Here is a 72089-nt window from a genome sequence, read left to right on the forward strand (position 1 = left end):
TATCGAAATTTTAATCAGAAATTCAGCAATATCGGATCAAAATACAATTCATCAAATATGAGTATTCAACTTATGTGTGCAATTGTGTAGAATTATTATGATTCCAGTATCAGGATTTATGTTTTGGAAATCGAAACCAATTTATCATATACCCGCTATTCACGTTACAGAAATTTGAAATGCAATTGGAAACGAAATTCAAATTTAAAATTGAAAGGCATTATAATTTAAAATATTCAAATTATAAATTGCAGTAATGTAGTATTGATACGCAATTCAGCAATTAAAGCTCACATAGTAAAATATTTCTTGTAACCACATTACTGCAATCTTGAAAGACCGTTCTCACCAGAAATTACTATAAAATTTTGATTACTGAATAAAAGGTATTAAAGATAACATTGCGCTTTGATGAGTGTGCACGAATATAATTTATTCAACAAATGAAATTGTAATGTTAACGTTAGGCGTAATTTTGGAGATTTTAGAAAACTAGGCCCAAAAATTTATTACTTAATGCAAGGAATTAGTATTCCAAAATTTCACGACTGACTCATTTTATATTTAAGTTGATAAATGCAAATTAAAAAATTTTTAAAATTTTGAAATATTTTAAGTCCGCAAAGTCATTATTAATAACGTCCTTTAAAATTTATTTTTATTAATTTTGACAATTTCAAATGCAATTCATTCAGTGGAATAACCAAAATTTATCTGAGTTCTTCTTTTATAAATCATAAAATTTTTTAAATTTAATAAAGAAAATTTCAAAAAAAAAAAAATAACTATATTGAAAAAATAAATAAATAAAATTTATTATGACGCCTTGCGGTCAATTTCATCAACAAAATGAAAATGTAAAAATAAACAAAAAATTAAAAAAGAAAACCATTAAAAAGTTATTTTATAAAAATATTAAATTTTTAATTTTAAAGGAAAATATTTAAACGATATTAAAAAGAAAAGCAACTATAAAACTTCAAAACGATTAATTTTTTTTATATTCTGCTTTTTTTTATTTTTTTAAGGATATCATTTATATTTTATTTAAATTTAATTTAATTAAAATATTTTTCGTTTTTTAATTGTTCTGCTTGCACAAAATTAATAGAATATACTGTGCTATATGGTAAAACAATCACTCATACATGTGTGTATTTAAATTCGCTATTAGTAGAATACAACCCCTAAAAATATGCAAAATTTTAAAATATTAGAAATGAACTTCAAAATTTCAAATTTTGCACAAAATTTGCATGATTATTTAAAAAAAAAACACAAAAATTAATTTTCTCTTATAAATTGTATAACAATTACACAAATTTCTTAATAAAGTATTAAATTTAACATTATTTAACACAAAATTATTAAATTGCAAGACGTACAACTTCTGTGTACCGTAAAAATTGTGTTAAAACTATTCTGAATAATGCTCATTTTAACAAAAATATGCTTTGAATTTTAAAAGTTCAATTTACTTCAAACGAAAATTCAATAATATGAAAGTAAATTATGAAAATACTTGTATGCGAAACTGTTTGAAATGCAAGTAGTTCAAAAAAATCTTAATAGCTAAAATTAAAATTATCGACTAGTATAAAATACTTATTATTCATAGTTAATTACTCTATAATTGTGTATTATTTTGGTAATTGAACAACATATTTATTAGTAAATAAAAGTTATAAAAAGCCAATATCTTAAGTCAATGCCCATATTGAGGAACAAATTATGTATCGTCACTTATGTAACACTTATTGTGAATTTTCAATTATAGAACAAATAGATAGCAAATTTCGAAATATAAAAAATTTCAAATTTTAATTGTGAACCTTTTAAAGCATTCCTACATGCTCTATTTTCTTCCTTGCTTTAAAATTTTCATTAGACCAACCAGTGTAAACCTACAAAATATAAATTTAAAATATTCTTATGTATATTCACCAAACCAACTTCTTATTTCAATTTAAATTTTTTCTTTATTTGAAAAATGTCCTTCTTTTCCCTTTCCCTCTTTCATTATTTTTAGGTTAATTATTCTACAATTTAGTACAAACAGAAAATTAAAATAAACATCTACAAAAAACATGTATATGTGTATGTATTCAAAAAGATGTATTTTGTTAATGAATGAAAATAGAAAGAAAAAGAAAAACATAATAATATAAATTCTTACAATTTTTAATTATCCTGAAAGGAATAATCAATATTATGCAAATTTTTACAAAAAAAAATTTTTAACAATTTATTCGCTTTGTATAATAATTATCATTATTATGGCTATATCATTAACATTAAAGGCAAGATATGTTTGTTCTTATATTGAAATAGATTTGTAGAAGAAAATAAAGTAGGGATTTGGAACAGAGTAGAATTAAGAAATGATTTTGTATAATTATTTTCCATCATTTTCAAAATAATTCTTAAAGTTAACAACGAAAAGAATAAAATTAGAGTTTTTGACATGATTTAGTTACTAGATGCTGACCCAAAATAGTAAAAGGTATTTCATGGAATTTTTTTTTTTCAATAAAAATACATGGAATTAATAATGGAAATTTCTGCATACGACTGCAGAAGAGGTGAATGACGTATTCAAAGGAACAAGTTAAAAAAGAAAAATTAAAAAATTTTCTTCTCGAACTGTACTCGAACCAGTGACTTAATGCTTTCTAAACGAATGCTCTACCGATCCGATCTACAGAAGTATGAAGAAATTGCAGGCAAATTGTTCTTCACATTGCTTTGTACAGTATAAAGGAATTTCTATTAGTGATTCTAATAAGATATTAATAATAAAAGTAAACAACGACACGTTGTATTGCTAATTTGTGATTGTAATTGAAAGCGGTAATCAGGTTATAGAGGAATTAATTTTGGTTTTTAAATTTTAAGTTTTATTCCCACGTAAAGTTTCTGAGTTTTTTGTTGCACTTATAACTTCATTCATCAAAATTTAAATAAATATAACTTCATTCATCAAAATTTAAATAAATTTCTATTATTTGCTCTAGCCGAAATTTTTTAATTCATAAAAATGTTATGCTTACCGAAAATATATATTTCTCTACACATATATATATATATATATATTTATACTCATTCTATTATATACATTATGTACAGGGTGATTCAAAAAGTTATACAACAACATATACTATTGGTTAGAAGATTGAAAATGGGTAAAACGTTTGTTCCGAACTGGGTGTCAAATCTCATGGGTTTCCGAGTTCCGAGTACCAAGAATAATTTTCGATCTTCTAACCAATGGTATATATTGTTGTATAACTTTCAGAATCATCCTGTATATGTATATATACAAGTGTAAAAATAAAAATACAAAAATAATAATAATAAAATTTTCTTATCTGCGATGTTATAATTTCTTGAAGAAGTTTAATTAATCATGGTTAATAAAATAATAAGATGGGGTTAAAAGATAAACGTGAAAATATTACAAAATATTCTTATATACATATAATACAATTAATTTATATATTTGTATGAATACATTTGGATCTTATATAGTTACTTTTTTAAATATTACATAGTAAATACAAATAGAACTCAAATTACAGGTTCATTTTCAACTTATATTAAAAAAATATTCATTTTTAATTTTAAGGAAATTTTTTTAAATGTATACGCTCCCATAGCAAGGATATTTGGAATATATAGAAAATATTATATTGAATTATTTGTATGTCTAATTACTATTGAATATTGAAATAAATTTCATTTCTTAAAATTTATTATATTGTTAAATTAAGTTTAAAAAACAAATAAATTTTAATAATCTCAAAATAAAATTTATTAAATTTTAATAATATTCTAATGTGTACTCAAAATATAAACTTGCATTCTACCAGAAAATTTGGGGCTTAATTAGATAAAGATCTTCTAGGTGAAATTCAATTTTTTAAATTAATTTTTATGTTGTTGAAGAAAATTATCAAAAAAAGATATTTAGCGTTTTACTAGTCAAACTCTAAGGGATTTGTGATCTCTTAAGCGAAATTTTTAAATGAAATATAAAGTTTTTAAACACAAATTTAAATTTAAAAAAGAAATTCGATAAAATAACTAAGACGCTTAAGATTTTTTTCATATAACAATGAAAAGAGTTAAAATTTTCAAAAAAAAAATTTATATAGAAATTAAATGCTCATTTGGGATTAAGAGTGTAAAAAAAAATTTAAAACTAATAAACTAAAAAAAAAATTTATAGCTAAAATTTTTTTTTTGTTTTTTTCTACTTGTTTTTATTAAAATTTCGTAGGCCTAAAAAAATAATAAAAAACCAAAATATTTATGATAAATAAACAAAAAGTAAAAAACGAAAAAATTCTTTAAATTTTTGTAATATTTTTTACAAAAAATAATTTTAAATCGCCTGCAGTGTTTTTATAGTGTTCTCTTTTTTTCTTAATAAATTTTTCTTTTATTCTTTTTCATTTTCTTTTTTTTTTTTTAATTTTTTATCACGAGTTTTGCTCATAACTCTTAAACTAAGAACACAAGAACAAAACATAAGTTTTTGCTCTTATTTTAAATCCTGTGCGATTTTTTTTCCACTCTTCCCTCTCTCTTTCTCTCTTTCTCCCTCTCTCTGTCTCTTTCTCTCTCTAGATCGCCTTTTCACTTCCATTTTTATAGAAAGTCATAAAACTATCAAATTTAATGGTGCATTCCGTAATATTAAAGAGTTTTTACAGACCATAAAATAATCCTCAAAACTGTATTTAACCTAGTTTTTGCAGCGTTATACTCGTAGAAGAGTTTTTTTTTCATTTTTTTTTGTTCTTATTCGTTTGTTTTCCTATTTAGTTCTGCCATACTTTCTATTTCTGTCTTTTTTTTAATTTTTCTTTTCATTTTTCTCTCATTTTTTGTTTTAGTCCTTTTTTTTTAAAATAGAATTATTTTGCCCCCGTTCCTTTTCTCACTTTTATATTTTTATTACAAGTTTTCTTTTCCTTTTGTTGTTTTCTTGTTCTGTTATTCTTTATTGCATGTAATAAAGCTTAAAAAATGAAATTTCACTATCATTTTCTGCAGAAAATAATAACAGAGAGAAATATTATTAAAATATTGTTGTACTTTCATACACAAACATACCATGTACATAATATAATAATTATTATTATAGATGTAGCGTGAGAATAAAAATAAAAAGAATGGAAAGACAAATTGCATTATCGTGGCAGACAAAAACCTTAACACTATTATTAATGTAAATTACATATTTATTTTATATGTGTGCATGCAAGTGTGTACACATATTTATATTATGTGATATTAAACATATTATGACATACATATGTGCTCCTATTATAATCCTTAAAATATACAAATGAAATGATACATACAAATATATTACATATGCATTTATAAAGAAAATTTTACTGAATTTATCACGAAATAGAGCGGCATATATTGCAAAAATTTTATTACCGGCTTAAAGTAGAGGCCTTATATAATAGTTATACACTATTATTGTATTATATTGCAGTTATACACAATTATTGTTAAATAACATTCAATTACTGTTAATATATTTTCTTAAGAAGCATATTTTTAATATCACTAGGATTTTGGGATTTTACGTACTATTCCCAATTTGATAAGACATTAACAGTTGCACACATTCATAGTTTAAAATACTATAATGCTTAAAGCAGATTTCTACTTGCTCTTCAGAATCAGTGACTTACCATTCTTCAGAATCACTGACATTAGATTATATTTCACCATTTCAACTTTAAAATTTTACGAGCAAACACACAATATGCAAGATCTCTAAGCTTTAGTCTTTTGAACTTCTACCTTAATGGGAGTCTGTAAAATAACCTTAAAATACAAAATAAATTTAAGTAATAAACATATAAAGAGATTTATGGTTTTATATTTTCTCGTGAAGTCCCAAAGCTTAACGTTAACAAAGTTGATTTTTCATTCATTAAATATTAACGGGGAGAAAAACCACCGAATGCTTTTATTTTTTTTTATTAAATTATTTTAGTAAAAGATTTTTCATCTTAATAAATATGTGCGATTAGGATGAGTTTGAATTTTAAAAATATTATGACAAAAAAAATTCTAATTTTATTTTTTCTTTTTATTTACTAAAATAAAAAATTTAAATTAAATTTTTGTTAAGAAAAATATTTTTAATATTTAAGAATTTTTCATTTGTTTGTACGCTTCTGCATGAATTTCATATAAAATCTTATGATTTTGTTGCATAATTTTAGGGGTAGAAAGAAATTGTTACATAAATTCTTATTTGGCACATGCCCCTTTTTTTAATATTAACCATGTACTAAAGAGATTTTCACTTACTTACATAATATCGGTGTAATTTTTAACAAGGATAATGAAAGTTTGTCGACCTGTGTGTGCATTGTTTATTTGAAAATAACTTTTATATATAGAATTTTCTTTTTATTTTTTTATTGTAACATAAAATTTTTATAACACACAATATTATATTTAAAATTAAAATAAATGAATTTTATTTTTTCTTTCTCCTTGAATTCATAAACTTTATACCGGTTTTATTTTTCATCTTATTGTTACCTATACCTTATGCACATTTATTATATGACTAAACAGAATATTACATACGTTCCCTTTGCGGTAAATAATTGAAATTGAATTTAAGGAATGAGATCTTGCAAAATATTTAAACTAAAGATCTTATAGTGGGCATACAAATATTATTTTCGAATATAATGTAATGAGTAGATTGTCTGGATTTCGATTTTATTAAGCAGGATGATGAAATTAGCGGACCTCAACAAAAAATAATAGAGAAGATTCCTTTTTTATCTCACTATGGTTAAGGCTACTAGACCTTATTAATTAATGGATCTTTCTGAAAATTTTATTGATTGGCAAAGTAAATTTTCAGCAACTTATTCCAAAATTAAGCAATTAATTTTGAGATTAAAAAATTTAGAATAATTAAGCTGAGATTAAATAATTAACTGAGATGATAAATTAAGCTGAGATTAAAAAATATTTCATTTATGAATGATTTCGGGGGCAGTAAGAGAAAAATATATGAGTCAAATTGAATTTAAAAGTTTAATTTATTGATTTGCTTGTAAAGTATATTACCAGAATAAACGATAAAATTTCTAAAGCCAAACAAAAGTTTACTTGATAAATTTCTTCTTTAGTCTAGGAAAACCTGACAAATACCAGTTTCACAAAATCGGTATTTCTGTACAGTTCTATGCATGGACTGTAATGATAATTTTTGTGACGTAAAATTTTCGTCTAACAAATACGAGAATATTATATCTGGAATTTTTCATCACTTCCTGTAATAAGCTAGAAATAATTAAAGAAAGACTTATTGTAACAATTTTTTTTTTAAATTTTGACTTTGCACATAAATAACTTAGAATTTTGACACCAATAATAGACCGTTGGAAAGAGATTTTTATGAGCTTTAAAATAAGTTGGCTTTTCCTGTCATATTTCTCAAGCTGTAAATAAATAAAAACGTGAGCATTTTATCACTTTATTTCAGAAATGCCGTTGGGTCTTGGACACTTTGTATGAATAAGATGTTGAGTTCATTTCCAATTTTATTTACAAATAAAAGGAGCTGAAAAGATTCGACTTAGAGAACTTTACTGCATGCAATTAACTACTTTCGTAAATTTTTCCTAAAGTGGAAATCGCAAATTGAATTACATTTCTTTCTAGAAACTCTTCTAGTTATATATAGACCATCGATATAAATTTTATTTTCCCAAACATTATTAGCCAATTTCTTCATTTCATTAAAAAATATTAACCATAGATTCTAAAATTGAATTGATAAACTACACATAAACTTTCTTCTACCAATTATAAATTTTACTGTTTAACTATTTTTCAAAGAGTTGACAGATTTAAAAGTATAAAACAAAAAAAACACAAAAATCATAAAAACAAACAACTTTATTTATTGACGACTATTTTCTTTTGATAGTTTAATAAACTTCATTTAAAGGAAACTTTTATTATGGAAAGGACAATGAACTATTTTTTTATTGTTATCCTTTTTAGTTCCTTATTCTCTGTATACATTAAATTATATGAAAGTTTGTTTTCTATTATATTAGGATCTACCCGACATATTCCAAGAAAGGAAATATTAAAGTAATTTAAAAGTTAAAAAAAAAGAAAAACAAAATCGAAAAATTTTATAATGGCAATGGTAACTGGTAAGACATTTTAATTGGAGCTTAATAAAATTTTAAATTATTGCGGAAAATGCTCGTAGTTTTATATATATATATATATATATATATATATATATATATATATATATATATATATATATATATATATATATATATATATATATATAGATATATATATATATATATATATATACATTGTAATTTATTTGACACGCTCTCTACCTATTTTATTTCAAAATTATTTATGACATAAATAGGACGAACAATTTTTTAAAAACTACTCGTATATATGACGCACTTAGTGTTTTAAAAATAATTTAAAAATACTTTTGATTTTTAATATTTTTAGGTTAGAAAAGAAATAAATACCAACACTTTTGTTTTGATCTACTTTAAGGTTCCATTTCGTTTCGAAATGTTTTCGATTTTATATGAAAACAAAATGATAAATTGATTTTTTTATTCGTAATTTCCATCACTCTATGAAAATTTATAAAGAAATGAATACAGATAAAATCTAAGGTAATTTTTAAATTTTCTGAACGTATAACAAATTTGAAATTCCATCATTTTTTAAATTTTTTTAACACTCTAATAATAATGCAAGGTAATTTTTAGTACTATTCCAAAAAATGTTTAGCAAAAACGCTTATTACTTTCGCTCTGTCCTTCCGTGCGTCCGTGGACTCGTTTACAAAACTTTTACCCTCTTTATGACAGACTTGGTTGGTTGGGAAAGAGTTTATTCCATTCAAAGAAAATTGTTTTCCATCTTCAACCCCTCTTAAGTTATTATCGTTCGTAATTCATAAAATTTAAATTTTCGGCGCCTTATATTCCGATATAGAGAGGCAACGGAAAATTCTATGCCACCCAAAAATATAATTATTTATCTTAACTCTTAAACTCACCATTTAACTCTTAAACTAACGTGCCTTTAAATTTCTTTTTGTGTCTCATCCTAAATATATGCAATCATTCGAAATATTATGAATATTCATACCATGATGAATGAAATTAATTTAATGCCTATAAAAGTAACTCAACATTTATGATTCAATTGAAATTGTTTTCAAGTATTCTTGAAAACAATTTTTTAAGTTGTTCAAAAGAAACCATTGGTTTGACGAAACTTTGTTACATCTTAGTTTCTTATGTACAAGGCTCATACATATTCATAATTCAATGAACATTTTTAAATCGATTTGCGTCTCCCATCTGGTTTATTTTATTTAAAGGGAAATTTGTCAACTTCGTATTTAAATGTTCTACTGCCCAGCAGCAAATATTTTATTCCAGTGTTTCTTTGCATTATGTAAACACGTTTTATATTTGGTCAATAATTTGTCAAATCTAGTACAATTTAAATTTTAAATTAAAATTTTCTTTCAAGTATCTTAAAATATATTAATTATTACAAAGTACTATTTCTAATAAAACTAAAACATTTCGCGGTATTTTCATTAGAAATTATAAAAATTTAATTTAGTTATGAAAATTTCCAATGACATGCTCTAAAATCTATAAACATTCTACTAAGCGTGATATAAACTAAAATAAAATAAAATTGATTTTATTGTCTTTTCTAAATAATAAAAAAAAAATCTTAAATTGCAATTTATCCTAGATATATAAAAAAATTAGGCACAAAAACAAAAATAATAATAATTTTTAATAAATAAACTGGAACAAAGTAATTTTAAAGAAACTTTTATTACTTGAAGACATTTTGTTTTTTTTTTTTTACAATAACATGCTGTAATTGTCTACATATAATTTAAATTATTTACCAATTCATTTTACATAAACAAATATTGAAATTTATCTAAATACACATAATATTTAGAATCAATCAGAATCAGAAATAATAAGAATAATTTTTTTTAGTATTTTATTTGAAAATGATTTCTGCCCCCAAAAAAACGACAACAACCAAAGAAATACAAATTAGATTCTTAAATACCTGGATTTCATATTTTATTCCGTCTTCTACAATAAAAAGGCAATATTTGATTTTCCTCATTTTCCACTTATTATTCTTGAATTTCTTATTCTTCTTGTGATGATATTCAAAGAAAAAAATATTTAACTCGATTAATTTGAAATGCATTTTATGAAAGAATTTTTAGTTTGTCAGTCATTTTTATTGAAGAACAAATAAAAGAGAATAGCGAGTTGTTTTAATCAAATTATCAACTGAGAATGATAATGGTTAATTTAAAACCACTAAAACCGAGTATTATAACAAACATTCTTATAATGGCAACTGAAGGATTACTTGTTATAAATGAAACAGAAGGATAACTTGCATATTAAATGAGTATAAGAGGCTTATTACATCCCCCTTGCAGATTGCAGTACACACTTACTCTAATTTTTCAATCCACAAACTATATGAATTACATGAAAAAGTCATCTCTCTTCTATTATAAAATTGGTCTTCCGGAAATATTCGTCTTTTGCAAAAAAACAATTTCTTGATTTCAATGTCCCAAAAAAAAACTATACTTATAGCTCAAAAGTTAAGTTATGTCGTACCTAATAAGATGCGCTATATGATTAAAAATTTAGTTTATATAATGACTAATTTAGCAAAGTACTCCTGTTATGAAATAAAAAATTTGACATGTTAATCAAAAAAGATACACACACACTAAGGATATGAAGAAGATGCAACATAAGATAATCTTTATTGTTAGAAATTTGAGTGTAAACAAAGAGCATCTTACTCATAAAAACTTCTTAAGAGCTTAAAGTTTGAGGAGAAAAAACGAGATATACAAATAAAGGAGAACAGCGAATGCTCTCAATCAAATTATCAACTGAGATTATTAATAATATTGAGTAACTTAGAAGCAATGATAAATTGCCTATTAAGGCCCATCCAATAAATTTCTTTAATCCTTCAAAGTTATTTTGATTTTATTAAAATTTTTATTTTACAAAGTGTAAGCTTTAGCTCTTTAACATATGTATAAATTCAAAAAAAAAAAAACAACAATTTCTTTGCAAGATTCAAAGTAAAATTATACAAAGTTTTTGAACCTATAATAGTCACACATGTTCAGGTTTTTAAATATATTGACCTTTTGCTAAGTTTTTACGGCTGTATAAATAAAATATCTAAATCATATTATTATAAACATACAAATAGCATTATTACAATTTTACTTATCTTGCAAAAATAAAAAGGGCAAAAAACTGTTATAATTTTTTTTTATATCTTTAATATTATCGTATAAAATTATAGGACACAACAGTTTATTCATTTCTCGCCTTAATCTCTCTATAATCCTTTTATTAAACCCTTCGGAATCATAAATATGTTAGGCTTTTTATATATAAAAATCTTTCACCTATTAATCCAATCTATGGTACGAATAAAATTTAGTTCTATAAGCAGTAGCTAATTTTTTATTAATATTAAAAACAAAATATTTATTATTTATAAATTCAACTGATTCATATTATAAGAATTCTAGACAATTTGTAATTTGTTTCTATTTTAACTAATTTATTTTTGTTATTTTCCTATCTCTTTACTTTCATTATATAAAAATTAGAAATTAGTCTATTTTTATAATATAATTCTCCTTTATCAAAAGATTTTTTACAATTACAGTTGAATTAATATATATTGAACAATTTACATATTTTTTTTTTTTTATATTTAAAGTGGAACCTAGTTAGTTTACCAAGCATTCTTGATAGTTTGTGATAGGATTTCCCTGTTTAGGTGTCAGAACTCAAAAATCTAACTAACTGACAAACAATAAGCTCTTCTAGATCAAATGTGTATCGAGTCTCAAATCGCTATGCTTAACAAAAGAAAAGTTCTCCGTTTTCAGATTGTGGACTTTATACTAGGTTTAGTTGCTACTTTATTTCAAAGCTCCTTAACTTATTACTGGCAGTATTTTAAAAAATTCCATAAACTTTCAAACATATTTACATTTACATCAATGCAAAAAAGAAAACTTTATTTATAAAATTGTTCATGCTAACTTTCGGAAATTTTTCGAAATTTTAAGAAATTCGGAATCATTCCGAAAAAATTTATATTCTTTTATAACTTGAAAATTACTAGCCTTTATTTTTAAAATTACTTGCAAATTTCTATTTTCCTAAACCAGAAATTAGTTCACACTTAGTTAAAAATATCAAAATTCCGCTGTATATAAGTATATCATATTGTGTGTATAAAATTTATTTTTATATAATTACAACATAAAATGATTAAAGAGACAACAAAGAAGGCAACAAACTACATACATATATTGTTATTCTCTTCTAATACCCATAATCAATTTATATAAAATAATCAAAATCTATATAGAAAATAAAAAAGAAAAATAATAAGAAAAAATAGACAAAAAAAAATGACAAATTATAATCCTCCCAATGGGTGGCCAAAAATTTTTCACAATTCTCGGTTATTTCATATTTTTTATTAAATAATCTTTTCGTTGTTCTTTATATAATATCCTTTGAAAATACACATATATGTGTGTGTGTGTGTATATCACCGTTTACAATATTAAATCGTAAATAATATTGTGCAAGTATTTTTCATTAGAAGTCTTTTTTTTTTGTGTAGAAGAAGAAGTTCATTTATAGCATGCGAAATATATACCCTTAAGATTTCAGTCAAAGACCATACAATTACTATATTATTGCGCTGAATTGTGTACAACATCTAAATATATATTTGTTTGTATATTTCTATAGCCTACAATATCGTTACCTATTATGTTTTTAGATTGAAATTATTTTCTGTTGAAAGAATTATTTACGCATATTATATTCCATGTTGCCAAACGTACAAATAAAAAAAAATTAATTTTATTTTGTTCAACATATGTTTTGAGTAGCAATCCGGTTACAATGCGAAATTTAAATTCTCGGTGTTAAATTTTGTGATCTACAAAGAAAACTATAAGAAAATTCGAACAAATATTATTAGGTGATAAAACTTTGGGGTATTTTCTAGGTGATCAAGTGCTCTTAAAAAGATTTCACTATTTATTTTTAGAAAAAAAACACGCCTCACTTTCAAAAGTTATGGAAATTTATTAATAAAATCTACCAATTCGATTATAATTAGAGTACATTAACTTGAAACTACCTCTGCCTTAGGAAATTTTATCTGATTACCACAAAAATCGAAAGCAAATTTTGGACACACAATTTAGCAAAATTTTCTCTTGATAATTATTTAATTTTCAAATTTTGCAAAGAAATTTACATATTTTAGTAATTTTAAACAAAAAAAAAATGGAAAATTTTGTGATTTCAAATCGAAATAAAAATCTTTTGGGGAATTTCTAATTCTAATCGAATTAGGTTTTCATCTTTACCTAAACTTAACAATTTTACTCTTTTTTCTGTAAAGCCTGACTTAACATAAATTTCAATCTTATATTAAAATTTTTTTTAAAAAAACTTATAACGTTTACATTTTGTCCAAGAATTTCCAAATTTAACTTAGGTCACTTTTGCTTATAACCTTAAAATTGTACATTATTTGCAATATCTAAGAGAAAAGCATTTGTGAATTAGAATAGCTACAATTTGTAAAACCATAAACTACTCTCCGTCTTAAGGAATTCCGTCAGAATTTTTACTATTCAAAATTTGTATTAACCGAAAAATGTAAGGCTTTACGTTTAAGCGAAGGTTAATGTTTAATGTCTTCTTAATATAGACCTGACTCTTATATTCAGAGATAATAATATTTTGTGTAAAATAAAATTTTAATTAAATTAATTTAAAACAAAAAAAAAACTTTTTGAAAAAACTTTCTTTTTGTTGTGTATCTGTCCTTTTACTAAATAAAATTCCAATAAATTATACAAAAATATTCAACATCAAAGTAAATACCAATAATTTTCACTCATACTTACTTAAGTATATACACAGTTGTAATTGTACAAATAATTTACATAACTGGTGTTCAAAATGTCTACAAGAACACCTTTTACATCACAATTACCGCTAAGAAAACACTATAAATTTAATTATAAAATATAAATACAACATATATAAATAATTAAAATAAAAATATATAAATAATTCTAGAAATAAATCGTACAACACGAAAACAACTTCGACGCAAACTGTGGTACACCACAGTTTTAACAAAATTCAATTTTCTTTGATGGTAACCCAATCATGGAAATTACTATGAAAAATTGGTTTTTCCAAGATTATTTTGAGATCTATTTACAACTATATTGTACCTATATATATATAAACATACATATATACATATGTATACATAAATGTTTACAATATTGTTCATTTCGATATACTCGATATAATTATGTGAATAAAAATAAGATAATAAAGAAAACTAATATTTTATTTCATTATTTTTTCTTATTATTTTCTCTTATTAATATAATAATGTATAGATATTTATGTATGTATATTTGTGTATGAATAAAGTTTTCATTTATATACAATCTGAATTGCAATCTGACAAATCACTCAATCTTCCCACGAAATTTATAATACTCGTACAAAATACATTTACCTTTATTTCATTATTATTTTTGCTTTTTTTTATATATGTACATATATTCTTATTTAATATTAATACAATAATAATATTTATAGATATATATACATATACATGCATTAGACATTTGTAAATTATTTATAATAAATTTATAAGATAGAATGATTAAATAATATATAGGTAAATAATCTAGTAAAAAGGGTAGACAATCAAAAAAGAAAAATACTTACAAAATAAATGAAATTATTTAAGTGGCTATATATGAAAGCATTAATGTACAGTTATTATCATAAAAATTGAATAATAAATTCATTTTTACTTTATAAATTTATTTATAAGAAATTTTCTAAAAATAATTTTTTGTTTATTATTATAAAGGTGTCTTTTAAAGATATAGAAAATTTTGGACAAAATTTTTTTCAAATATGTTCCATTTTTGCCACTTAATGGCTGTTCTAACGAAAATCGGACAAGATTAGCATATAACTGACCGCAAAGTATAATTTCTAGTAATATCAGTTCTCCTAGCACTGTATCTAGTGTCCTATCTGTGTTTTGGTCTGCATATCTACACGAAATTTCTCACATTTTTGAAGAGACACTTTAATGGGGCACATATTTTAAGTAATTAATAAAATTTGATACACCCAAATATATGTATGTATAATTGTTAACAAAATATTTTTTAAAACTACAGTGACAAATACATGCATTTCCTAGGATCGCACTGATTTGAAAAGAAATCTAATTCTATACGATGAGTGTCATATTATTTCAAGGAAATTCGTTAAAAAATTGATAATGCCTATTTCTCCTGAAATAGTTCCTTATTTCTTGGCTTTTTTTCAAATATTTTTACCCTTTATAGAATTGATGGTTTGAAAATTTGTTTTATTATTTTTCGATGGGCTACAGTGAGATCTAAAAGGTAACCCATATAACATTTTTTCTATCTATCAAAATTTTGTAAATAAAAGTGTTAAATGTGTTTAAAAACATACGAAAAATGGAAATATCTATCGCTTTCCTCTATAACAGCTAATCCTAAAACATTTTGCGGAAGTTATCTCGAGAATCGAAAACTATTTTACCAAAATACCCTTCATTGTTAGTCTTCAGGTCTAATAAATATATAAATCGAGGTGAATTTTGTTTTTCTATCTGGAACCACTTCATAGTTTGAACATGCTTGCTACGCTACCCAATAGCTTTCACCTCTATTAACAGAGATCTTCAACATTTTTATATCAAATATTGTTTTTCCATAATGGTCTTGACTCCATAATTTACGGTCAATAAGAATTAGCTCTATTATTAATAATTAATTGTATTGTGTGTGAATATTTTAAAAATAATGAAATGTGTATTCAAAAAAAACTTTTTCGTAAATACTTATTCATTTAATTTTAATAAATTTACTTTTCTCATTTTCATTTCACTTTATAAATTTATTTTATTTAGTTATTATTGTATTTTTTTTTTGTATACTTATTCAATTTATTTTGTTTCTTAGCACACCACCGTATCAATTATATTAATAATTATTGTTCATTACGACTCAATAGATTTAAATTTTCATATAAGCTTTGTTTGAATTCATTCTCATTCGCTCACACAACACAGTTTCAATTCGATCGCTTTTATAATAAGAAAAGCTTTCTCTCTTTTCTCTTTTGCTTCAAAACTTCAATTTTAAATTTTATGCAAAAAATTAAATAAATCAACTTTAAGTAAACAGTTATTATTCAGCTGTCGCTAGAAGCGAAAGTTTTATTCGGTTCTAATTCTTTTTGTTCGAAATTTAGTTTTTAAATCACAAAGTAATCAAATGTTTAGCTGTGACATTTTTGATCTTATTGATCTTTTCTATATGACCTAAGTCGAAAATACTGAAAGTGTTATAAATTTGTGTAACTAAATTACAATAAAAATATTTGAATTTTACAAAAAAATTATTTGAATTGAAAATTATTTTAAAATATGAAATTGTCAGAAAGAAATATGAAATTTAATTACACCTGAAGATCTACAATTAATTATTAACCAAAAAAAAAAAATTTGTAATATTAATAATAATAAATATTTTGTAACAGAAAATAATATAAGAAATAAATTTGTGGTTTTGATGAAATATAATAATTTTCTGTCATAATATTAAAATAAAAAAATTAAAATGTCATATAATAATATCGTTGATTTGTAGAACTTAAAATGATTATATAACAAAATGTGAAGATCAAATACACAAATTTTATAAAATATAATTATTAAAATCTGTAAAAGTTAACTTGTATTAGACCGGAGTTTGATTATTACTCTACATTTGGAAGTGATGTGTATGTAAATTTAAAATATCTGATCAAATTGGAAGAAATTTCCAAGTAAGTTTCTGTTTAAATTTATCTATAATTATTAATCAGGGCTTATACTATTAAAATGAAAATTTGATTTGTAACGCTACAGGATTTTATTACATAGGAAAGAAATAGAATTCTCATAAAACAAAATCTCATGACAAACATCACAAATATTATACAAATATGTGACTTATACATAAGAACCACCTACAATAATAATATTATATTGAAAAGTTAGTTGTAATAAAGGAATAAAGGCTATATATACAAGAGGTTTAGTGTGATCGAAGCAATCAAATAAATTTTTGCTTTAAAATGAATGTCGGAAATCTTATTACAATATACCTATATCAGAAATGCCTCGCCAGAATTGATCTAATAGTGAAATAATTAATTGAACTGATTGAACAAAAAAAATATTATAAATTATATTTAATAGAATTTTTTACACATAAATGTAGAATCAAATAGAATCAAAACAAATTGAATGCTAGTTTTAATAAATAATTAAATTGTATTCGGTTTACGTAAAAAAGGTCGAGAAAACTATCATGAATTTGACATTATTATTTTTTATATGTTATTATTTTGATTATTATTATTGATTTTTATGAGTAATTGCTAAGAAATTTATAAATTAAATCCATTTGAGGTTAAAACTTGCAAACCCTGTAACTATCTAACGAGCATTGCAAATACAATTATCGACTAGTATCTTAATTATCACCCTGGACTTTTCAACTTTTATCGGAAAATAAATAGTGGAAAAGCTACACCACTTCTTTTATCTTAATAAAAGTTAAACTTGTAAAATTAAATTTACAATACTTTTACAAAATTTGAGGTTCTATCAAAACTGGTGCATAATTTAATTTCGGATTTAATATTATTTAACATTTATCATTCTCATAACATGATATTTAAAAAATCATTACTGAACTATTCACGTCACTTGTTAGTACCTTGTAATTAAAAGTACCAATTATTTTTCATTTACTTTTAAAATATTCAAATGTGCTAAGCACTAAAAATTAGAATGGCTATATTTAATTTATTTTTAATTTTTTAATCTCTTAAGAACAATTTTTAATTGATATACATATATTTTTTCAAATATGTAAATTGATAGCAATTTTTTTCATTATAACTCATTAGAGATGACTATCTTCAAAGTTAAATAAATTAAAAAGACAATATAATTCTAGAATATTCAAGTTTATATAACAAGAAATTATTCTATTAAATCTAATAATAATTGTTGAAGAGCCACCAAAAGTATTATAAAGAAAGTGATAATTAAATTTATTATCTCGGTATGAACGTATGTTTTCACGGCATTCCTAATTTGCCATTCATTTTGTAACGGTAAAACATATTATGGTTGGGTGTCGAATTCGGAGTTTGTTTAACCATGTTTACTTGCCTGAACTACATCACAACGGTAACTCAAAATCTAATTGGATTTACTTACGTACATAATAGTTTTTCAAATGGTTTCTTATAAAAAATGCCAGAACCCCATTTAAAGTGAATATGAGCAAGTAGTGGCATACAACTTAGTTATTTGGTTATAACTCAGAAACTAATTATACAAGCTATAAATTAAAAGTTTCGGGGAAACAAAAATAGTAACAGGGCTATAAGTGTTATGTTTAATAGAATATTAGTAGTAGACAACTTGTAGTAACTGATATACAATTCAATTGGTGTTATAAGTTCAACAATATAACACCAATTATAACAGTTTATTGTTATAATTTAATTAAGAAAATAATTATTTAATATTAAATATACAGAGCTAAAATTGAACGAAAATTATGTATAAACTACAAAGCAGCTATTTATATCTATATAAATTAAAAAATTAAGTCCTATTGAGCGGTGTTGCAAATAACATGCATCTCTAAAAGTCATTCATTCGTATGGGTATCACATAGTTGACATGGTCAACTCTTCACATTCTCGTTTTTAAAATAAGTGTGACGATTCGATTCAACAAAATTATTCTTCAAATTATCACTAAAATTGTATATAATAATTGTATAACATTTGACTTACCGTAGAAGGACATCTTTGTTTATAAGTTTTTATAAAATTTTTGCAAAATGCGTAGTTTTCTTTTAATAATGGGCAAAATATATGAGGAAAAAATGTTTATTGTGATGATTTCCTCAAAAAACTAAGTAGCTCATCATATTCTTAGACGTTGGCTATATCATATAAAATTTTAAAAAATTAAAATTTTCTCAAATGTGATCAAAAACGTGGAATAGATTCGTAGTAGGATTGCAGTTTCTGTGACCTGACATATCCCAAAAGTTAATCAATGCATTAAATGGCCAAAATAAACTCAGATAATTCCAGTTAATTTGAAAGAAAGGCAGACAGACACCTTGTCAAAAATAGTTTATTTGGGTTTCTTACTCGCGACAGAAATGCGTTTCAGCTCAAATCCAGATACATGAAATTTGGAGTTATCACAATACCTCCCTTATTTTATGCACTGCAATCAATTGCTATATATTCGCATGTGAACTATATTAATAAACTCTTATTAACTATCATTTACAAATTTTTATATTATAATAAAAAAATTCAATATGACAACTATTTTCTTGTTCTTAACTGTACCAAAAAAAGAAAATTAACAAAAAAAAGAAAAATTATCTTGAAAATTTTCATTTTCATGAATTTATTACTGCATATAAATATATTACCCGCTTACATCCATACGAACAAATATGTATACCTATATAATAAATTGTTAGCTACTTTTGGGAAAACCTATTGGCTTATACACTATATAGAACCATTTACAGTAACTCATACATACTTACATACATATGATGTTCAAAATATAATTATGTACATCTACATATATACAAGTACACCTTACTTAACAAGTTTATCAAAATAATGACATAAATTTTAGTTTATCAAAACAAATCGCCATACATTCTGTACATACTTATTTCTATAATAAAAATATACACATTTGTGCTCACACAATTACATATTACATATATATACATTAATGTATATAAGTATAATATAGAGCCAATAAATGAAGCAATTTATATTAGATGTTGTTGAAAGTATTATTACTATCAAGTTATAACAAATAAAATATGAAACAAGTAAAAACGTTTCAGTCGGTATAAACCGATTGAATTATACCCTGCACTTTTCGTTATTGTGTAGCAATTACTTGAACCTCTGAAATCATTCTATAGAAACTTCTCGCACGTGTCTGACCTATAATTGGACATCCGACTGCCAAGTCGGATATTTATTTATAATATTTAATATTAACTTTTAACTTGACAAATATTTAAAATTAACTTTTGGAGTTGTATGGTAAGCACCTGAACCTGTCAAGCAATTCTACTAAAACTTCACAAATATATCTGATCTATAATCGGACACACAACTGCCAAGTTTCATGAATCTGACTTTATTATTTTTCCAAATATTAAGAATAAGCTTTTGGAGTTGTATGGCAAGTACCCGAACATGTCAAGCAATCGCACCAAAACTTTAGAAATATGTGTGACCTATAATTGGACACACGACTGCCAAGTCTAATGAATTTGACTTCATTATTTTTCCAAATATTTAAAATAAGCTTTTAGACTTGTATGGGAGCTACTCGAACCTGTCGAGCAATTCCACCAAAACTTCAGAAATATATTTGAGCCATAATTGGACACATGACTGCCAAGTTTCATGAATCTGACTTTATTATTTTTCCAAATATTTAAAATTAGCTTCTGGAGTTGTATGGCAGGTACCCGAACCTGTCAAGCGATTCCTCTAAAACTTCAGAAATATATTTGATCTATAATTGGACACATGACTGCCAAGTTTCATGAATCTGACTTTATTATTTTTCCGAATATAAAAAATTTGCTGTTGGAGTTGTATGGCAGCCACCCGAACCGGTGCAGCTATCCCATTATAATTTTTAGAGCATATGTAGAATGTAATTGGACACATGTATACAAAATTTTATATTTATAGCTTTATTAGTTTTTGAAATATTTAAAATAAACTCTTAGAGTTGTATGGCAGCTACCCGAACCCGTTGTCCGACTTAGTCCAATAACAATAGGGTTCGTCCTTGGCACAAAAGAAAAAACTTGTGAAAGTTTGGTGTCGATTGCATTATTCGTTTTTGAGTTATCGTGCGATCGGACGGACGGACGGACGGACGGACGGACATGTCTAAATCGACGCAGAATTTTACGCTGAGCAAGAATATATATATATGTCCATACCGCAGGTGACTCCTTCAAGTAGTTACAAACTCCATACCAAAGTTAATATACCCTTCACGAAGTGCAGGGTATAAAAATAAATAAAGAAAGGATAAGAAAAATAAAAAGAAAACGAAAACGAAAACTAAAAGGAGAAAAAGGAATAAAGAAATTTACCTTTCGCTTACAATTTTCGTTGTTTTGTTGTTGTTCTTCTTCTTAATATTTTGTACAACTCTTCTCTTATATGCGGGTGTACGGGCTCCCATATTTCATATATAAAAAATTTTACTTGTACAAGTACAAATTTTGTTCAACAATGATAAAATTTCCTTGAACAAAAATTACAAAAATAAAAAAAATAATTTTTATTTTTTTCCTTTTTTACCTTTGTATTATTATTCTTTATTACGTATTTAAATGAAAATGAAGTAAAACGAAAAAAAAAATAGAGTTGACAGTGTCAACTCTATGATACCCGTACGAATTTGTTATCCTATGAGCGAGTATGACAGACTATGACTTTAAGTTATTATTACCATATTAATTTATGCAAAATTTCAGTACTGTGTTTTCAATATTTTCTAAGATATGGCCAAAGTACTATTGAAGCTCTACGGCAGCTACAACAAGGAGTCAATTTCAACGTTTTTTATCACACATAGCAGCCCTAATAATACACCTGTTTTCACGAAATTTCTATATTATAACTCCAATAATTTCTGAGATAATGCCAAATAATTTTTAAAGTTGTATGGCAATTACCCGAACCAGTACCTCGATCACATCCAATTTAAAAAGGGTTCCTGAATTTACTATAATAAATCATCTAGGAAAATTTAGTGAATTTAACTCATTTATAGTTTTTGAGTTATCGTTTTAACGGACTGACGGACAGACGGACAAACCATTCTAAATCGACTCAAAAATCGACACTGATCAAAAACATATACTTGATTCCATATCTAACAGATCATTATTTCTTAGAGTTACAAACGGTAAGGCAAATTAAGTATACCCTTCGAACATACATTCGTACGGATATAAAAATTGTGTATGGAATTATTAATATTGATATTTCGTATATAATGTTTCAAGGTAGAGTTAATGTTTATTAAAATAAATGTTGAATTACTTATAAAAATTGAATAAATAAATGAATATTTTAAATGAAATTAATGAAAATTAAAAGTTATTTTTGTACCTATATTATCAAACAGAGAATTCATTTAACTCATGTTATCAGAATTTAAGACTTAAATTTTTCTCTTCCGAATTCAAATATCAACATTTGCCTTTCTAAGATAATGCCAATTAATTAACAGCCTTAAGTCCTTATTATAGTAAAAAACTGAATTGAGTTGCAGTCGAACCAAGGTATTCAATAAAAGTCCACGAAATTAATAGTTCTATAACACAAAATTAAGAGAAAATTGTCGAATTATAAAATTTAAGGTATCGGGAAAATGATTTTATAAAAGATTATGCTTTTAGACTTCAAGCCTACGAATCAAAAGCTTTCCTAACAAAAGTTGTTCAATACTTGAAGACCTTTTTAGTGATGACATTCCGTATTAATATATACAGATATTTAATGTATTCCTAAATACACTACTGAAACATTGTTAAATATTAATACAGAAATTTATCGTTCCGGTTAGTCGGTTTCACTTAAATGCAATACCTTAAATAATATGGCATAAATATAATAAAACACCGGAAACTTTACAGAGACGGGAATGTTATACAAGTAGGTTTTATATAAATCGTGACAAATTTATGATACCCTCTGTAGAATACATATTTATAGCGAAGGTTGTAAGAAATATATAATTATATATTTACAAATTTATTCCCAACTTTGTAACCAAACTTTGAAATATTTACAAAATAGTGTAATCAAATTTAGAATAATTCAATAAATTAGACACAATAAAATTTTAAGCCACCAACTTTCACAAAGATCACGTTACCATGGATAACTAACCGTCCACCGGGCTATCTCGAATTAGTTCAAATCACAAATTATCAATTTTTGATAAAGTACCATAACAAAGCTTATGACGTTTTTTTACTGTTCTGTTCAAATATTCTAAATATCCTTAAGTAAGTATAATTAATATATCCTTAAGTTAAAGGAACCAAAATTACATACATAATCATTTTATTATTATTATTCTTATTTTTTAAGTTTTCTTTTAATTTTATCTAATATTTTTTTTATTATTTTTATTACCTACATTGTTATTTATTTTCTTATTTTTTTCAAATTACATTTCATTTTTTTCAAACTTATAACTTTCATTTTTAGTTATTTTTTTTTCTTATAACATTTATTATAAATGTTTCTTCGCTCTCCCGCTGCCATCATTAGCTCACGCTCTTCTTTACTCTCCTTTCCTCATCATTCTTCATTTTTTCTATTCTTCACCTTTTCCTCTCTCTTCCTACCTTCCACTCTACCTTCACTTCTCCGTCTTCATCTTCAACTAAACTTTGTTTATATGCCCATGTTGTGGTATTGTTTGATATGGTGGTATGATACCGTAAAATAAAATATAAGTAATGACTTTCAAAGGATATCTAAATTGATTTTGTTATAATAATTCTTTTTTTCTCTTTTTATTGTTTTCTTATTATATTTTGTTTTTTTTTTTTATTATTTTATTACATTTTTGATTTTATTTTAATAGTTTTTATATTGGTATAGATATTTTTCAATATATACGATTTTCGATATATGTATATGTATTCTGTATAATATTAAAATTTCGTTTTGTATTGAATGCTTTCGGTGATTTTGGAAAGTTAATTTTGATGTGATCAGCACATAATCGATCACATTTTCCGAATAATATAAATTTCAGTAAGTCTTAAATTTTAACAACTTCCATTGATTATTTCCTTAGATATACTAGAAAACGTAAATTTGGTTCATAGTAAAGCTAGACCGGGATCACCTAGGAAATTAAGAAGCTAGTCATATTGCAAGGTATATAGTTGATATACGAAATTTCATAAAAATGCATAAATTACTATCCTACAATAATCAAAAATTCAAGATTTTCTGTTCAAATATAAAGTCTCTCCAAAACGAATTCCGAGGTTACACAATACGATACTACACAAAAATATACTGATAAACAAATCTATACCTTTCTGAAAATATTTTATTCGTATTTCCTTACTACTGGGAAATGAATTTTCGTTGAAAACTTCACATGTAAAATTCAATACCATATGAATACCTCCCTTATTGTATGCATGTAATACGGTCGGTAATAATATTAGAGTATTTTTCATATTTCGAAAGAAAGGATTGATTCTTTTTTAATTTTTTTTTTGTATTCAATATTCAGTAACTGTTCATAGTAAACGTACCAATAATTTCTTATTAAAATTTTTATTTTTAATTTTATTTAATTCAAATTCAATGTGAATTTAAATCAAATTAATAATTTTAATTAAAGATAAAAATTAAATTAAAATTGTGAATTAAAATATTGTGAATAATTAATAAAATAAACAAAAAATTTTGAATATTTTATAAAAATAAAAATTAATAAATTTTAAATTTCAATATAAAATTAATTTTAATTAAATTAATAAAAGAATTGGTATTATTAAATCATAAAATATGAAATCTTCTCATATATTTGTTAAGGGTAAATCAATGCCATTAATTGAAATTTTCGATACAAGACCAATTAAAACATCACGTAAAATTTATGATCCAAATTTTTTTAAAAAATCTAAAAAATATTATCATGAAATCGCTAATCATTATCGTGATTATAAAAACCAATCAAGAATGTACCGAAGACGTCGATTCCGTCGTAAATCAATTAATCCACCATTAAGAAAATTAATAGAATATAAAAATAATTATTATGAGAATTATCGGGAAGTAATGCAAATACCATCATCTTTGTATCCAAGGTAAAATAAGAAATTGCTAAAGAAAAATTTAATATTTAAAAAAGCAAAACCAATTAATTTTGAATTTTGCATTTTAGTGTATGTTTTAGTGAATGTGTTTTAGTTAAGTGACTTTCTAATTGCGAGTTAAAATTGAAAATATCAAAAACAAGTCATTAAGCATATAACAAAAAGATTTAGAAGTATGTTCTATTCGATTGATTCAATCAAACTTAAAGCTGATGGAACGAAAACTTCTTTTAAAGAATTCTTTAGATAACGATCCGGAATATTAAAATTAGAAGCCTTCAATTGAACTTAATTGATAATTGGTGTAATTTCATTTTGGCAACTCTTCAACCAAAATTATAGTCATTTCCCATCTTTTATGCTTTCCAAGTTATCTGGAAATTAAGAAAATTTTAAATTTCGACACTTTATATATCCGAAAAGACAAGCTTTTCCAAATATCTATAAAAGCGAAAAGTATAAATGTCTTGTAAAAATTGGAAATTTTTTGTCAACTAGTCTAATTAGGCGCCGAATTCGACGACTATGTTTAAGTTTCTTTTGATTTTTCATTTTTACTCATCCTTGATGTATGCAATGATTTTATATACATAATGCATGTACATATATTGTCATATTAGGGAAAAATTTAACTTGCTTAAAGGAAAAATGCTTGTTTACGAACCGAACCATTTGTGGCACTTTTTTTAATAAGTAAAATAAAAGATGTAAATTTACATTTTTTTCGATAACTTTTGACATTTATAATTTTTCTATTATTTTTGCTACTCCTAACTATATAGGATTTTTAGAAAAATTTATCATGAAATAATTTTTACCACAAAGTATTATAAAATTAGAATCTTATGAAAATAAATTCTTTGTTTACCAAAGATAATCCTTTATTTTAATTAGAGGCGTTACACGTCACGACTAAAACACGTAAATTACAAAAATTGAATTTTAGTCATAATTATTTTTTCTTTTTGTTTTTTTAAATGAACTTATGTAATATAATTTGCGTGCTTCTATTTAATTTTAATTTCAATGATTTTTTTCAATTAATTAAATTTGCGTTTTTCATTTAAAAATTTTTTTTTCCTAAAATTTTGTTCATTTTATTTAAAAAATAGTAAACAAGGAAAAAAATTCATATTTATTTCGTAGTTGTTTTTATTATTGGCAAATAGAAAATGTGCTGCGTTTTTCAAATTTGAAAATCTTCCGATTTAAAGTTTTCATTTCATATTACAAAACAATTTCGACTTTAATTACAAAATTTGTAAAATGAATTCAACTCAAACAAATTTTTAATTCGCCCTTAATCTTCGCATTTTATTAAACAAATTTATTAATATTAAAGGACTTTCAAAATTAGTTTAAAAAATTCCAAATTAGTTTAAGTTTAAAAATTTGTTGGCCACTTTAAATTTCAATTCCATAAAAAAATTAATGATGATGAAATTTTTCGGAGATTGTCTCGTAAATTGATTTTAAATTTAGCGACATTATAGCCTATGGTGGAACAAAAAAGTTTTTGATATAAAATTTTTCGCTATAATCGCAGCCTAGATAAAAAACCTGAAATCGAGAAAAATTTTTAATAATAAATTTCTTACATTCTTTAAAACTCATTATCTCTAAAAATTATTTAATCTAAGCCTTCAATCCAAAATGGATCAAATGTAAAACTGATGATTTTTTACTAAATGAGTTCAATTTAAAGTGGTAAAAGCAATGAATTTATCAACTAATAAAAGCACCATGAATACCAAACCAATTGCATACAAAAAGATTTTATATTTTATTTATATGACTCCTAATTTATGTACGTGTAATTTGCACAATTCAGAAATTTTAATTCGAAATTTCTATGATCTAAAATTCTTTGCTCTACATATTTTAACTTAATATTAGCTTACTTCTTTTTCTATTTATTTTTTGCAAATTTCTTGTAATACGTGTAAAAGTTGTAATACTAACTATGATTACCAACTCTATATACATACTCGTATATATAAGAATAATTTTATTTTTACATAGAAATGTTTATGCTATCAAAATTGAAATGCAAATCATATATTCTTGCACATATGTTAAAATTTCCTTAAAGAATAATTTCTTTGTCAATAAAATAAAACAAAAAACACCTGTTAAGTTTTCATATGAAAAATATTGCGACCTACTTTAAAGTCTTTCTAGTTAACAATTTGATTTTTATTTATATATAATATGCAATCATATATTTTTTATGAATTTCTATGAAAATATATTTATTGAAAGTAAAATATTGTTGAATTTTTTTTATATAAAAATTTAATATTACTTATATATTTTACATTTGCACACAAAAAATATACACATAATGTATGCAAAAGCAATGCAATACGCGAAAAGAAAATGAAATTTTATTATTTAGTTGAGTTTACGTTATGTAAAGGTAACAAGAACTCATAATGTTCCAAAATTAATTTTGATGACAATTATTAAAATTTTAGTTGTTAAACAGAGTTTATGTTATCGAAATCATGTTAATAAATAGCTAAATATCAAATAGATCTTAAAGAATTTGATAGGCATTAATAATTAATCAACTAATTTGAAATATTTCTGTTTTCTTCAATAATTATAATCGATAATAAAATGTCTTCATTACAAAAATCATTTACAATTAAATTGAATACCACCGTGACTTTAATAAATCTTATTAAAATAATGAATTTATTTAATTTTTTTCCAAATTCAAACTATTTTCTCGAGGCTAATTATTTTATAAATCAAAATTACACATACACAATAAAAACATTATAATAAAATAATTTTTTTCGTACATTCAAACCGTACGAATCATATACAGGAACAAGATTCTTCTCAAATTTACCTATGCGACATTTTATGTTAATATATTCTTAGTTGAAATCTCTATACTTAGCGTTAAGTATGAAAACGATTTTTAACCTTTTTGTAGCCCCAAACTTTGATATTTGTGACAGTCTATATTTAAAACTTAAGACTGTTATTTCTCAATCAGCATTTTCCAAATCTTATCATCGTAAACAGAAGAACATGGAACAAGGAATTTCAGCCTTGAGCAATTTCACGAAAACTATTAAGGTTTGTTGAAATAAATCAGACCATTTTACGAGTAGTAGAATAATGGCAATTATCTTAAACTTATAATTCCTTTAGTGTCATACAAATTATTTAAAAAAGGTTTGTATGAACTTTTTGGAAAATATAAAATTTTTCGATTTTTTATCATTGCTATCCATAAATTGTTCCGGTATTTTTGCGCAAGGAAAATACTATAATATTTCAAAAAGAAATTATAAGAATTTTTTTATATTAATTTTTTTAAAAAACTAATAATTTTAAATTCAAAAGTTACAATGCAATAAATTTTAAAATTCTTAAATATTTTGTTAAACTTGGGATTTTTGAATTTGTAAAAGTAAGCAACAAAATTCTTAAACATATGAAAAATCTAATTATTTTCAACTTTATTAACTTATACCGTCTATACTAAATCCTGAATTGAACTTTACTTTATATAGAAACAACACCAATATATTCCGAGATTTAAAACCTTTACTTTTTCTTTATATAAACAAATTTTGCATATATCTTACTTTTAAATGATACTTTCATACATATTTTCAAAATTCAATCATTAAATAAACAAACACACGAACGCATATAATGTAAAAATTTTGAAAATAAAACTATCAATCACGAATTCATCTAGTATTTATAAAACGGGGAAAAAATGTAATGAAAATATTAAACCGTTTAATGTTCCATTGAATTTTTAACATTCTTCTACATTATTAACCTTAAAATCATTTAAAATAATGTTAGACATTTTACCTATAAATGTATTTACCTATTTATATTATTGTTAATATCCTTAATATTTCCATCATTTAAAAAATTATGTGTTTATAACTTCCGAAATTATTTTATTAATATTTCAACGCTTTTTAGGTTTTTAACGTTAACATAACACGTCAACATCATCCGTTAAATAATTATTTTATTATACTATCAATTATTAACACTTTTTTTTTATTAATTAGTCACGCAAAATTTTTTTTGTAATAATAATTGGAAACTTGTCTTCGGACTGTCAGAACTAATTTGATATTATTATCAAATATACATAAATGTTAAATTAAAATATATTAGTATATATGTATGTACACATATTTATTACACGGATTACAAGTACCTATATAAGTATAATTTTCAATGGGGTGAAATTTTCAATTGGATTAATGGGGTGAATAACATATCAGAATATGAAGTATTTCATGATAAAGAATTATTTGACAGTTAAATATCGGAATATAATGTTAAAATTACAATGTTATTACACCAATCAATTAATATCTATATATATATCTTGTTAATTCAAGGCGTTGATTTCAAAATTGTTTAACTAATAAATATTATATTGCATAATTTTAGGATTTTGAATTCAAATTATGTATATGAACATAGTTAGGATATTCAAATTAAATTAAAATAAAATTAAAAACTGTTTAATTAATAGATAAAAAGAAATTTTCAATTAATAATTACATTTAATTTAATTTGCGACATCGAAAGTCCAAAACTGTTACGAGAAAAGTCGAAAATTGTTTCCAAAAACAGAATTTCTATTAAATATAAATATGTGTTAAAATTTTTTACTATAAATTTTCTTGAAATTTAGAAGAAATATTTATGAAAAATTTTCACTATATTTTGCCATTTTTTTACTATATTAAGCAAACAGCTACACGAAATTCTTCTACAGAACAATATTTTACCCCAAAAAAACAAAATGGTTAAACGATAAAGCACAAAAATATTAAAAACTCATCATCAAAATCTCAACAAATTTTTATTTTTTAAATTAATTTGACATTTTAATCAAAACAATATCACAATTACTTTAAAAATAAGTTACACTTTATTAAAATATTCATCAAAATTGTGTAAACACTTGACAAACGTCATCGCTATCCTAACAAAAAATTTTATTATTCCAAAATTTCCATTTACAATTCTCAATATTTAAAATTGACGTCAATTTTCAATAAATTCCGGTACAATAATTATAACCTTTTAAATTATATAATTTTTTTGTATCAATTCAAATCAATTTTCAGTTTTATGAGACAAAAAAAAAAAAAAAAAAAAAAATTAAACCAATAGAATAAAAATTTATTTTTAAATCATGTGCATTATAAATGATCAATTTTTTGTTTTGTGTTCCTCCTCTTCACCAAATTTATAACAATGAATTTTGAAAATTTGAGATCCTAAATAAACATTGAATGAGTATGTTATGTATAAGTATGTATGTTATGTTGTTGAAAAACCAATTTTCAAAACCAATATAATTGATAGCAATTTCTTTTTCTATACTATTTTCAATATCTGTTTTTCTCGTTCTCTTCTCCCTTTTTTTTTTTTATTTTTCTTCAATTTTTTCAGATTTACAGAAGTCTTTCCATTGTGTGGCCGTAAGACATTATGCGAAGAAATCAATTTAATAACTTCAAATAATAAAATTTATAATGATACAATCCAACGTATCAATAATATTGAATCAATTGATGATATAAAACGTTTAATTGAACGACAAGAATATATTTGGTCACGACAAAATTCTATTAAATGCTATAATAAAATAATAAAAAAGAATAATAATAATAAAAATTTAAATGATTTAAATTATGAATTTAATATAAAAGAAAATTATCATCATAAATCTTCATCAATTATAAGACCAAAATTAACAACATCACCACAATCAATAACAGAAACACAAGAAGAAATAAAAACAAAAGCCGAAGGAACAATAACACCAATTAAAATAAGTAAAAATTCTTCAACAAATATTGTAAAATTTAATACAGTTTCAAAATATAACAGAATAGAAGAAAATTTTAAAAGTAATAATAATTATAATTATAATAATAATAATATTAAACAATATAATAATTGGGAACAAACAAAACAACAATATAAACAAAATCAACAGCAGCAACATAAACAATATCAATATCAACAAAAAAAACAAAAACAACAACAACATATTATTAAAAATTTAAATAAAAATCCAATTATTCCAGATTACACTAGTTATAGTAATATTAATAATACTAGACCATTAACTGTTATCGAAGTAAAAAATCCATATTTATTAGATTTTACAACCATTTTAGATAATTACAATATACTTTATGATAATTTAAATAATAATATTAATTATTATTCATATAAAAATACAAATAACAATAAAATTGGTTGCAATAAAAATAAAATTATTTTAAATACAATATCATTACCAGTTAAACAAAATTTTGAAATACGTCATAGTCTTGGCTATATTAAATCTGAAGGGAAACGTTTACAAACTTTTGATAATTTAAATAAAATTAAAATAAAAGAAAAACAACAACAAAATATAATTAATCAGAATAATAATAATAATTATAAGACAACGAAAAATATAATACCAAATGCAACAAAAAATTATAATACTATCGTTACAAATATAAGCAACAGTAATAGTACAAGTAAAGAGACTAAAATTAAAAATAATAAATATGATAAATCATTAATCACTTCATTAAAATGTCAAAAGCAAAATCATCAGCACCATCTATATTACAACAATAATAATATTGAAAGTAATGAAAACTTTCATAACAGTAATATACGAATACGACCCACCAATAATATCATAAACAGCAATAATAATAATAATAATAATAATATAAGAAAAAAAATTAAATATAAAAAAATTCTACATTACCCTCCATACTTTAACAATAAAAATAAAACAGCAATACAATTAAAAACAAATAAAAAATATAATAATAGAAAAACAACAATAACAAAAACAATATTTAAAAATCATAATAAAAATAAAAATTATATTTGTTATTATTGTAAAGGCATTTGTAATAGTAATACTGATACTAGTAGTAGTAGCAACAATAATAATACTAAAATTCTAAATAAAATAAAAAATAAATGTAAAAATTCTTATTGTTGGAAAAAACTTGAAGACGATTTAATTCAATTGGCTTCAGATTGTTACGATGAAGGGTTTCAGTCACATTTACATTATTTAGAATCGATAAATGAAAAAAATGCATTAAATCAAAAAATACGTCAACACCACCATATTGATAATATAAAGCAAGAGAAATTAATTCAACAACAAGAATTATTTAAAAAATATAAATTACAATTACAACAAGAACATCAAAAACACCAACAACAACATTATCAACATCAACAACAACAATTACCGCAACTACAACAACAACAAATTATAATAAAAGAAGTACAAAAAGGAGAACCAGAAGAAGAAGAAGAAGAAATAGAAGGAGAAATAAAATTAGAATTATTGCAACAAGAACAGCAAAAATATTTTAATGAAAGTGATTTTTCAGCAGCAACTAGTTTAAATTGTAGTCGACCAGAGAGTGGTAATATAATATTTATTAATAACGGTAAATCTAATAATATAATCAATAGTAATAATAACAGTAATAATACGATAAATTGTAATGAAAATTATTCAATAATACGGAATATCAATGATAATAACGGTAAGATATTTAGTAAAAGAAAATAATAATAAAATTTAATAAAATATTTTTTAATAGAAAATATTTTGTAATGAAAAATAAAATTTATTTAATTGTTTTTTTTTTTGTTAATTTTAAAATGCAATATTATTCTAAATTTTCAATAATGTCTTTAAAAAATAATTATTGTTGCTATAAACTTAATGTGAATCCTTACAACAGAAAATATTGGACTTATTCACAATCGTATATGTTTGTATATTTTAAACTAGAAATTAATTCAAAATTAAATGCGTATTATCAATTAAATGAAAATTTAATTGAATATTTTGTTATACAAAATTTATCAATAAATTTGTTATACAAAGTTAAACAAAAATATTCAGCAAATGAATTGCAAAAATAACTAAGTAATAAGTGATATACGTGTGAAAATAAATACATGTAAATTCTTCATCATAATGGAAAATTTAGGCTTAAAATTTGCCATTCAAAACCCATAATATTAACTAAATTTTAGATGCTTTGACTCTCTTCAAATATTAACAATCAAATCTGTTTTTATTTGGCTTGGATACAAGAATAACAATGAGTTATAAGAAAAATTAATACATTGCAGTTAATTATTAATCGTTATCTTATGTTTTGATAACTACGAATTCAAAAATGGTTTAAAACTGGCTGCAGCCAATCCTTTTATATGTACAGGTTTATAATGTTCAAATAAGAATTTAGTTTATTGTGAAATTTCGTTTTTGACGCCCCTAGTGTTGATGCGAACTGCAACGGTTACCTATTTAATTACGATAAAGATTATAATTGAAATTTAATGTTTTATTGTGCATTGTTGCATTGCGAAAATGATACACAAAATGGTTGTTTTAAAAATTAGTAAAAATATTTATTATGCATTGATTCACACAAAGTAGCTAGAAATTCCTTAACTGCTTCAGTAAACAACTGTCGGCCATATAGAACTTTTAAATGTATTCACAGCAAATCATTATTTCAATTGCCCTGTATTTAATAAAAAAATGCTACTTATAACGTCTTCGATAATATAGATTAACACATATCTAAAGAGGTCACGAATTTCATCAATGACTTTTAGTCATTACTGTTATTTTCGGTTTTTAATTCATTTAACTAAGCTATAAAATGGTAAAAAAAAAATGCAATTAAGCGTAATAATTGTGTATTTTTTTTTGCAAGGTAACGCATTTAAATTTAATCTGACATGTTCTTCATTAATTTGTTGTAAACACTTAAATGTAACCCCTAGAAATATGCAACAAACCTAATTAGATACAGAAAAGAATAAATCGATCAAAAATTGATTGATAAAAAATTGACGATTTCTTCATTTTCATTTTTATTTCTTAATCCATAATACTTTTTCATCAAGCAAGTATATTTTATAACTGTAATTTAAACATATACTTATAAAAAAAGGATTAATAAACTTACACACACACTCAATATTTCAATTTCAAACCAAATGATATTGAAACCGTTTTGTTATAAAATTGAAATAATCGTCAAATATTCATAAGGACGTTGTGTTCAACCAAGCGAATCAATTACGTTTTTATATAGTTATTTTGTATCATTTAATGGGCATACAAAAATATCTATATTTTTGAATTAACATTCGTACTTAATAGAAATGTTTCTTTCAACTACTTAAAATTTGAATAAATACATAATCTCTTAATTAAATTGACTTACATTTGAATTTTTTGTATTTACGAGTAAAAACTAACAACTATGTATGTATGTATTTCAAAAGGGGGGTTTTAATTTACAAATGTAAGGGGATAAAAAGTTTTCATTAAAAATTAGAAAATGCTATCGTTTATAATAAGAATTTTAGATTACTTGCCTTAGTATTTTCCATTGTAAATACCTACACATAAACATACATTGAATTATTAAGTTAATAACTATATACTGAATGAATACTATTAAATTTTTTCTAAAAGTAATCCAAGATTAAGGTTTCATTTAAAAATAATAACTGAAGACGAAATAAACAACTTTTTTTATTATAATTAAATTTCAATGCCGGCATTTTAATGTTTAAGTATAGTAAAAAAAATTCTGTTCTGTATTAATTTTTATTCCTCTTTTGAAATTTGGCGACTACTTATCATTTTTACATCGGCATTTTTCAAATAAAACAAAAGAATAATATTGTTATAAAATTTAATAGGATTTAGAATTTAATACGAGAAATTTACACTTTCAAGTATTTTTTAAAGAAGAAAATTTATAAACAGTATTGAATTTTAAAAGAAAATGTTGCCATATTCATAATAAAATTGCCATATAGTTTGAAATATCTTGTCTAGGCTCTGCCCTTTCCTAGAAGATATTTATTTTTAAAAACGGTAAAAATAATATGTTAAAACTGTAGGAACTTAAATTTAGGTAATATTTTTAAAAAGTTTGGGTTTTATTAGTTGCTGTTTTATTAATTACCATCTGGATAACTTAAAACAAGCCAGATGGAAAAGTACATACTGTGTTACTGTCGTCGTATTTTTACTATATTTATTACATTGTGATATTTGTAATACTACTATTGATTAATTTATGCAATTTACAAGATTTACAAAATTAGAATTATTAAAATTTCGATATCAAAAATACCAGCCTAATTATATGCAAAAAAATAAAATAAAATTCAATAAACTGTTATACGAACTGTTATACGTGCTATAGTGTTGAAATATTCAAAAATAATTTAAGAAAAATTATGAATCAAAATAAAAATTGTCATTTTAAACTAATTTTAAATATCAAAATAGAACCATAAAATAATCAAATTGGAGCTATAAATTATTTATTTATTGATTTTTTCTAAAATTAAAGCACATGTTGTGCACAGATATTTTAGTTCATTCATAAATTAATATTATTTTATTTTAATAAATTAACTTTGTTATTTATTTAATTATTTATTTTAATTTATTTTTCAGACAAAAAATTATATACAGCTATAAAACGTATAATTCAGATACAAAAACCATTTACTGATAATAATAATAAACGTTATAAACGTCCTCAACAATATTCCGGATATAATGATGCTAAAAAAACAATATCAAATTCATCAATATCAAATGAACGTCAAATACGTATAGACATAAATACAACAAAAAATTCTCGTAATATAAACAATAATAATAATAACAATAATAATAATAATAGTAATAATAATAAAATAAATTTAATTAACGAAAATATTAACATAAACAATAATAATAACAATAATAAAAATTTTAATCAATTAAATGTTAATAATCTTGATGAATTATTAACAATTACAACACCTAACGTTCAAAGAAATCCAGAATTAATAATAACAAATAATTTTAATCAACAAAATAAAATAACAATACCAACATCAACATTTTGTCGAATGACAAATAGTATGAGTGAATATTTATCATTAAATGGTACAACAGCAACAAATATTGAACAATTAAATAATTTTAATAATTTAAGTGATTTAACAAATTTTAAAAGCAATAATATTATTAAAATAATACCAAATACAAATAATTCTTTACAAAATCAAAATCAAACAATAATATTTGAAGAATTAAATAATTGTTGTTGTAATAATATTATTAATTCAACAATAATTAATAGTAATAGTAACGATAATAATTATATTAATAATTGTAATAATTTAATATTTAATAATACAATACAAATATCAACAGATCAGATAACATCAAATATATTAACAAATACAACATCAGATACAACAGCAACAACATCAACAAATATATTACCATCATTATTAAATAATTGTAATTGTCAAACAATAAAAATTGATAAACAACAACAACAACAACAATATCAATTACATCAACAACAAAATCAATCATCAAATAATGTTAATGATCTTATAAATACATTACGTCATTTAGATATCAATGATATTAATAATACAATATTGCCTAAAATAATATTAACTGATTTTTCATCACATGAAACATCATCAAATTCAACACCAATTATAACGCCATCTAGTACTACCAATAATTGTAATAATTCATATGATATCGGTGCTAAAAATATACATCATCAACAAATTCAACAAAATCATCAATATTTCAATTTTGATTTAAATGATATTAATAAACATTTAAATATACCGAATGATTTAAATTATTGTAGTGAAGCAAGACCACCATAAATTAATTTATAAATTTAAAAAAAATAAAAAGTCAGAACTGTCAAAAAAGTCTTTAAATAAATATTTATTTTAAATCATAAATGTCTAAAAAGAAATATTAAATTTTCAATTTTTATTGTGTTTCTTCAATTTTTAAATGGTCTAATTGAACTTAATTCACCACGACTTAAACTAAAAATATAAAGTGTAAAAAAACGTAACTTAAATCGATGACAATTAATGCTGTCATTACAAAGTAAAACAAGAATTAATAATCGATTTTTTAAATTTTTATTTATTTAGTCGAATTTTACTTTGTTTTGTTAATTTTTCTTCGAAATAATTTCAAATACAAATTTTATAAAGAGAATTCTTTCATTTTTATATATTATTAATTATTTCATTTAATTAATTAAACTAAAAAAGAACAAAAATTTAATTTGTTATTATTTAAAATAAAAAAAAAGTTAAACGATAAAATATTTTTTTTTTGGTTAATTAAAACATGGTTTCAATATCCGAAACTACTGATAACCAATCTCATCAAAATCAACATAACATTCAACAACAACAACAACCATCACAACAGCAACAACAACAACAACATCATCATCATCAACAACAACAGCTAACACAAAAACAACAAGAACAACAAGAACAATTAATTAAATCAATTCAACTTTATCATAATCAACATAATAAAACAATGTCAACAAAACCAACATTAGAAGAAAATCAAACGGCAACACTTATAACAAGTAATGAAAATAATAATAAAAGTGTAGCAATAACAAATATTACAGCTGAAATAAATAATAAACAATTGCCAACAACAAAAACAACAATAAAATATGAAGAAGAAAAAATAACAACAATAAATAAAACGGTACAAAAACCACCAAAAAGTGCTGTTAGTGAACGTTCAATTGAAATTGAAATTGATAAAACGGCAATCACTACAAATATAAAACCAAGAAATTTAAAATTAGATTTAATAACGAGTAAAAGCGAAGATATTAAATCACCGAAAACACCAAAAACACCAAAATCACCATTATCAGCAGCTGGTAAATATTATAAATTTGAAGAAGAAAAAATTATTAATTTTGATATTTTAATATATTTTTTTCTTTGTAGGCCGTCTATCCCATCAGACTTCTTTATCATCGCAAATAGATGTTGTTGAAGATCGAAAAACTGTAAGTTACAAATGTGAATAACTGTAAAATAAATAAAATTTAATAATTAATAACTGTCACAACCGAAACTATTTTAGGAAATAGGGACTGTGAAAGGCAAATTATTTTCTTTTTTACTTTCTTTATTGAAAGTTGCTATGTTAGGCTTAATGGTACTTTTACAAATTTGCTGGAAAGGCAATACGATATGCTATTTAACAAGCACACAAAAAGCTTCATAGTAGTTTTAGTTTAGTCATCTCAGCCATTCAAAAAAATTAATTTTTAAAAATTTTTCACATTTACCTTTTCAATAAAAGCATTTTTAAGGTGATGCAACATTGCAGCTTTTCGTGATTTGTCAAACAGAAATTTGAATATTTTTAATAATGGAAAATTTAAATAATATTATATTAATTTTAATTTGAATTCTTTATCGTCTTATTTCTATCCAATCGAAATTTAATCATTCCGAAACTATAAGTAAGAGTAAAACTTTACTAAGAACACATTTAATTTTTTCGACTTTGTCATATTTTCCATTAAAATCACAGAAATCTAATTAATAATTAGATTTTTTAACTACAATAAATTAGAGATATAATTATAATTAGTAACAATTTTAAAAAATTTTATTATAATATATTAAATTAATTTTTTTTACATCTTTATTTTCAATTTAAATATAAAAATTATGAATAAAGCTTCGTGATGCTCTTTATCAAGGAATATTTCATCGTCATCGTAAAACGATATTCGCAATGGGCAGTTTCTTAAGAATGTTACGAAGTCGAAATTCTCAATATAATACAATAAGAAGTTCATCAGAAGGTGAGGATATTGATGATGCCAGATAAAAAATCACTAGATTGTTATTTTTTTATATTGACATATTATATGTATATATATTATATATATTTTATTTTTTCATTAATATTTTATAATATTATAATTATTATATTATATTTTTACTCATTATTTTACTTCTTAATTTGTTTTTTATTAACTACATTATATATATATATATTCTTATTAACCCAATAAAATATACACATATACATATGTCCATTTAAATATATGTATACTCTTATACAGTACTGTTCTACTGTTATATAATTCTATTTTTTCTAAAATATTAAAATTTTAATATATAGGGTTATTATGGTTATAAATAATATTATTGTCCGGGAGTAAATAAAATTATTTCGAAAGACATTTCAAAATTATAGGCGAATGGAAATTATATGTGGCTAGAAGTAATTTTCAAAACTTTATGTTTGTTTTGATTTGATGTCTCGTATTGTTTTAAAGCTGTATGAAGACTAATCTAAAAGAGAGGTAAACAATTTATAGGTAAATTTAATTAAAAAAAATTTTGAAAAATTAAATTCGAACTCAATTAAAATACATTAAAGGAAATATTGGCGAAATTTGCTTTGCAATTAAAAACTTTGAGATTTGCAATGTTCCTTCTGAGAATTCCAATAGATTTGATTGATCCTCTATATATCTTCGTATTCTCATTCCAATATTTGCATTTTCGTCGTCCTTTCCTACTACTACCGCTGTACTTATCATTCTAAAATAAATTGGAACTCAATGAAAACATTATTTCATCAATTTCATATAAATTATAAATGTTAAAATATCAATTAAACTTGGTGTATTAAAATGTATATATTGTTATAACAAATATACACTCATTTCGTTTCCTTTTTTAATAATTTCAAATGTAATTTTTTTGAAATCTCGATAGCAACGATGATTTTTTCCTTGCGAGATAAAATTTTGCGAGCCATAATCTAATTTTGGCGAATATTCAAGTAAGTTCTTTACGAACCATAATAATCACTAATAATTCTAAGAATATAAAACAAATTATTCGTATAATTTATTAAATTTTTTTTTATTTCTTTAAAATTATATTTATTAAATATATTTAATTATTATATCTATTTATATGTACATATGTATATGTATATTATAACAAAAAAAAAATATATATATATTTAACAAAGTAGATTTTATTAATTAACATTTTTTATACACAAAAATTTATTCAATAATTAATTATAGAATATAACATTGATATAATCAAATATTAGTTATAAATTATATTTTTTAATAAATTGAATCAAAAATAAAAATTTATAAAATTAAAAAAAAACAATTAGAAGATTTATATAAAATTTAAAATTTAATAAGAGAAAAAACAAAATATGATTTGAAAATTAATTAAAATTTAAATTTAAAAATTAATTTGAAATTTATTTAACAAAAAAAAAACCAATTAATATCTCCTATTTCTCTATGTATTACAAAAATTTTAAATTTATATAATTAAAAAAATAAATTAGAATTTTAAATTATTTATAAGTTAATAAATTTTTTTTAATCTCAGTTTTATTTCTTTTAACATTTTCAATACACACATACAAATAACATCGATTATTATTGAATATTTTTAATTAAATATTAAAATAAAACAATTTAAATGAAATTTAAATTAAATTTATTTTTGATTTCAAAATAAAAAACCAATTTATGAATACAATTTCTTTGAAATTAAATTTCATCTCATTTTTTTATAATTAATCATATCTATAATGAATTTGAAAATAAATGAAATCAAAGTGGAACAATCATAATAAAATTATAATATATAAAATTAACAAATTATTAAGATTTAAAAAAAATGAAAAAAATTTAATATTTACATAAAATGTTTATTAAATTAAAAAAACAAAAAAAAAAGTTTTAAACATAAATTAATGAATTTATAAATTAAATTAAATATCACATACATATATAATTAAATAAAATAATATAACACAAAAAAAAAATGGCTGATCCTATATAATAGTTCAATAAAAAATTAAATTTTTATTTTTTAAAATATAATATTAAATAAAACAGAATATTCAGTACCCTATAGTATATATACAAAACAGCTCAAGAGTTGGGATATTTGGTCGAGTAACTGTTTTATGGCAAATTTTAAAAATTTGGTAGTTCAAAAGTGATTTAACCTATTCAACGTGTAATGGGTAGGTGTTTCAGATGTTTATCGCTCATAGTAAATACATAGAACGAGATAGGAACTTCAAACTAGTATAACAAAACTATTTTGTCTAATAATTTTGAAGTTTAACATTCCATTACAGAAAGTTCAGACGGTTAATACAATCACATAAAAGCGGAATTCTAGTGTTATTACTTCTTTTTAGCACTTTTCCAAAAATTTTTTTGAAAAAAGTGCTTATTAGTTTCACTCTGTCCGTCCGTCCGTCCGTCCGTCTGTCTGTCCGTGTGTCTGTTTACAAAACTTCTACACCTTTGAAGATAGAAAGCTGAAATTTAATACGTACATAGATCTTTACTAGAAACTTATTTCCGTAGAACAAAATTTTTAGCTATCTCCCCCCCTCTAGAAGTTATACCCCCCCAAAACCCTAAAAATGGCCTTTTTTAAATATTTGTTGCAATGAAACCATAAGCATTTTTGAAATTTTGCAAACGCAGAAAGGCAGTGGCTTGCTTCCCCTTACGCGGTATACTATAGCTCAACTTAAGAAAAACAAAATGACCGCTCAAATTTACCGTTATTTAAAGTCCTTTTTTTCCAAATTTTTGATGTCGTTTTTCTTCTAGACCCCAGACTGTAGAAGCTTGAAATTTTAGGAGCTTTTAGATATTAATAAATAGTTCATTTTGTTAGAAGAAAATTTTTTTCTATCTCCACCCCCTCTCAAGTTAGCACCTCTTGAAATTCGTAAAATTTGAATTTTTGACACCTTATATTTCCGAAACCGCAAGCTTTTCCAAATTTTTATAAACGCAAAAAGCTAACGGTAAATTCCGTGAAATTAAAAAATATAATTATTTTTCTTAACTAACACAATTAAACCTTAAAATCCAAAATATATGCAATCCTAGAAATAGTTTTGTATATGAATGAAAATAATTTTAATAGTGTGATAGGTATACATAGACTGTATTTAAAAGCAGAATTTTCACTTGTTGAAGGGAAAAGTGCTACAATGCAAACCATTGGTTTGACCCAACTTTATTTAAAAACTTTACGTGTCACACCTTTCTGTATCTATAAAAATGAAATTCCAAATGTTATTATTCAACGATTTTTAATTGTTATTTAAAAATGGTTTTGTGCTGAAAATACACTTAGCATAAACTACAAAAAATTCAATGCCAATATCCCAACACCTGTAAATTAGTTCTCCCATTTTCTTATAAAAAATGCTCAATACAAGTGTAAATTTTAAAAATACGAGTATATTTCAAAAAATCACCATTTTGTTGTTCACCATTTTGTGAAATTGAGAAAAACAACAACAAAAACGTGAAGTAAACGTCAATAATTTTTTCAAAATTTTTATAAATAAAAATTTATTAATAATAAATAAAATAATTTATTAATATTTTGAACCAAATTTTATGTCTAAACTAAAAAATTACAATATTAATTTTTAATAAATACCTTTAATATTATAACTGTTAATAAAAAAATATTTATTTTGTATATTAATTTATACATTTTCGAAAAATGAAATATTTTGGTAAAAAAAAAATATATTCAAACTTTCAGACTTCACATGTAAAACTGTACTTGTTGATAAAGGTAAATCCAAGAGTATAGATGGCAATACAAAGGTATATAAATTATAATTATATAAAAATAATAAATGTAATTATGTACATACATTTACATAAATAATTATAATTTTTGATAATTATCGCTCTATATAGTTGCAAACTAAAAAATTATTTTTTTTTTTTATTAATATGTAATTAATTGTTTTTAATTATAAACGATGCTAGAATAAAGTTTTATGCTATTAATAATCAATTTTTAATATTTTTCAATTAAACTTACGGATAACATTAATTAAAATAATACGTTGACAAAGACAAACGAACGATTGAAACTATATAACATACAAATTAAAATAAATCAAGATATTCAAAATATTATATAAAATAACAAAAATATTATAAATTTTTTGCATAACTGGAATAATCATGGTCTAATTCATATATAACACGATTCGATTCGAATATTTACAATAATTACTTTCAAAATCCGTTCGATTCAGAACTTATGCGAAACACAATTGAATTACGTCAAAATGAATTAACAGAAATAAACAACACAATTTCAATATAGCAATAATATTAAATAACTCGAATATATATATATATTTTGTTTTTTCACTCCTAGGAGGAGCATAAGGCTAGTGCATAACATCATAGATATAGTCATGCCCCAGCTTCATTGCGTCATAGAGTTTTTAACTAGGTAGATGATTAGCCTGCCGCAGCTTCGAATATATATTTACAGCAATCATATTTTCATGTTGAAATATTTTTATTACAAATAATATGAGTTAAATACAAATTCGATTTTACTTAAATCTTCTTTAATATATATTAAAACAAAATTTATAAAAATCACATAAACTGTATATGAAAGACTTGTTTTCTATAATGTCAAGTATTCAAACATATTCGAAGACAATACAAAAGACTCCAAACCAGTGACACCAAAGACAGTATACACAATATTAATCATAGGGGGTTTTCGTTTAGTTCTACATTAGAACTAAAATTTCTAAATCGCAGCGTTAAGCAGTATGCACAAACTTTAGCTAAGTTTGTTTTGTTTACACAGTCTACAAATTCTGAAACTTCTAAGTAATCAGTCGTTCGAAAATAACTTACTTTAATAACCCTTGAATCTGCAATTTTGAAATTTAAAAGAAAAATTTCATGAGGCAGCGCCAAAATTTATACTAGAAGTCTGCGCTACATTTCTAACATTTCTTTATTGCAGATTGAATTTCCGAACGCAATTTATTGCAGCCAGTAATTTCCGAACGATCTATATTTTCAGTGTATGTAGCGTGATTTTTAGAACGTACTACAAGCTAGAACTATTCTAGAACTGAATAAACGAAAACACACATACACATATTTATCAAATATAATATAACAAAATATTGTCAATAAATAAAGCAAAAAATCGAGGTTTTTTCTAAAAATATTCAATTTTCTTTTTAATTCATTTACTAAATCAATAAAATTATAGCTCAAAATTACTATACAAAATATACCGCAGCATTTAATTTTATAATTAATTATTAAATCGTTAATAAATTTATTATACTCGTAATAAATAAATTCATTAAACAAAATTAACTAAATACATATTTAATAAATATAATTATATAATTAAATCAATTGTAACATTTAACTGCCAATAAATAACGTATCAACTTTTAAATTAATTAATTAATATACTTATATATTATATAATTATATAATATACTTTTCTATATATTTTAAAATTAAATCCAATTCTTAAAATATTATTCTCCTTCAATAAAATGCTTAGGATCAGCTATTGAATCTAAAAATTAAATTAAATTTTTAACAAATTAAAAAATTAATTTTTTCGACATTATTAAAAATCCATTTTTTTTTTTTTTTTTTGATTTGCAGAACTAAACATATCTTACTTACTCACATATTTTTATTTATAACAATTAACATTTGTATATCTAGTTCAAAAATTAATATTTTTTAGATTTATTCACATTCATTTAAAATTATAATTTTCGAATTATTTGTATTTTGTCAAATTTATTTGAATTATTATTAAGATTTAAATTATACAGAGATTACTACTTGTACAGAGTAATTCAGCAACAATAGTGATAATTTTTTTAATTTTTTACATTTTATTAGAAGATTTAAAATTTGAATTACAAATGCTACATCTCCTGTACTATAAAATATTTTTTAATATTTGACGAATTGAATTAAAGCTTAAGCAGTTTGGCTAAATTTTGTATAGAGAAAAAGGAAGATAATAAAAATTGGAAAATAATAAAAAATTGGAATTTTCTTAAAATTCGCTTGCATTTCCAAAAAAAAAAAAAACTTTTAAAATCAAATAACCTGCTATATTTTATTTTAAGCCCTCTATAATAGCTTTTCCAATATCTGTTTGTTTGATGCCTTTATGCCTTTTTTTGGAAAAACCTAGATATTTTAAAATTTTGCTTAGATATTTTAAAATTTCGCTAAATTTTCTTAAAATTCCCGAAAATGGTTTCGATTTGACACTATGTTCCGAACAAAAATTTTACTCATTTTCGACCCCCAATCTGATGGTATATGGCTCCTAATTTATTGCTGAATTACGCTGTATAATATAATTCAACTACTTTCAAGAGTATATTTCATTTATAAATCTTTCATAATAACGTTTTTTCTTTAATTTTCAAAATATTAAAATGCTTAAAACTAAAAATACTCTACTCAAATTCAAAACTAATAAATTATTTTACATAAACTTCAATTTATTGTAAAAAATTTAGAACGCCTACTGATATGCAATTTTATTTATAATTAACATTTTTTTCATTAAACCGTAATTAGTTTCTTTAGCTATTTAAAAAATATGTTAACATTTTATTCATATTCATTTATTTTTGTTTTTTGTTATAAAGTTTTTAGTTTCTGTTTAAGAGTTTCTGTATAAAAGAAAGCTTGTTTTTAATGTTTTAATAATAATTTAAATTCGAGTGAGCGAAAAAAAACATATTGAGAAATTGTAACAATACAGTTTATTTATATTTTCACTTTTCATTTGTCAAAACTGTTATATAATCTAATTTTCAGTTTTTATTAACCATATAGAAATAAAAGTTATCATTGATGCTCAAAGTAAACCTAGATTTCAAAGTAAACTAGAATAGATGTTTTTGACAATATAGCTTAAAAATTAATTGTTTTTAATTGGAAGTCTTAAAACAAAATTTTTTCATTAAGTAATTTTTTTGTTAATAAAAATTTAATTAGATTTTACATAATTTATAACATAAATTATAACATTTTCAAATTTAAGTAAAATTCGACCATATTCACAACCATATTCAAAAACCGAATTGTTAATTGTAATATTGAATTTTTTTTTAATTAAATCTAAAGTTTATCAATACAATGTTTGGTTTGCAATTCGTTCGACTATTGAAAAACTTGCTTCGTATAAACCAAAATATCTTTAAATCAAATAATTACCGGAAACTTATACATAAGGTTTTATTTAATCAAATCCTTTTTACTATATACAATGTTCTTTTTGTCAAATTTGGTGTACCTACAATTGCTCTTTTTCAAAATTTAATTTTATTTCAAATCCACTAGCGACACCAATTTATTTCTTCTTAAACTTATAAAATGTATAAGCAACTACCTACATTAACATATTGTACCTGAATATTAATCCGCGGAATGTATATGAAATGAATTTGATACTCTCCTCTCTTTATTTTTAATTTTAAATAATTATGATTAATTTAAATTAATATAGAACACCGAATATAGAACACCGAATTGGTGCGATTACAAATTGTATATGTATATTGTATACATATTATAGAAATTAAAAAATTTTTCTCATTTCTTGTAAAAATTTTTTTTTCTCTCTCCGTTCAAGTTATTTAAACTTCAACATTAATTCAAAAAAAATTTTATAACACAATCATTCTTAAACATATTTTTTGTCGTTTTGATATTATTGCGGAAATTTGTGTTTACAACCAACCTCTTACAAATTGTTAGGGAATAATTTTTTCCTCATAATAAATTGAATTGATTGGTAAACAATAATTATCCGGAAAGCGAATCGCAAAGTGCGTTGTACAATATATTTACCTTAAAAAATTAGATACTCGTATTATTTATATATGTGCAAATTATTTTCCACAAATGATTATTGTCCAAGTTTAATAAAATTTTTAAAATTTTGACGGGAAATATCAATTTCACTTAGTGGATCGTTTTCTAGAATAACCTCCAATTTTTTTGTTTATTTTGTTTAAAATTATTATCAATTTTTTTTTGGTTATTTTTTTATCAATACATTTATTATAATTTTCAATTTTATATTTTATATTATAAATATTTTCATTTATACTTTTGAACAGAAAAATATTCATTTTCTATTGATATTTAAATAAAATAAAATCAATTTAATTACAAAATTTTTAATAAAAAAAAAATAAATTTAAAATAAAACCTTTTTTAATATTATTATTCTTTAGTGTTAATATTTCGTATATGTAGATGTTTTTTTATTATATTATTAGATAGTTATATACAAAACATACATCCATACTTTTAAAAGTAAAATATAAAATTTTTAATACCCGATTATATTTTTCATATTGTATTTGTTTTCTTTTTCATTTTGTTTCTATTTCTTTCTCCTTTTCTCTCTCTCTCTCTCTCTCTCTCTCTCTCTCTTTAGATAATTTTGATTTATAACCAAGATCGATTTAAAAGATCACGATCACTTGACTGAAAACTTTGATGTTATTATTTAAATTACTACTTTTTATATTATATAATGTATATATTAAATAAATTATGAAAATTATATTATGTATTTAAAATATAAAAAATGTGAATAACAAGAATACAAAAAATATATACAACTTGAAAAATTGCTTCAAATTAACAAAAAAAAAAAAACAAAGACAACAAAGAAACAATAAAATATAAAAAGTAAATTAAAAAAATTACTAACTGTCATTTTTGATTTTTTTTTTATGACATTTTTTTAATAAATTAATAATGTCAAATATTAAAACTTTTAAAACAATTGAACAAATTAAAATTATTATAAATAAAGGGTAATTTTTTAAGTGTTTGGCTTATAAATTAAAAAATAAAAACGATAAATTCAAATTTTTCATTTGAATCGATTAACAACAAAATTTTCGATTCGATTTTTCGATTTCATTTAGTTTTAAAATATATTTTAATTGTTGACCACAATTACATTACAAGCTCAGTTTTGAATGATTTTATTTTTATTTAAAACATTTGCCGTTATATTACCTTCATGAAATGCCAATTTCATGTTGTTCAAAACTGCCATCGATGTCATTTAATCGAGCTCATAAATGAGCTGGTTTCTTTTGAAAAATGGTATAAGTTCATTTTTTCATATATTGAGATATTTAAGGTTTTGCATATTAATCAATTTAAAAATATTGACCATAATAATAATATTTTGTTTGTTTTATGTTTAAGCAGAACTCTATTGAAATTTTGATTGTAACTGTAGAGATAACGTGTCTATAGCTCATCAAAATCACCATTAACTTAATCTTTTTATAGTCACCATTGGCATTAACTCAGTGAACTTATACCACTTTCAAAAAAACCATCTCAAATAATGGATTTCATTAAATTCATTCTTAATGACATTTCATTAAATTTTCATATAAATATTTGAATTGTTATACAGTCATTGTCAATGGAATTTGAAGTGTTTTTCTCCCATTGAGAGCATATTGAAATGAATTACGATTTGACATTGAAAATTTTGACAATATGTTATGGAATGTTAAATATAAAAAGCCAAAAAAATCAAAAACAATAAAAATTACCCGTTATTTACCAAAATACATACATACATTCTATATAATTTTTAAATGTAAACGTTATACTAGATAAATATCTCATAAAACCGGATAGTTTAGTTACAAGAAAACAAGAAAAAATTTAAAAAGATTTACAAAATAATAAGAAAAAATGTAAGAAAAAGCAAAAAAAAAAATTGTTAAATTTATTTAAATATTATTTAAAATAAAAAAAAATAAATAAACCAAAATTGTATAACGATTATATATACGCGAATAATTTTATTACAAAATTAAAAATTTAATAAAATTAATTAGAAATCGATAAAGAATTATTATTTTTGAAATCGGTGCCAATATCATTATATAAATTGTTGTTTTTATCCAAATATTACATTTAAAATTTTTATCCGAAAAAAAAAAATGTTTGGTTATTATTTTTATTATTTTATTCATAGTGTACCCTTGTTTTGCCCTTATTTATTATTTATAGAGAATTATAAAATTGATGCATCAATGGTGTCGAATATTAATCCAAGTAATTTAATTTAGAATATATACATATATATACATATATTTATTAAATTATTAATAATAGTTTTAATAAAAATTAATTAATTAAAAAAAAAAAGAAAAACAAAATTACATCATATATATTAGGTTATGGCTTTTTTTAATATTATATATATAGAAATAAATAAATAATTCTAACATATATATATATATATATATAGAAATAAGTATACATTATTAATATTATGTATATAAAAAAAAATTAAAATTTTAATTAAAATATTTAATAATAATAATTTTTTTATCAATATATTTCACAGAAAAATAAACGACAAAGTTGCTGAAATAAAATATTATGTAAAATGTATAACAATAAAATTATTTTTTTTAATTTATATAATTTTTTTTTTCTTTTATTCTTTATATAAAATAATATTTTGATTTGTTTTTTTTTTGTTTTCTTTATAATTATTTTGTTTAAATAGTATTTTTGGTATATTTAATTTTAAAAATTATATCATAAATTACATTACATAAATATAATTCTGTTATAAATATATAATATAACAGAATATCATAATATGCATATTTAAAATTTATCTTAAATTGCTGAATTTTCAATTCCACAATATATATACATATATAGATTAAAACTTATATATATAATAATTATTATATTTACAAAAAAAAAAAAAAAAGAAACAAAATTTATATACATATTTAAATATATAGAAAAACTTTATTTTATTTTATAGTCAAACAATTTAATAATAATATGCAAACTATTAAATAATATTAATAATAAAATATTGTATAACAAAATTAAACAAATATAAAAAATAAATCTCCATATCAATAATTTTTCTTATGCATTATATGTCATGGTTCCAACCAATTGAAGAAATCCGAAATAATCTAAAATTAAAAAAATTTAAATATTTTTAAAAGCATTAGTTTAAATTATTAATAACAAAATACGATTGTTTTTATAATTTAAAATATTTCTTGACAATTTTTATGAAATTTAACCTACGTCTATTGAATTTTATTCTAGAGTTTGTCTTATCATAAAATTAATTTTAATTATCAATTATCATATTACAATATTTTCAAACATTATTCGGAAAATGATTATCCTTTAAATATTAATTATGCTAAACAAACAATTAAAATATCATTTCTGATTAAAATAACAATTGATAAAGTAATTAAAACTCAATATTGAACATTGACAAAAATTGCCAAGAAAAACGTTCAACTACTTAAAGGAACCTATTTTTGATTTCACTAAATACCTGTGTATTTACACAACTGTTTTTTGCATCAAAGCTGAATAAAACTTATTTTAACCATTGATGTAAAAGTCGTCATGTAAACATATAGGTAATAAAATAATATTTATTAAATCAATTCATTATATGCAATATAAAACAAATAACATAGAAATAATAATGCAATATAATATAATAAAATTAAATTAAATATAAATAATAAAATATAAAAATTATAATAATAATAAAATTAAATCTTTATAAAAATAATATTAAAACTGCAAAAGCTAGTACCTATACATACTTATATGTATGTAATATAAAATAAATTTGCGTGTATTTAAATAAATAGTCAATTGTATACAATAGCGTGCAAAATTTATCTCAATACATACATTCATACTTTGGTCATTAAGATATATAAAGGAAAGGTATAAATACGATTATATATCGTATTTGTCATACATATTTATTTATATTATGGCTCGACCTAACAAATTATTGATAATGAAACAAAAGCTACTTTCTCAGGTTAAGTTCCAGGTTAAAGAAAAAAATCTGCACTGAATTTATTTTTATGCATATTTCGTTTCTATTTAATTTTATACCTTATTTAACCAGAAATACCTTAATTTAAATTATTATTAAAATAAAAATTCTTAAACTCTTTACATTATTCTTTACACTAATATAGGGTAAAAAACCCAATAATAATGAGCTGCATTAAGGAAAATTTTCATTTTAATTGAATATTTAGAAAATTTGCTATAGCATTATAAAAATAATTTGAAGAAATTGATTTAATCAATTGAAAAAAGAATATTTACAAAATAAAATCGGCGTTTAGATCCTTTAACAGAAAGGTATTTTGGCATACTTTTGACATATACGAGTAGTATAAATATATATTTTTTTGACGTATTACCAATTATGTTTAATTTTGCTTTTGCTCAATCCATAATTTTAATAATCAAAGTGTATCATACGTTCTTCTTATTCCATTATACGAGTATATTCACATTCTTTTTATTCCATTACGTCAAAATTTCAGCCATTTGGTGACACCTAAAAGAATCATTTTGTTAAAATTAAACGAAAAAGTGCTTATAACATTTTTTTTTTAAATGAAAATTTACACTAACTTTGTAAATACCTTAAAGTTAGATCCAATATTAGTTTAAATTATTCAGCAATTGAAATAGAATTACTGAATAATTTTTGATTTGTTGAAAATTTGAGGTTGTATACCTATGACAACTACTAACAGGGCCCGGAATTTTGCACGCTAAGTTTTATTTTAAAATATGTATGCATATTATAATATATATATATATATTTATTTTATACATATATTCTCATATATGCAAGCGAATACGTACATAAAAGAAATAAAAAATCTTACACAAGCAACTTCACATACATATATTTGTATATATATATCCCTTATATATATTCGATAAATTGACCCAGGCCTTAATAATAAAATTAAATAAAAAAAAATATATATAAAAAGCATCGCGTCGCGTAGATAGGTAGGTTTTTTTTTGTATAAAATACAAAAAATTAAAAAAAAAAAAACAATATTACAACACTCATTTCAAAACAAGTAAAAATTTATAAATATTAATGTTTTTCAAGTATATAAAATAAATTATGTACAGTATATAAAAATTATTAATTTTGTATGATTTTCCTGTATCTACATACATAAATATTGAAAACTGCAAAAATTTCAGCAAGGGGATGTGTCAAAACAGTCTATTTTTCAATCAATTATTCGGCAGATTTTTACCTTTCTATACTTTTTCTGAAGTAATTTTTACTATGAATTATTTTGTATAAACCTAAACTTAAATAAAATTTGAATATTTATGTAATAAAAAAAAAATAAAAACAATTTAGAATTTAGCTAATTATGCAAATATTTTGTTTCTCACACGGCAAATCCAACTTATCTTTGCAAATTTGAGTTACTAAAATAATAATTAAGTGTTAAAATAATTTATGTTTTATATTTTAATTAAATAAATTAATTAAAACAGTTTTGCCATTGTCTTCAACTTCAACTTGCATAATCTTAATTCATGCTACATGAAAAATTTTGACTTAAATTTACAATCATTTTTTTTTTGCTAATTATTTAAATAACAAAACAAACATTTTCCCTTTGCATATTTTATACATACATATTATAATGTTTATATGGTACAAAAATTTTTAAGTTTATTGTCTTGTGTCAAAATAACATAACGCATCATCCGCTAGTATTGTATTGTAGCCGAATTAATTTCTCTACTGGTACACAAATTATCGAATTAGTTCTTTGTTTCTTTCTATTTTGGTTATATTTTTTAAGTGTTAGCATTTTTCGATTTGTAAATTTTATATATAATTGTACGTTACTAAATATACAACAAAATCTAAGATTAAATCTATTACAAAGTCTGATAAGTGTTTACATATCAGGTCACAGGTACCGTTTATAAGTATAATAAAATCTAACATTATATTTACGACAAACTCGATTTACTTTTTACATATCAAATCGAAATAATCAGAAGAATCTCAGACTTTATGTCAAAATTAAATAATTTTGCTATAAAAATTATAATTAAAATAAAAATTAGCTAATCGCTGTTAAAAACTCCCATTAAAAATAATTGTCACCATTTTGCTCTTAAAAATGGTAAAAGTAAATCTGATAATTGTTGTCAGACAAAATCTCAAGTCAAACAGTGTTCACATAATATGACTTTCATCAGACTCAGATTTAATCTTATCTATATATATGTTATGTATATAAAATAATTTCTTAAATATGTTCTTAATTTTTTTTTCGTTCTTATATATGAGACGCTTAATATTCAATTCAATCAATTTCATATGCAAATGTACCATATAAAAACTATATTTCGTTTATAACCCAAAAAAAAAACAAGCATCAATGTGATTACAACCAAAATATAAAAAAAACCCAAAATAAAAATTAATATCGATTTAAAACAAAAAAATAAAAATTTTAAATAAAATATATAATAAAAAAAATTATATATAATTGTTATAAAATTATTAAAATTATGTTAAAAATTAAATAATATTAATTATTATTAGATTATTATATAAATAAAATAAAATAAGTTAGAAGAAACGCATATAAAAAACTATAAAATAAATTAAAAAATTATATAATATACTCTAAAAATTACGTGCTTTTTTATATAGACATACATACATATAAGTATATATATATATATATATATATAGAAAAAAAAATTATTACATTTCATATAAATTATAAGAGAAATTAAATAATTTTATTCTAACTTTTTATTAACCATTTATAATTATATAAATTATATGATTATAGAAAATAATATAATAAATTAATTATTATGAAATATACACGTAATACAAGTAATATATACATATTTATAATATGAATATATATATGTATATATAAATACATATTTATGGTCGATAAATGTAATTCTAATTATATATATAATTAAAGATATACATGCAATTATAAAAAAATACATATATATATATTATATTATTATATAAATGCACTATGCTTTTACCTTTTTTCTCTCACCACAATATAATTATAATTATAATATAACAATAATATGTATATAAGATGTATAGTTAAATATAAATAAGAAAATACTCACTTATATATGTACGTATATATGAGTACACAATATCAATAAGCTAATAAATTTTTTCGCTTACACAAGCAGCAAGTCAATAAGTTCGAAACGCATGTTTTCTATGTGTTATTATTAAAAAATATACTTATATTTAAAAATTCATCGAATATTGTCGATAATTAATAAAAAATAAGGTATTAAGTATTCGAATTAATGTTTTTCACAAACATTAATTGACATTTTTCAATCAAAATCAATCAAATAACAGACGAATTAAACGAAACCTTAAAAATATTTTCTTAATCATATTATATGCATATAATTTATCTATATAGTACAGACACAAAAACAATAGATATAATTATATTTAATAATATAATTTATCTATATACATAGACACAAAAAACAATTTTATATTATTTTCATTTTACAGAAATTTAAAAATTTGTTATGCTTATATTTTGTGAGACTCCTATAATACAAATAACAAAAATATTTTATGTATATATTATAATATATTATTGTAACATATAACAATTTATAAAATAATTAAATATACATTTTTTGTACTTTTAAATACATTGTTATTATTATTATTAATATTACTATTATTATTATTATTTTAAAATTTCTGTATGTTTATTATAATAACGTCTATTATTAAAAATATGTATGTATAAACTTAGTTTTTATCAGTTTATGTATTTTTACTTATCTTTCTTTTTTTCCATATTTTATTTAAAAAAAAAAATTGTTTGTTTTAAATATAAAAAAATATAATTGTAATTTTATTTACAAAACAGTTATTCGATTATTACAATAATAACGATAATAATAAATATATTATACAAAAAATATATGAGCATTTTGTTTTAATGAATTAAAAATCTTTGAGTATTGCAGAATCACTACAGTTGTATTTTTTTTGAGAATCAACCTTGTGAGAAGTGACCGTCAATCTTTTTTTAACTGGTATACTAAAGTCCTGCATTTAATTCGATTTTCGTATTTGGAAAAATGGTAAGGCTGCACCAATCAATTTATATGGCACTACCTTTCCATTTCTTCAATAGTTTATTAATTATTTATTACGAAAATCGTTTCACGAAAATCAAATTACATAGTAAGGGTATCCCCCAATGTGCCTAATTAAAAATAAAAGAAAATTAGAATAAAATGAAAAAGTCGTTATAATATTGTACATATATATGGGTCGAAATTGATGAAATAAGTTAACTGAAATTGAAGTTTTGATTAAACATAACAGGGTAAAATTTTTAAAGAAATGAATTGTTATCTGAAGCGTTTTTTTTATTTTTCTTTCGGGAAAACATAAATAAAAGAAGATAGGTGAAATGTAGGAGTCTTCAATAATTTTTTATATTGTAAATGCGTTTCTTTAAACGTTGACTCTAAAAAATTCGGAAGCTTGGGATGTGTTTTAAAGACATAACGTAAACAACTTTGCCAACCCTATATGAAGTTCTTGGTTTTTGGGAAATTTTCAAGAACAGTTTGGTTCCTCAATGAGGCTGACAATAAAGTTTGTGATGAATTATAAAATTTCCTAAAGTTTTCTGAGAATTTATCAACTGCTGGTATTTCGTAATATTCACTAAATGCGGTTTGAATAACAATACAAAAAGCCTCATATGAAAATAATAAACTCAAAAACTAATAAACTAAAAAAGAATATAATTGTGGCGTTTAAAGGCGGGGTCATTTTCATATAATCTAGCAAGAGACGAGGTTTTCTTGTCAAAAATGCACTTTAACTTTAGACTATACGATTTTATCTTATCTATTGGACTGACAACGACCTTACATTTTTTTTATCACTTCCCACAAAAATACTACACAGCCTATTAAATTCAAATGGACTGAATTGTGTTTTTGTGGGAAGTAACCGTTAATCTTCCAACAATATTAGGTTTTATCATTTTTTTTACACAATACAATTTTATACAAATTTTCAAAAAATATGTTTACAAATTTAATATAAAAAATATAGTGCCGTTAGTAATATCAAATATAAATACAAAGTATTTAAGTACAAAGTAAATTACATTATATAATTACAAAAGTATATAAAAATAAAGATAAATTTCAATTTTCAATTAGTTGTTGTTTAAATATAATTTAATTCTCTTATCTTCTGTTTTCAATAAAGTTTCATTATATTTTCGTTTTTTATCGTTATCCTCAATAATTTTTTGGACATTTGTTAGAAAATGAACAACCAAAGCACACCCAGATGATTGCAATGGTTGGTGTAATAAACCATCAATAATATCTGTTATGTTCCCTTCATTTTCATCATTATCAAGAAGTTCATAAAATTGCTGAAACTCTTTTGCTAATTGAACTGCAACAATTGTTTTGTACTTCTGTATTTCTCTATCAATTATATTACGAATTTGTTTACCGAATTCTAATAAATTTTTATCTACATTAAAATAAATTAAAATTAATTCAAAATTCATATAATATGAATAAAAGTAGATCTCTGGATCGAAAATTTCTTTTAATGGTTCTACAAAATTTGGAATTAAAAAATTAATGAAATCTTTGTCTTCTAAGCTAAGTACCAACATTTTTCGAATTATTTCGTTTATAAAGTCAAATACCAATTCTCTTACAAAATAAACATTGTTGTTCTCATCATATGAATTCCAATTTTTAAATGCCACTTTAATCTTTTCAAAAATCAGCTTTATTCTTTCTTCCACGTCAGATTTAGATGTTTTGTTCGAAAACAAATAGCTCGCCGCGATTGTTGAGTAATTTGAACAAACAGATTGATGTAATTTTATATTCAAAAAGTTTTCTCTTAATAGATATTCAATGAAATCTTTCGACATATAGTTTATTTTAAAATTTATATTGTGCAACATTTTAAATCTTGTTTTTTGAAGATCAGGTACTTCATTTTCGATTTTCAAAATTTTTTTATATATTAGTTCTACATACTGTGATAAATAATCAAATGGAATGTTGTTGGTGTTAGCCAAAATTTCAATCATATCTTTGTCTTTACTACTTAATTGGTTTATGCAATTTTCCAATATATTCCACCAAGTCAGTTTATCAAAATCATTCATAAAATATTTAAGTATGGTTTGTAACAAAATTTTTCTTGTTGTTGGATTTTTTTCTTTAGTCCAGTTTTCGTTTGTTAGAATAACTGATGAATTTTTATTCAAAATCGTATACAGAAGTCTAAAAACGTGTTTTCTGAACGAAACAGGCGCATTGATACATTTTTCAAGAAACTCTTTTGATTTATAATAAGGGATTTTTTTGCAAATACTGTTAAGACTTCCAACTGTCCATTGTAAATAATCTCCATAACAAAAAGCTTTTAATGCATTCAGAGTTTCCGGATCGGATTTAAATCTTTTTAAACTAGAAATTCAAATTTTATGTAAATACATTTTTAGTACATAACATTATAAGTGTGTTAGACTTACCTGTAAGCTATTCGTTTTTGGTACATAAACTTGTACTGGCATTCATCACTTTCAGTATTAGGTGCCTTTTCCTTAGGATAATAGGGTTTCACTATTTCGAAAAACTCATCATTTGTTAAATGTGAAGACAATATCCATATAGCGTACTCTTTCAATTCGTCAGTTTCTTTGTTTTTCAAAATTTCATACAACTTTTTGTGAAATGCCGTTTCTAATCCTGGCACCTTTTTTATAAATTGGTAAAAGTACATCTTTCCACAAAAAGTGCAGTTCCTTTGCCTCAGGAACGTAATAAAGATATCACATATTTTTGGTATTATAAATGGTAAATAATCAGGATCACACTCTGCATATTTTCCAAAATTTTGCAAATTTCCAACGTCACTGATGCCTCTAATATATATTTTTTTTATACCTGTAATTTCTTCTTTAAAATATTTTGCAATATTTTGATCTCTTTCCAGAAGATTTATAATTTTAGCCAAGTTATTAAGATTTTTTTCTTCTCTTTCATCAATTTTTCTTTTGTAACATTGCATAACAAATTCAAATTCAGCAATATTTAAAGAATCCTTTGGATGATCTTTATTGTAATTATGGTAGCATTCTAATAAATAATCACTATTTTTTTCATCTACACATTTTGATGCCAATTCTAATACCTTTTTACTTTTTGTTTTTAAAATATGATTAAATGCCCATTGAGAATGCGCTTGCTGGCAAAATAGTCGAAACCAGTTTTTGAATAAAGTTTTATCTTTAGTTGAATATTTTAATGCTTCCGTAAAAATAATGTTTGGAATATTAACGGAATATGCATTAAGTTCAGATTTCAAATCGAAGTTATATATCATATTGTAAATTTCTTGCCAATGTTCTGCATTATATGTAAATAATTTCTTTTCCAAAGAAAATCCAAGAATTGAAATTAAGTAGCTTCTTACAGACACTTGTTCATTTTTGAATTTTGTGTTTACATATTTTAATGTTTCAATCAAAGCTTTCGAATCTTTGTTTATTACACATGTAAATATCAAATTTTTGAGAAACTCTTTACGATCTGTAACATTGGTTGAAGTCTGAATTAATTCTTTCAATTTGGGAATTGATACATCTGTTTTCATGTACGGAATCCATTCAGAGGGTTTTTTACTCTTTGGGTCTGAATCGTTTTGTATGTCATCGCTGCTTGCAGCTAAAATTTTACAAAAGAAAATTTAATTTACATCAAATTAAAAAAAAAACAGGTAGAAACTTACTTTTTTCAAATTTTTCCTTTGCATACATATGTCTTAAATCATTATCTTCCATCCATTTTAGTAATTCAAAGTTAATATTATTGTTGTTGGCTAGCAATTCTTTACCATAAACCCGTTTATAGCATTTTTGAATAATATCCAGCTTTATTTTATTTCTTTTTATTTTATCAATGTAACAACTTACTTGATAATTTATTACTGGAATACGGACTGAATTTGGATTGTTTTTAGGAAAAAGTTCACATAAATATATTTCCAGTTGCTCTTTTGTAAGATATTTCAGGATAATAAATTGATTATATCTATTTGATTCTGCATCGGATAATACAAAATCAGAAAACAATTTAATCAACTTTTTTGTTAATTTTCTGCTGGCTTTAAATGAACTTAAAACACCTTTCTTTCTATCAATTAACTTGAAGGCATCTTGTGGATATACATCAAACAATTTCAAAAAAATGTTCAAATAATCATCTAAAGAACAATTATTTGGGAGTTTTTCTTTTTTATGAAGTTCTACTAACGCTTCAATGTAATGTAAAACATCTTTCGGACGAGTTCTGATAATATCTAAAAGATCTTTCTCATTTAAAAATACATTCCTGTTCAATGTTTCAATCCATACATCTAATGTGCAAAATTTTAAAAATGGTCGGGCTGTCTCAATACCATAAATTGTATTCAATTGATCAAAACAATTTTTTGAATATTCAGGATCTTTTATGTTTCTTTGTACAGCTTTAAGAATTTCTTTTCTTTGTGAATATGAAATTTGTGGAAAAATTTTTTCGTTTAAAAATTTTATAGAATAATTTGGATTTCCCCAAAAAAAATCACAACGCTTAATAATTGTATCAATAATTTCTTCATCTTCCGATAATAAGGATTGAATGAGAATATCATCATTTTTCGTTTCAATTAAAATGTTTATATAAAGCCGTTTAACAAATTTTTCAAATGTTATAATTTTTCTGGGATTTAAGAATTCACAAATTTCTGCTTTACTATATTTGTTAGCCTTAAATTGTTTTGTTATTGTGTTCACCAATTGATGTTTCTCTCCGTCTTTCAATAACTTATTATTTAATTGAACCAGATCCAAAACTAAGTTTTGTTCCATTCTTAAAATTTAAGTGATCTACAAGAAATATACATATATAATTAAATTATATGTAACTATTTAATATATAATTTAAAGAGCGATTTATAGGAATACGCAACACATGCTCATTTTATTAATTTTTCATTCAATTTCTTCTTTCAATTAAAAATTAAGAAATATGATGTCATCTCAAAAAAAACTTCCAAGTACAAAAAAAAATTATTCGCCTTAATATTAAAATACTTGAGGAAAAACTAATAAAATAAGGAAAAACATTAAAACTAACATTATTTCTTAGTTTCATACAATTTAAATTTAAATTTAAAATATTAATCCAAATTCAAAACCATTATAGAAAAGCCGGTTTATATATACAAATATATTCATCCATATCTCATGATTTTTTGTAATGTCAAGATTTATATCCAAACAAGCATACTACACAGTAACAATAAGATATTAATATATTTAACACCTTATATATGCGGATGTGTGTTTCATGACTGACAGCAATTATTTTTGCCATGTCAAAATATGTTTAATTTGTACTTATAATAGCAAAGTGTTGCCTACACAACAAATTTATAATTTCAAATATCCACATTAATCTTATGCCAACATCTAAAAATAACGTTTTAACGCAGAAATTTAAGTGTTTCATTTTTTCCAATTAAAACTTATTGACATGGAAAGAGGCAATAAATATGAAGAATCTATACATCTAAGGTGACCGTCACATGTTAGACTAAGTCTAAGATTTAATGAAAATTTTCACAACAAATTCATATAATACCTTTATGTGAAACTTTTGACAGAAAATCTTTCATATATTGAAAATTGTAAAAGAAGTCTAAGAGTAAAAATTTAAAAAAAAAAACTTGTGAGTCTATTTTTACATATCGGTATATTTAAACAGTACGAATAAAAAACAAATTTTGTTACAATCGATTGTTCTAATTTCTAAATCTGTCAAAAATAAATATGTGTTGCATTTTTTGATTAGTGTTGCAATCAAGGAATAGTGAAGTGAATTTCATGTAATTTTTTTTGGCATCATCTTGATGAGTGTTGCTTTTGCCATTTTGCTGTTGTTCATGGGTTAACATCGAAAATCGTCTGTCGTTTACCGTTCACCGCTTTGATTCTATTTTTACAAAGAATATAAACTTCTGGAGGCTGCCTGTTTGTATTTCGTTGAAAATGTTAGATGTTTGCGATTCAAAATTTGTTTTCTCTTAATTTAAAAAAATTTCGTTTGATTTTGTTTCTAATTTTTGGGAACAAAACTTTATTTTATGTATTTTTGTTTTATATGCGAGTAGAACAAACTGAAAACATGACAGTTTCCTAAATCCAAAGACGTAATGTTCTGCCTGAATAGATACGTTATACGATTGTCGGAAAAAATTTTAAATTCTCAAAAGCGAAATTGCAGTGCAATAACCATATTGTATTTAAAATTTTCAATTTAATTGGATATTTTCAACCATTTATAAATTTCAACAAAAAGATTCAAAACATTAGACAGGAGCGGAAACATGGAAAACGTTCATGTTTGTTACGTTTTTTATATAGGGGAGACAGCGTTTAAGGAGTGAACGAAGGTTATATAGGTTTTTTTTTTTGTTTCATTTCATGAATTTTCGCAACAACGGAACGTTTTTTTAGCGGTTAGTACTTCTGAAATTTTACCATAAAAAAATTATTTACGTTAAAACTTAAAGTTCTCAAACATAAAAGAAGTTCTCAAATAAAAAAAAAAGATTAAAAATGAAAGATTTTATTAAAAATAATTAAATTTATGTGATTTTGGAAATAAGTAAGTATCTACCAACTTTCTTCTTCTTACTTCTACACAAGCAACCTTAATGTGCGTATCTTTCGCAAGAAGATAAAAATCGTATCTTTGAAGGCTTAGAAAACCTTATATGTTTATTTTACAAAATTGTTTAATTATGTTAAGTGAAGATAAGATTTTAATTACAAATATTATGTACATATGTAGATATTTTCATACCTATTATTTATTAATTAGCATTTGCATTTTTCAAATTTGAAACATTTCATATTTTTCTTTACCATTTTTATATACATATACATATTTACAAGTTTAAAATAAATTAAGTGACACACTTATTTTGTGAAATTTTACAAATTTTTAACCAAAGAATGTGTTCAATTTCTAACTAGTTGCTGTTTAAATACAACCTTATTCTCTTCTCTTCTGTTTCCAACAATTTTTCATTATACTTTCGCTTTATATCACTATCCTTAACAGCATTTTGGACATTTAATAAAAAGTGTACAACTAAAGCGCATTCACAAAATGGTAACGGTTCATATAATAACCCATCAATAATATCTGTTATATTATTTTCATTATCATCATCAATTTCAAGAAGTTCGTAAAAACGTTGAAACTCTTTGGTTAACTGAAATATTGAAATTGTTCCGTACCTTTGGATTTCTCTATCAATTATATCACGAATCTGTTTACCAAACTCTAATAAATTTTTGTCTACATCAAAATAAATTAAAATTAATTCGAAATGGATATAATATGAATATAAGTAAATCGAAGGATCGAAAATTTCTTTTAACGATTTTACAAAATTTAAAATCATAAAATTAATATAATCTTTGTCTTCTATATCAAGGTTCAAAATTTTTCGAATTACTTCATTTATAAAGTCAAATATTAATTCTCTTACAAAATAAACATTGTTGTTTTCATCATATGAATTCCAATTTTTAAATGCCAATTTAATCTTTTCAAAAATCAACTTAATTCTTTCTTCTACGTCAGATTTAGATGTTTTGTTCGAAAACAAATAGCTCGCCGCGATTATTGAGTAATTGGAACAAACAGATTGATGTAATTTTATATTCAAAAAGTTTTCTCTTAATAGATCTTCAATGAAATCTTTCGACATATAGTTTATTTTAAAATTTATGTTGTGTAACATTTTAAATCTTGTTTTTTGAAGATCAGGTACTTCATTTTCGATTTTCAAAATTTTTTTATATATTAATTCTACATACTGTGATAAATAATCAAATGGAATGTTGTTGGTGTTAGCCAAAATTTCAATCATATCTTTGTCTTTACTACTTAATTGGTTTATGCAATTTTCCAATATATTCCACCAAGTCAGTTTATCAAAATCATTCATAAAATATTTAAGTATGGTTTGTAACAAAATTTTTCTTGTTGTTGGATTTTTTTCTTTAGTCCAGTTTTCGTTTGTTAGAATAACTGATGAATTTTTATTCAAAATCGTATACAGAAGTCTAAAAACGTGTTTTCTGAACGAAACAGGCGCATTGATACATTTTTCAAGAAACTCTTTTGATTTATAATAAGGGATTTTTTTGCAAATACTGTTAAGACTTCCAACTGTCCATTGTAAATAATCTCCATAACAAAAAGCTTTTAGTGCATTCAGAGTTTCCGGATCGGATTTAAATCTTTTTAAACTAGAAATTCAAATTTTATGTAAATACATTTTTAGTACATAACATTATAAGTGTGTTAGACTTACCTGTAAGCTATTCGTTTTTGGTACATAAACTTGTACTGGCATTCATCACTTTCAGTATTAGGTGCCTTTTCCTTAGGATAATAGGGTTTCACTATTTCGAAAAACTCATCATTTGTTAAATGTGAAGACAATATCCATATAGCGTACTCTTTCAATTCGTCAGTTTCTTTGTTTTTCAAAATTTCATACAACTTTTTGTGAAATGCAGTTTCTAATTCAGGTACTTTTTTTATATATTGGTACCAGTACATTTTCACACAAAACGAGTTGTGCCTTTGTTTAAGAAAATTTATATAGACATCACATATTTTTGGCGCTATCATTGGAATATAATCGCTGTGACATTTTGCGTATTTTGCAAAGTTTGGGAAACAACCAACGTCATTGACGCTTGTAATATATTCTTTTTTAAGTGTTGTAATTTCGTTATTAAAATATTTAGCAATATTTCGATCTTTTTCAAGAAAATCTATCAGCTCAGATAGTAAATAAAGATTATTTTCCTCTTTATCTTTGATTTTTCTTTTGCAACATTGCAAAGCAAATTCATATCCAAATATATTTAAAGTATCCTTTGGATGATCTTTATTGTAAGTATGGTAGCATCCTAATAAAAATTCACTGCTTTTTTCATCTATACATTCTGATGCCAGTTCTAATATCTTTTTACTTTTAGTTTTTAAAATTTCATTGAACGCCTCTTGATAATATGCTTGCTGACAGAATAGTCGAAACCAGTTTTTGAATAAAGTTTTATCTTTACTTGAATACTTTAATGCCTCCGTAAAAATAATGTTTGGAATATTAGCAGTATATCCATTTAGTTCGGATTTCAGATCGAAATTATATATCATATTGTAAATTTCTTCCCAATGTTCTGGATTATAAGTAATTAAATTTTTTTCCAAACCAAAACCCAATATTGAAATACAATTGTTCCTTACAGAAATTTGTTCATTTTTGAATTTTGTGTTTACATATTTTAATGTTTCAATCAAAGCTTTCGAATCTTTATTTATTACACATGTAAATATCAAATTTTTTAGAAACTCTTTACGATCTGTAGCATTGGTTGAAGTCTGAATTAATTCTTTTAATTTGGGAATTGATACATCAGTTTTCATAAACGGAATCCATTCTGAAGGTTTAACATTTTCATCACTATTAACGGCTAAAATAATAACAATACAAAAAAGTTAATGAACTGGAAGTTGTAAAAAATATGCTAAGTAATTTTTAAAAATTATTAAATATACAAAAGTATTGAGTTTACTTGTTTTTAACCTGTTAAGAGATTTTGTCGTATATATGCGTCAATTTCAAAAGTTCATTTTTTAGTCAATGTCGTATATATGCGTCATGCCGAAAAAGAAAATTGCATTTGCTATGATAAATTAATTCAGCACAGTAAATCGACCTGTCTAAGGGAAACTAATCGCTTAGCAGATTAAAATATATGATTATGAAAATAAAATAATTGGTATGAATGGGTGAATCTACACTTACTATTTTCAAATTTTTCCATTGCATACATGTGTCTCAAATCATTGTCTTCCATCCATTTTAGTAATTCCAAATTAATATTATTCTTATTGGCTAGCAATTCTTTACCATAAACCCGTTTATAGCATTTTTGAATAATATCCAGTTTTACTTTATTACTTTTTATTTTATCAATGTAACAACTTACTTGATAATTTATTTCTGGAATACACACAGAATTTGGATTATTTTTAGGAAAAAGTTCACTTAAATATATTTCCAGTTGCTCTTTTGTAAGATATTTCATGATAATAAATTGATTATATCTGTCTGATTCTGCATCGGCCAATACAAAATCAGAAAATAATTTAATCAACTTTTTTGTTAATTTTCTGCTGGCTTTAAATGAACTTAAAACACCTTTTTTTCTATCAATTAATTTAAAAGCATCTTGTGGATATAAATCAAGCAATTTCAAAAAAATGTTCAAATAATCATTTAAAGAACAATTATTTGGGAGTTTTTCTTTTTTATGAAGTTCTACTAACGCTTCAATATAATGTAAAACATCTTTCGGACGAGTTCTGATAATATCTAAAAGATCTTTCTCATTTAAAAATACATTCCTGTTAAGTGTTTCAATCCATACATCTAATGTGCAAAATTTCAAAAATGGTCGGGCTGTCTCAATACCATAAATTGTATTCAATTGATCAAAACAATTTTTTGAATATTCAGGATCTTTTATGTTTCTTTGTACAGCTTTAAGAATTTCTTTTCTTTGTGAATATGAAATTTGTGGAAAAATTTTTTCGTTTAAAAATTTTATAGAATAATTTGGATTTCCCCAAAAAAAATCACAACGCTTAATAATTGTATCAATAATTTCTTCATCTTCCGATAATAAGGATTGAATGAGAATATCATCATTTTTCGTTTCAATTAAAATGTTTATATAAAGCCGTTTAAAGAATTTTTCATATATTCCAATTTTTCTGGGATTCAAGAATTCACAAATTTCTGCTTTACTATATTTGTTAGCCTTAAATTGTTTTGTTATTGTGTTCACCAATTGATGTTTCTCTCCATCTTTCAATAACTTATTATTTAATTGGTTCAGATCTAAAACTAAGTTTGCTGCCATTCTTAAAATTTGTGCGATCTAAAAAAAAAATGTATAATACTTATATGTATATTATAATTCAATTTTAGAATTATTTAATATAGGTATAATAGAGCGAAAATTGTAGGAATACGCATGCTCATTTTATTAATTTTTCATTATTAATTTGTTCTTTTTAATGGTTGCCAATGTATCACTAAATTGGAAAATATGATGTCATCAATGCACACTATTGAAATACTTGCGAATTTTCCGAAATATAATTCGTTTAATTTCTATTTAGTTAAATCAAAATTGACAAACAAAGAAAGGCTAAAAAATCTGTTATTATTTCTAATTTGCATTTAATTTAAATTATATTTAAAGTATTAAAAAAATAACTCATACTTAATTGATTATTGTCTAGTTTTTTTTATATTGTACGTCTCCAATTTTATTTTGCTATGAGAAAATGCCGGTTTTATTCACTTGTATGACATTGCCAATATTTGTGCAATATATCAACAAACATGATTTTAATAAATTATACTCAAGTATACCTACATATGCAGGTGAAAATCTTTATCTAATCAAAATTTTACTCTTATCTGCCGATTTATAATTGAATTTGATAATATAATGAAATGCATTAAAATTACGTAAACATAATCAATTTTGTTTAAAATAATTTAACTTAAACTTAGTCACTTGCTTTGATGGAAAAGAAATAAAAAATTTGATTAACAAGCAGGCAAAAACGATTAATTTTATTTTTTCTCTTATATTCAATTTGAATTATAAATATTATGAGACAACTTACTTTTATAACGTTCAATAACTCTTAACTTGAAGAAAACTTTGATTTCCGGTTTTAACTTGTGTGCCCGAAAGCTTGATGGCGTTGGTGTTCTGCAAATGATTAGCTTCTGTCACTTACAGTGCGATGTAAGTTATAAATATTTACTGGGTGTTGACCTTTTTTGTAGGGAAAAAATTTTCCTACTTTGTGTTATAAAAGTGTTTCGATTTTACTCTTTTTCGAAAGTTTACTGGATAATAAAAGATTTGACATGAAAAATTAGAAAATCTGAACAGAATAAAAAAAAACGAAAAATAATAAGATGTATTTCAGAAAAAGAACGATTAAAGGATCTTAGTCTATAAAAACTATAATGGTGTGGGTAAAGTCAAACAACCTTTTGTAAATAGACCAAACCTATTTTGTCTGTGCGTCTTTGTTTGTACTAAATCAGAATATTTCCTTGTACGTATCAACAATTATCGAGTTTATATGGCAGATTGAGTACTTGATTTGAAATCAGCTTCAAACTCAAACTTCGTTTTTACTACGTCAGTTTAAGAGACCGAAAATCACGTTTAGCAATTACATTTCAGGGAATTATAAAAATTTCCAATCAAGTAAGCAGAATTTTTGATTGACTTCAGTGAAGTAACGATCAAAAATCAAGTGACGTTTGTATGGACATAAAATAAACTCCAAGTACGCTTGAAACAGCCGTATAAACGCGTTAAATGTTGATTGCATCAACGATTTGAAGTTTATATAAAAAAACTGATTTGTTTATAAAAAATATGTTAGCAACTCCTTTATGTGTGAAATTTTTTTCCCAGTTTTTGCTGGCAATTCTTCAAAAATGTAATCAAAACATATGTAATTTGACATTTTACCATGGTTGACAGTCAACCGTATATTTATTGTTTTGTTTACAGATGCCTTTTTAAAAGATTGGTTTAATAGTTTGGTTGAAAAAAATTTTATATTTATGGGTGAGATTGAAAAGAAAAAGATTTTAGATAATGCGACTTATTCAGAAATTGTTACTTATATAAATGAATTTGATGGTTTGCCCATGGATTGCGGATTAGAATTGCATAAGGTTTTTAGTGGAATTGATGGGCGAACGTTAGAGAGCATATTGAGCACCGAGATTCGCAGAAAAGTGAAAAGTATTTATCATAAATGGGCGATGAAATCCTCAGGCTTAGCATTAAGTTTTGACAAAAAAGCATCTACAAATCCATATAAGTCTGATATTGTTGTAAATATGGCAAAAGAAACCGGTCTTACACCAAGTATGATAAGCAGACTTTTAATTGCAGAAAAATTTAAAAATAAAAAGAAAAGTGATATAGCAGACATTTTAAAAAAATCACATTTGATACCAGATCCGTCTTTAGCATTAAATATACAAAGTGGAATTTGCAGTGATAATTTAGATGGACCCATAGCTGATATGATTAGACGTTATGTCGGAGAAGAGTTTGAAATTCGTTTAAAAGATCAAGCAAAACAAGCTGGATTACACTATTTAGATGAAGCAGTATTGAGAAGAACTGGTTTTGATAAAACTCCAGATTTAAAATTAGCAATACCATGTCTATATAAAGGTAAAGAAGTTAATTGGATTGAAAGCAAAGCATTATTTGGAGACACAAAAACTCATCGACAATATTTAGTTCAACAGTTATCAAGTTATTCAAACAGATTTGGTCCAGGTATAATTATTTATTGGTTTGGCTATCAAGAAGAAATACATCAATTACAAGAAAATTCAGAGGGATTAATAATACTTGATGATTTTCCTGATAAAAGTCATATAGAATTACTAGAAATAAAATAAAATAGAATAGAAAAAACATTTTTATAAAAAATTTTACTAAAGGATTCCAAAAAAAGTCAATACAATCAAAATTATTCATTCATAAATTTTGAAACATTTTCTATAAATTGTTGTGGTTGCTCGAAATGTACCAAATGTCCGCAATCCAACCATACTAAATGAGAATTTGGAAAAGTTAATTGTATTTCTGGCCAATGATCAGGACTAAAAATTTAAATATGTTTCAATTAATATTATTTAATTGAATCTCTTGATATTCTTTATATCTACATCATATATTGTATATATTGATCAATTTAAAAATTTTTTAATTTATGTGGATTATGTAAATGTAAGCAATGGGTTCAGTCAATGAATTTTTGTTCTGCATATGAAAACGTATTTGTAATTTGATTGAATTTAAATGAGCTGATTTTTTTTGAAGAAATCAGTTGAAGTAATTTTTTTGTGAAAATTAACATACAAATTAATTAAGAAAATTTAGTTATATATGTATTGTTTATTAAGTGAAAAATATGAAACTTAAAATAATTAAATACGTAGATACTTACTTTAAAAAATTGGATTTTGATCCTGCAATAAACAAAGTTGGTCCTTTATATTGGTGTGATTTTAGAATATTAGATGGAAAAGACCCAATAATTTCCAAATTGTCTAACAAAAGCTTTACATTTGGAGCCCATATGATACTGAGACACAATGTCAAACAAAAAATAAATAAAATTAACTAATGGAAAAATATAAAAAAGGCAACAATTAACATACGATCCATCTTCGGTCTTTTTTAAATTTTGCAAAATAAAATCATATGGAGCATCATCTTTTATGGCGCTTCGGATATGTGCTTCAACAATACTTCTTGCTTTTGGTAATGGAGTTCCTTTAGTAACTTCCGCTGTTACCATAGCTATAAAAAGATTTTTCATCTGAAAAAAATCTCTAGGCACATCAATTGGTGAAATATCTAATATAATAGCTCGGTCGACTAAATCTGGCTAAAATAAATTAAAGCTGTAAATGTTCATTTTCACAACTTTGCAGTTTGTATTTACATATTTTAGTGCAAAATACATCATGGCCCTTCCACCCATTGAATGTCCCATCAACACCGCTTTTTTAATATTTTTTTCTTGTAAAAAAAACGCTAAAGTTTATAAGTAATATTAAAGTTATTTTTTTTGTTATCTGATTATGCGTATTAGCTATCAAAATATTACATAAATCTGATGACATTGATTCATAATCGTGGACATTAGTGTGTGGACTTTCTCCGTGATTACGAGCATCTAATGCGTAAATCTGGAAGTGTTATAAAGTACAATTTTCCAAATAAGATGGCTAGGTACACAAGTTCCCATATAATAATACAATATTATTTACTAACCTTCCTACTAGGTTTAAATTTAGAAGAAAGTGCTTTACTCATACCCCGCCAATTGTTTTTCGATCCAAGAAGTCCATGCATAATTATAAGCGGGAGAGTGCCGGTTTCTTGTTCAGCGGTTCCATATTCATTATAAGCCATTGAAATTGGTTGACTGCTATATTGTCTACTGTAAAAATTTGTGTTCTGGTAAAATGTTGATGAAATAAATATTTTACGTAATTCCGCATTAATTTGCCTAAATATTACAGGTTTCAACATTTTCTAGTTATATAAGATTTAAATAAAATTTTTTAAAAATTAATACGGTATTGCAGTTACGTATTGAAGTTGGAATGGGTGTTTTAGTTTTGGTTTGATTTTATATTTTTATTTTATCTGTGATGTAAATAAAGATCATATGTTATTTAGCTGTCACATTTTTATTTATCTAGGGTTTTTTATATAAAAAAACCTAGTTACAATAAAGGTCCAAATTTGGACATTGCAAAATAACCCACATATTTTCCACAAGGGAAGTAGGTACTTAGAGAATGAGTAGTTTGGAATATTAATAAGGCATTTTTGTGTTTGTTTTTTGGAAAATAATAGAAAAAAAGAAGTACATATATAAAATTAATTTGCAATAAATTTAAAATTGGCGTTTTCTGAATTCTTTTCATTTTTTTTTTGAGAATTCCATTTTAATTGCGAATTCGAAAATTGAATTTTTAGTTCCATAAATAAAATTTTGACTTAGTGAATAAGTATTTTCTTATTTGCGTGATATTCTACACAAATACTTAATATATTAATGCTTCAAAAATTTCGTCATGGAATTGCATAAGTTTTGTGTTTAAAGTTTTATGAGCCTATAAGACTATAAACTTATAATAAAGGTCTTAAAATGAGTTTCATATGGAAACAATACTTATCCTTTTTGTGTATTCAGAACCGCTATAATCAAACACGTGTAAACACTCTCCCCAATAAACAAATTATATAGAACGTATATCTTAAATTCACGTACTAAAATGTGTGCTAAAAATGTAAACGCAAATTAAATGTTCTTTGCATTTATGTACATTTACCTACTTCAAAAATGACAATTAGCTTGACATATTTTGAATTGTTTGTATTTTATTTGTTTTAAACTTTCATTTGTACTAGAATTGATTAAGTATACAAAAATTGAAATATTAATTATATTTGTTATTGGAGTGAAGTCATAATTTAAAAAATGGCAAATGATAGAGAAGTCTTAAGGGTGATTTGGGAATATCAACTTCCAGTATGTTTTCAAGCTGATCCAGATGAAATTGTTGGCTTACAACAACCAGAACCATTTTATTTGCTAGTATCAAGGCTTTCATACCTGCCATTAGTAACTGATAAGGTAAGATAAACTTATATTGCTATATAATATTTTGTAAATACTATATTACATATCAAATATAAAACTACATTATAAATAAAATTTTTTTTAAAGGCTCGTAAATATTTTACACGCTATATTTCCAATGAACAGCAAGAAGGTGATGTTTGGTTCGATTATAATGGGATCCCATTGAAACTTCATTTTCCTATAGGTAAAATGTTTTTTTTTATATGTTAAGAATTTACTAATTAAAACTCATTTTTACCTGAAAAAGGCGTGCTATATGATTTAACACACCGTGAAGAAGAATTGCCTTGGCCTTTAACTATACATTTTACAAAATTTCCAGAAGATACATTAGTAAAATTCTCTACTAAGTAAGTAAAAACATCAAAAAATTATTACTTTTAATTTAAAGAATTTACTTGTATCTTTTAACGTATTTTTTAGAGACGTACTCGAATCTCATTTTATGTCTTGCCTAAAAGAAGCTGATGTTTTAAAGCATCGTGGCCAAGTTATATCGGCTATGCAAAAGAAAGATCATAATCAATTATGGTTGGGTCTAGTAAATGGTAGATAATTAGAAAAATTAAAACCATTTTCGTTCTCAATGTTTTTATTAATTCTCTAGATAA

At 23.2% G+C, this 72089-nt stretch overlaps 7 protein-coding genes across 12 annotated transcripts in view; 4 read left to right on the forward strand and 3 right to left on the reverse strand.

Annotated features, from left to right (window-relative positions):
• Window positions 1–24971: 24971 nt before the first annotated feature.
• On the forward strand, window positions 24972–37274 carry LOC129611447 (putative uncharacterized protein DDB_G0286901). Its single transcript, XM_055524626.1, has 5 exons — window positions 24972–25273; window positions 30743–30876; window positions 31003–31128; window positions 31603–32874; window positions 35835–37274. The coding sequence occupies exons 1-5, from the start codon at window positions 24972–24974 to the stop codon at window positions 37061–37063; spliced, it is 3063 nt and encodes a 1020-aa protein (XP_055380601.1). The 3' UTR covers window positions 37064–37274.
• A 28-nt stretch (window positions 37275–37302) lies between these two features.
• LOC129611311 (probable serine/threonine-protein kinase MARK-A) lies at window positions 37303–49820 on the forward strand. Of its 3 annotated transcripts, XM_055524390.1 has the most exons (5): window positions 37303–38109; window positions 38180–38241; window positions 38925–39051; window positions 42827–42891; window positions 47555–47760. In XM_055524390.1, the coding sequence occupies exons 1-5, from the start codon at window positions 37548–37550 to the stop codon at window positions 47606–47608; spliced, it is 870 nt and encodes a 289-aa protein (XP_055380365.1). In that variant the 5' UTR covers window positions 37303–37547; the 3' UTR covers window positions 47609–47760. The 3 variants fall into 3 exon arrangements, with proteins under 3 accessions (XP_055380365.1, XP_055380367.1, XP_055380366.1); XM_055524392.1 differs by lacking the exons at window positions 42827–42891; window positions 47555–47760 and adding an exon at window positions 49508–49820; XM_055524391.1 differs by lacking the exon at window positions 42827–42891.
• Window positions 49821–56039: 6219 nt separating this feature from the next.
• Window positions 56040–60405, reverse strand: LOC129611304 (uncharacterized). Of its 3 annotated transcripts, XM_055524381.1 has the most exons (5): window positions 60229–60405; window positions 58841–59978; window positions 57582–58776; window positions 57082–57516; window positions 56536–56557 (listed from the first exon to the last, which is right to left on the reverse strand). In XM_055524381.1, the coding sequence occupies exons 2-5, from the start codon at window positions 59958–59960 to the stop codon at window positions 56554–56556; spliced, it is 2754 nt and encodes a 917-aa protein (XP_055380356.1). In that variant the 5' UTR covers window positions 59961–59978; window positions 60229–60405; the 3' UTR covers window positions 56536–56553. The 3 variants fall into 3 exon arrangements, with proteins under 3 accessions (XP_055380355.1, XP_055380354.1, XP_055380356.1); XM_055524380.1 differs by having other exon boundaries at window positions 56040–57516; window positions 60249–60405; XM_055524379.1 differs by having other exon boundaries at window positions 56040–57516.
• A 1426-nt stretch (window positions 60406–61831) lies between these two features.
• Window positions 61832–67031, reverse strand: LOC129611344 (uncharacterized). 2 transcript variants are annotated; one of them, XM_055524436.1, is made up of 4 exons: window positions 66889–67031; window positions 64991–66128; window positions 63485–64655; window positions 61832–63419 (listed from the first exon to the last, which is right to left on the reverse strand). In XM_055524436.1, the coding sequence occupies exons 2-4, from the start codon at window positions 66108–66110 to the stop codon at window positions 62129–62131; spliced, it is 3582 nt and encodes a 1193-aa protein (XP_055380411.1). In that variant the 5' UTR covers window positions 66111–66128; window positions 66889–67031; the 3' UTR covers window positions 61832–62128. The 2 variants fall into 2 exon arrangements, with proteins under 2 accessions (XP_055380411.1, XP_055380412.1); XM_055524437.1 differs by lacking the exon at window positions 66889–67031 and adding an exon at window positions 66477–66580.
• A 774-nt stretch (window positions 67032–67805) lies between these two features.
• Window positions 67806–68728, forward strand: LOC129611339 (CDAN1-interacting nuclease 1). The gene has a single exon (XM_055524431.1). The coding sequence runs from the start codon at window positions 67853–67855 to the stop codon at window positions 68708–68710; it is 858 nt and encodes a 285-aa protein (XP_055380406.1). The 5' UTR covers window positions 67806–67852; the 3' UTR covers window positions 68711–68728.
• LOC129611338 (uncharacterized) lies at window positions 68725–70448 on the reverse strand. The gene is made up of 6 exons (XM_055524430.1): window positions 70095–70448; window positions 69928–70009; window positions 69763–69854; window positions 69476–69705; window positions 69262–69399; window positions 68725–68914 (listed from the first exon to the last, which is right to left on the reverse strand). Exons 1-6 carry the CDS (start codon window positions 70353–70355, stop codon window positions 68782–68784), a joined length of 936 nt encoding a protein of 311 aa, XP_055380405.1. The 5' UTR covers window positions 70356–70448; the 3' UTR covers window positions 68725–68781.
• A 760-nt stretch (window positions 70449–71208) lies between these two features.
• Window positions 71209–72089, forward strand: part of LOC129611313 (autophagy protein 5) — a 7461-nt gene continuing 6580 nt past the window's right edge. Inside the window, exons 1-5 of the mRNA XM_055524394.1 lie at window positions 71209–71469; window positions 71563–71662; window positions 71726–71828; window positions 71902–72026; window positions 72086–72089. The exon at window positions 72086–72089 is cut by the window's right edge and continues 94 nt beyond it. Of these exons, the coding sequence (XP_055380369.1) occupies window positions 71314–71469; window positions 71563–71662; window positions 71726–71828; window positions 71902–72026; window positions 72086–72089 (488 nt within the window). The 5' untranslated portion in view covers window positions 71209–71313. The remainder of the gene's footprint in view (window positions 71470–71562; window positions 71663–71725; window positions 71829–71901; window positions 72027–72085) is intronic.

The sequence above is a fragment of the Condylostylus longicornis genome, unplaced genomic scaffold, assembly GCF_029603195.1.
Source record: "Condylostylus longicornis isolate FDR11 unplaced genomic scaffold, ASM2960319v2 ptg000049l, whole genome shotgun sequence".
Classification (NCBI taxonomy): Eukaryota; Metazoa; Arthropoda; class Insecta; order Diptera; family Dolichopodidae; genus Condylostylus; species Condylostylus longicornis.

What these genes read in the sequence shown, in the direction of transcription:
- LOC129611339 (XM_055524431.1), top strand. Translation starts at nt 67,853, where the DNA reads ATGGGTGAGATTGAAAAGAAAAAGATTTTAGATAATGCGACTTATTCA.
- LOC129611344 (XM_055524436.1), bottom strand. Translation starts at nt 66,110, where the DNA reads ATGGCAGCAAACTTAGTTTTAGATCTGAACCAATTAAATAATAAGTTA. An exon ending in AATGGAAAAATTTGAAAATA is followed by an intron (nt 64,656 to 64,990) that starts GTAAGTGTAGAT and finishes TTATTATTTTAG; the next exon opens with CCGTTAATAGTGATGAAAAT. An exon ending in CAAAAACGAATAGCTTACAG is followed by an intron (nt 63,420 to 63,484) that starts GTAAGTCTAACA and finishes TTGAATTTCTAG; the next exon opens with TTTAAAAAGATTTAAATCCG.
- LOC129611311 (XM_055524390.1), top strand. Translation starts at nt 37,548, where the DNA reads ATGGTTTCAATATCCGAAACTACTGATAACCAATCTCATCAAAATCAA. An exon ending in ATCACCATTATCAGCAGCTG is followed by an intron (nt 38,110 to 38,179) that starts GTAAATATTATA and finishes TTTTCTTTGTAG; the next exon opens with GCCGTCTATCCCATCAGACT. An exon ending in AATAAGAAGTTCATCAGAAG is followed by an intron (nt 39,052 to 42,826) that starts GTGAGGATATTG and finishes TCAAACTTTCAG; the next exon opens with ACTTCACATGTAAAACTGTA.
- LOC129611304 (XM_055524380.1), bottom strand. Translation starts at nt 59,960, where the DNA reads ATGGAACAAAACTTAGTTTTGGATCTGGTTCAATTAAATAATAAGTTA. An exon ending in AAAGGAAAAATTTGAAAAAA is followed by an intron (nt 58,777 to 58,840) that starts GTAAGTTTCTAC and finishes GTAAAATTTTAG; the next exon opens with CTGCAAGCAGCGATGACATA. An exon ending in CAAAAACGAATAGCTTACAG is followed by an intron (nt 57,517 to 57,581) that starts GTAAGTCTAACA and finishes TTGAATTTCTAG; the next exon opens with TTTAAAAAGATTTAAATCCG.
- LOC129611338 (XM_055524430.1), bottom strand. Translation starts at nt 70,355, where the DNA reads ATGTTGAAACCTGTAATATTTAGGCAAATTAATGCGGAATTACGTAAA. An exon ending in AAAAAGACCGAAGATGGATC is followed by an intron (nt 69,400 to 69,475) that starts GTATGTTAATTG and finishes ATTGTGTCTCAG; the next exon opens with TATCATATGGGCTCCAAATG. An exon ending in TCAAAATCCAATTTTTTAAA is followed by an intron (nt 68,915 to 69,261) that starts GTAAGTATCTAC and finishes TTAAATTTTTAG; the next exon opens with TCCTGATCATTGGCCAGAAA.
- LOC129611447 (XM_055524626.1), top strand. Translation starts at nt 24,972, where the DNA reads ATGAAATCTTCTCATATATTTGTTAAGGGTAAATCAATGCCATTAATT. An exon ending in ATCAATTGATGATATAAAAC is followed by an intron (nt 30,877 to 31,002) that starts GTTTAATTGAAC and finishes TTAATATAAAAG; the next exon opens with AAAATTATCATCATAAATCT. An exon ending in AATAACACCAATTAAAATAA is followed by an intron (nt 31,129 to 31,602) that starts GTAAAAATTCTT and finishes TATCATTACCAG; the next exon opens with TTAAACAAAATTTTGAAATA.